The sequence below is a fragment of the Chanodichthys erythropterus genome, chromosome 8, assembly GCF_024489055.1.
Source record: "Chanodichthys erythropterus isolate Z2021 chromosome 8, ASM2448905v1, whole genome shotgun sequence".
NCBI classification, from domain to species: Eukaryota; Metazoa; Chordata; class Actinopteri; order Cypriniformes; family Xenocyprididae; genus Chanodichthys; species Chanodichthys erythropterus.
Window position 1 is genome coordinate 25,060,395 of NC_090228.1, and position 61,071 is coordinate 25,121,465.

The 61,071-nt window shown below is 36.3% G+C and overlaps 4 protein-coding genes across 5 annotated transcripts; 1 reads left to right on the forward strand and 3 right to left on the reverse strand.

Annotated features, from left to right (window-relative positions):
* Nucleotides 1-1,414: 1,414 nt before the first annotated feature.
* Nucleotides 1,415-5,962, reverse strand: LOC137024649 (urokinase plasminogen activator surface receptor-like). The gene is made up of 5 exons (XM_067392431.1): nt 5,914-5,962; nt 5,722-5,826; nt 2,004-2,141; nt 1,737-1,847; nt 1,415-1,605 (listed from the first exon to the last, which is right to left on the reverse strand). The coding sequence occupies exons 1-5, from the start codon at nt 5,960-5,962 to the stop codon at nt 1,415-1,417; spliced, it is 594 nt and encodes a 197-aa protein (XP_067248532.1).
* Nucleotides 5,963-12,861: 6,899 nt separating this feature from the next.
* cdkn1d (cyclin-dependent kinase inhibitor 1D) lies at nt 12,862-19,225 on the reverse strand. Of its 2 annotated transcripts, none has more exons than XM_067392435.1 (3): nt 18,881-19,225; nt 15,890-16,338; nt 12,862-15,398 (listed from the first exon to the last, which is right to left on the reverse strand). In XM_067392435.1, exons 2-3 carry the CDS (start codon nt 16,332-16,334, stop codon nt 15,340-15,342), a joined length of 504 nt encoding a protein of 167 aa, XP_067248536.1. In that variant the 5' UTR covers nt 16,335-16,338; nt 18,881-19,225; the 3' UTR covers nt 12,862-15,339. The 2 variants fall into 2 exon arrangements, with proteins under 2 accessions (XP_067248536.1, XP_067248535.1); XM_067392434.1 differs by lacking the exon at nt 18,881-19,225 and adding an exon at nt 18,573-18,868.
* A 7,803-nt stretch (nt 19,226-27,028) lies between these two features.
* Nucleotides 27,029-36,600, reverse strand: LOC137024635 (uncharacterized). Its single transcript, XM_067392407.1, has 3 exons — nt 36,569-36,600; nt 30,588-30,663; nt 27,029-29,151 (listed from the first exon to the last, which is right to left on the reverse strand). Exons 2-3 carry the CDS (start codon nt 30,660-30,662, stop codon nt 27,265-27,267), a joined length of 1,962 nt encoding a protein of 653 aa, XP_067248508.1. The 5' UTR covers nt 30,663; nt 36,569-36,600; the 3' UTR covers nt 27,029-27,264.
* Nucleotides 36,601-41,788: 5,188 nt separating this feature from the next.
* Nucleotides 41,789-43,923, forward strand: sapcd1 (suppressor APC domain containing 1). Its single transcript, XM_067392433.1, has 4 exons — nt 41,789-41,875; nt 42,199-42,348; nt 43,042-43,197; nt 43,633-43,923. Exons 1-4 carry the CDS (start codon nt 41,789-41,791, stop codon nt 43,783-43,785), a joined length of 546 nt encoding a protein of 181 aa, XP_067248534.1. The 3' UTR covers nt 43,786-43,923.
* Nucleotides 43,924-61,071: the final 17,148 nt, after the last annotated feature.

Here is a 61,071-nt window from a genome sequence, read left to right on the forward strand (position 1 = left end):
ATGTGAGAGACTGATAAAGTCATACAGAAAATGATTACTTCAAGTTATTGCTGCTAAAAGTGGATCTACAGGCAATTGAATCATCCTAACTTTGTCACCCAGGGTTTTTCCATCTTGGCTTTATTTTTGCTAACTAGATAATGACACAGTGTGATATGTCATGTGTTGTTGTTCATCTGAGGTTTTATTTTCAGAATTTTAAGACCTGCCAAGCACTAAATGATTTTTTGTTATGTCCTGATACAGAAAACCATGAAATTCAATAGAGTGTCCTAACTTTTTCACATGACTGTATATTTCAACATGAACAGACATTGCTAGACAATTAATGACGATAATCTACAAAATATTTTCTTTACAGCTGAAATGTTGCACATACATGTAGCAAGCAATGTATTTATCATAATGTACTTTAAATTTCTGCTGTTGTTCATAAATACCACACAGCAAAATCCCCAGAGTTAAATCAACTCTGCTCAGAGTACATATGGTACCTCTATATATAGTGTTAAAGTAACACTGAAGCAGAGTTAAAGTTAATGAGATTAAGTGATTAATTGATGATTGAGCATTAGTGATGAACACCTGCTGTTAACAAGCACAATCACTGAAGAGAAATACAAGAACTACAACTGACTTCCAGCCACAGCCTAAGGTGAACTCAACTGAAGATAAAAGACATTAAATCTCTCAAAATCTGATTAAACAACTCCACAAACAGCATATTATCTCATCAACTTTAACTCTGCATCAGTGTTATTTTAATTATATATAGAGAGGGACCATATGTTCGCTGTCGCCTTTGGCTTGCTTAGTTGGGGACACTTGACATTTGACTTGACATTCGAAATTCAACAGTATTCTTGACATTTATTCAACAGTGCTTTTGTTCTGCCTGCATTGACACTAGTATTTAAGTAATATACCATAATATAAGTAATATACCAGTTTCAATGTAAAGCTGCTTTGACACAATCTGCATTGTAAAAAGCGCTATATAAATAAAGGTGACTTGACTGAGCAGAGTTGATTTAACTCTGGGGATTTTGCTGTGCAGTTGTGATGTTGTATAATGTGTCCCAATGTGTCCTTACTGTCCTTCCCAGAGCAGAACAATTGAAATAAATGACACATGTAGTTTGGGATCATTCTGTGATGTATGTTTTTTGCTTTAAATGCGTTATGCACCGCTATTGGAAATTTCTCCTTTCTCCTTCTCTTTTATTATTGCAGTATGTTTTTCTGACTTCTTTACAGCCTTATTAAATAAGACCCCAGGAACAAGGTGATGTAGTATTTTATTTCATAAAATGTCATATCAGACAAAATCACATCAGGACACCAAATATAGTACAGAGAAAGCTATATATTCAGTACAGTGTGTCTCATTGTATGATCTGAAGAGCTGCTGGATTCAGTGCAGCAGGAAGTAGGAGAGCAGAAAACAGCAGAGGAACAGGAAGCTCTGGGCGACACTCTGAACACCGTTACACAGGTTCCCCTTACAACATGAGATGCCCTGAACATTAGGAACCAATGATGCTGCATCACAAATGGCTTTAGAGATACAGCCTTTTACACCCACTGACTGGCCTCCAAAAGTCCCTGATGAAAGGAAAGAAAAGAAAGGTTGATTCATTCGAATCTGGATATTACTAAATGTGATCTGTATCATATGTTTAAACCTAAGAAAGTTTAATGACTTTATTCTCCTTCTTCCTTTTCCAGATTCTCACCTGTTGCTTTAATGCAGCGGTTTTCACTCCCTGAACAGGGTAATATGCTTGAGCAGTTCAGTCCATCACAAAAGTAACATATGTTTCCATTTGGGGTGTTAGTGATGGGATCTACAGGAGGAAAAATAAATTTGCTTTCTTTACAGGGTCCTAGTCACACAAGATAGATGCTCATTGCTCCAATGAAAAATCTCTTTCATTAAAATTGGAACTTTTCTTTCTTGGTAAATGTTTAAGACTATGTAAGTAAACTATGAAGAACAATACCTGGGGCATCTTGGGCATTACACAGGTCGTTGCTACAGCAGTAAGAAGACAGCTTTATTGTGCCGAAGTTGACGGACCCACTCGGACAGCCACTTTCAGGAGCACAACTTTTAACTGTCGCTAGAGAAGTAATGCCACCTAAAAACAAGAATAATACAGGAATGAGTTCAACTGCACATGATTTTGATGGAAACTATATTTATAAATCTGAAAAAGTAGAAAGGCTCCATAATTGTATCGACTCACAGCTGCAAAGCAGAAAGAAAAGACAAAAATGATATAAAAAATGACCAGTGATTTAAAAAAAAAAAAAAAATGTTTAAAGGGGACCTATTATGCCACAAGTCTCAGGTGTCCACAGAGTGTTGTTTCAGCTCAAAATACCCCACAGATCATTTTTGAGTGGAAGGATAAACATGCTGTTTTTGTGCATGTATCTTTAAATGCAAATGAGCTGCTGCTCCCCACCCCGCTTTACAGAAGAGGGCGCAAAAAAACTAACAAAACAACATGGTTTTGATTATTATCTCTATCGCGGTCACGCTTGTGTGACAATGAAGTTCTTTATCATCATGAAAGTTTATTATCTGAATGGATTTTAAAGCCATATCAGTCCAAACTTCTGACAAAATGGTTTTCTGAGCGTGTGAATTCTAAGGGCTTCAAAGGGCTCTATGTGATCCCAGACTAGGAATAAGGGTCTTATCTAGTGAAAAGATCGGTCATTTTCTTAAAAAAAAAAAATCATATACGTTTTAACCATAAACCTGAACTAGCTCTCTTCTTCTTCTTCTTCTCTATTTGAATTCCAGCAGTGTAGACACTGCTAAGTGTATTACTGCCCTCCACAGGTCAAAGTTTGAACTAATTGTTATATGCTTGCACTAGCATATTGTATATTACAATTTAGTTTAAACTTTGACCTGCGGAGGGCAGTGATACACGATTATCTGTGGGGTATTTTGAGCTGAAACAACACATTCTTTTGACACCTGAGACTTAATAGACCCCTTAATCGCCTACGTCACTGTGACGTCACCGCTCTAGCTGGAGGCAAAACATAAATAAGAACTAATAGCGGGTGCGCTAAAAGTTTGAGGTTTAACTTTAAAATGTCGTCTTGTTGTGTTTTTGGCTGCCAGAAAAGAAGGAACAGGACTTTTGGTTCAAAACTAAAGTTTTACCAGATCCCGGCAGACATTCCTTCACAGAAATCTAAAAGATAATTGATAATGCACACTTCATATCAGTTAAAATAATCGATGCATATGTAATGGTGTGTTGGTTTTATCTAGTACAAATCAACAAGTTTTTTGTGTTATAGGTGAAAAGTCGCCAACTTTCAGCGCACTAGCTAGCTTAAATGTTAAACAAACATGCAGCGATAGATGTGTGTGCCATCCTTTGAATGGTCTCTTAAAATAATCCACATTGCTAGCCATAATCATAGTTAGCCCAGCATTAGGTTACATTAGACAATAAGCTTTGACAAAATTCCCCGAACCACCCGAAAGTAATTCATATGTTGTCTAGGAAATATCCAAAACTTAAGTTAATTTACAAAAATAGCTGTCACGGTCCCGCAGAGTCAGTGACTGTACATATTCGAACAGTTCTGAACCTTCTTCTGCATCTATGTTTAATAAATCCCTCCTAAAACATGCTAGCTTACGCTTGTCAACATTGAGTCCAGCGTCTCTTTTTGCCTCCAGCTAAGCCCCGCCCACCAGGAAACGTTGCAATGTTTATAAACTTTTAAGGGGTCTATAGGTATAATAGGTCCCCTTTAAACATTTTTTTTAAAAAAATCACTGGTCATAGAATTCCAGCAGTGTAGACACTGCTAAGTGAATTACTGCCCTCCGCAGTTCAAAGTCTGAACTAAATTGTCATATACAATATGTTAGTGCAAGTATATAACAATTAGTTCAAACTTTGACCTGTGGAGGGCAGTAATACAGTTAGCAGTGTCTACACTGCTGGAATTCAAATAGAGAAGAAGAAGAAGAGAGCTAGTTCAGGTTTATGGTTAAAATATATATATATATATATATATATTTTTTTTTTTTAATTGACCAATCTTTTCACTGGATAAGACCCTTATTCCTTGTCTGGGATCACATAGAGCCCTTTGAAGCCCTTAGAATTCACATTCACAAAAACCATTTATCAGAAGTTTGGTTCAAACAAAGTTTAGTTCAAACTTTGACCTGTGGAGGGCAGTAATACACTTAGTAGCATTCTAATAGAGAAGAAGAAGACGAGAGCTTGTTCAAGACGAGCGTTTATGGTTAAAACGTATATGATTTTTTATTTTTCTTAGAAAATGACAGATTGTTTCACTAGATAAGACCCTTATTCCTTGTCTGGGATCGTGTAGAGCTCTTTGAAGCTGCACTGAAACTGTAATTTTGACCTTCAACCGTTTGGAGGCCAGTGAAGTCCACTATAAGGAGAATAATCCTGGAATGTTTTCATCAAAAACCTTAATTTCTTTTCAACTGAAGAAAGAAAGACATGAACATCTTGGATGACATGGGGGTGAGTAAATTATCAGAAATTTTAATTTGAAAGTGAACTAATCCTTTAAAGTAGCCCAATTGACTTGGCAACACTGGCTACAATCTGCAAACAGCTTGTTCTGAGACACTGCTTAGGATTTATGGGAATAAAAAAAAGACTGGGTGGATTTTTACTATTATAGTGTGGTTGTGTACAACACACTTCTGAAACATTTATGTTCAAACACCATGTAAAAGTGAATTTTGCATAATAAGTCCCCTTTGAAGGTGGAGTATGTCGTTGTTCAAAATTCATTCATTCTATAAGTAATGAAAAAGTAGTCAGATTATATTACCTTAAATGCTTAATAGCTAATGGATTATGTTATATACAACTCGATTTTGAAAATGGCGTTTATCGCGTTTTGGAACCGAACTTTTCATATATATATATATATATATATATATATATATATATATATATATATATATATATGAAAAGTTTGGTTCCAAATTTTGTCATGTAATTTGGAATCAGTATACCAACTACAATTTTTAAGTAATCTAATCAGCACTATGAGTTAGCAATTGAGTAGGCTAACACTGTTTAGAGCAACATGAATGTCTCACTTATAATAAACCCATTCAAGGTATCTGCACCAGGCACATTTTTTTAAACATAAACTGGTACATTTGACTTTCTGAACTGGTGCATTACGATATTGCATTGAGGCATCCATGCACTTTGCATACCAACTTGACATGTTTAATCTTTGAAGATCTAAAATGCAGCAGCCATGCCCCAAACACACGCTATTAGAAAGATGATTGACAGATCTGATTGGACTGTTTAGATGGTGCCAAGGAGGCTCAATATTTACAATTTGGGGGAAGTAAACCCTTAAATGGCATACTGATAGTAGTCAGTGAACAATAAACTGGGCTAAGATAAGAATCTTACATACTTATATTGTAGAATAATAATTTGAGAGAAATTAAAATGACATTTTAAAGAATTAAAGAAAGAAATTAAATCAAAATGAATTTAGGTAATATAGAACATTCAATGCATGCAATTATAAATTCTCTCCTGAAAAGAAGTAGACGTTCTGTGACAAGTTCAACATTAATACATTAAACATACAGTTGGAGCACCAGTAAATGATCTCCAGCATTCATTTATAGCAGTAAATCTCAATTAATTATACAGGACTTACCAATATATGCTGTTGCAGCAAAGCAGCTGGGAAATCCATTTGGGCATGGTACCTGGTCACAAGAGCTTGACACACCTGGGCACTGATTACAGACGAGAGAGTGTCCTTTAGTAATAAAAAACAGAGAGACAATGAAAGAGAGAAATCAGTGATCTGTATTTGAATACATATTCAAGCTATTTGTCTTTGTACCTGCAGTGAAAAGAATGAACAGAAGAAAAACTGAGATTTGCAGATCCATCTTTAATCAGGTGAATGATATAACATGCCTGTTTCAGTGTTCATTTTATACTTTATCAAAAGGGGAGGACCTTCATGAGAAAAAGAAAGAAAATGAAATGAAAACCATAGTAACCATGCTATATATATATATATATATATATATATATATATATATATATATATATATATATATATATATATATATATATATATATGCATAGAAAACCATGCTCCTTCTAAGAAATGTATTTTATTCTCCTGATAGCTCATGTCAAAAAATAATCCCATCGCCAATTTTTTTTTAAACTTCCAAAATATTGCTAGACTCAATAATATTGCATTTTCTCAGTATAGCGCTGAATCTCTACTTCATTTGCAGTTAATTTAGAACTCAACTCCGAGGATTGTTACTTGTACACATACTTCTGAATACCTAATCTTTTTCAACTCCATGGGCTTACTGTTCATTATCATTATCCAATACAAACTTTTTTTGCTCATCTACAAAGCTTTTCACAATTTTGCTGCTCTTTACCAATCAGACCTTCTGCACATAACCCAAAATGATTATTTCCTTTTGAAAAGATAAATGTACCAGCAAGTACAGTATGTGGTACAGTATGCTGGTGATGGTTTTCACCATCACAAACTGCTGTGCTCAAAGTTCTAGTATATGTTTTATATATTTTTAGTTTTATATTAAACTCATTAGTTTGAAAGAAAATCACACTTGTTTTCAGATGAACAACTATGCTGATCCACCAGCTACACCAGCATCAAACCACTAAACATGAATACACAAGGAAATAAATAAAGGTCAGGCTTGTTTTATTTTTGTTTTCAGCAGGGATTGAATAACTGTGTCTGGTTTGCTGTTTCTTCAGAACTGACTGTCATACTTCAGTTGAGTTCTACGAAAGAATGCATAAGTAATGCATTATAATGGAATGTTATTGAGAGACCAGGCCCAAGAATAGTTCAAATTCTCTTTTCACTTAAACAAACTGTTTGTCTTTCAACTGTAGCTAAAGTCAAGTCAAGTCACCTTTATTTATATAGCGCTTTTTACAATGCAGATTGTGTCAAAGCAGCTTTACATTGATAACTGGTACATTATTTTGGCTGCACAAAAGAATAGTGTCAGTGCAGGCAGATCACTGTTAAATATCAAATGTCAAGTGTCCCCAACTAAGCAAGCCAAAGGCGACAGTGGCAAGGAACCCAAACTCCAACAGGTGACATCAGGTGGCAAATAGGTGTTAAAATGGAAAAAAAAGGAAGGATCTACGGCCTGTGGTTGATTTTGATATTCTAGGTATTATCAGCTGGCCTGAATTCTGAGATCGCAATAAACGTGAAAGACTATAATGCTTTAAGAGCTCACTTAGGTACTGGGGAGCTAAACCATTTAGTGCTTTGTAAGTAATTAGCAAGATTTTAAAATCTATATGATGTTTAACAGGAAGCTAATGCAGTGACGATAGAACTGGGCTAATATGGTCATACTTCCTAGTTCTAGTAAGGACTCTAGCTGCTGCATTTTGTACGAGCTGTAGTTTATTTATCAGAACAACCACCTAGTAAAGCGTTAAGTTTCGTTAGGGCGGGAAGAAATATAGAGCTGGGTATCATCAGCGTAACAGTGAAAACTAACAGTATGGTATAGTATCTTCACAGATACTATTTCTTTCTAAGTTGGATGATACTGCCTTTTCTAGTATTTTTAACAGAAAAGTGAGATTTGGAGATCAGCCTGTAATTGACTAATTCTCTAGGATCAAGTTGTGTTTTTTTAATAATGGGGGTTAATAATAGCTAGCTTAAAACTTTTTGGTACGTATCCTAGTGATAAAGATGAATTAACAATATTAAAGGAACACTCCACTTTTTTTGAAAATAGGCTCATTTTCCAACTCCCCTAGAGTTAAACAGTTGAGTTTTACAGTTTTCGAATCCATTCAGCCGATCTCCGGTTCTGGCGGTACCACTTTTAGCATAGCTTAGCATAGTTCATTGAATCTGATTAGACCGTTAGCATCGCGCTTAAAAATGACTAAAGAGTTTTGATATTTTTCCTATTTAAAACTTGACTCTTCTGTAGTTAAATCGTGTATTAAGACCGACAGAAAATGAAAAGTTGTGATTTTCTAGGCTGATATGGCTAGGAACTATACTCTCATTCAGGCGTAATAATCAAGGAACTTTGCTGCCGTATCATGGCTGCAGCAGTGCAACGATATTACGCAGCGTCTCTCACAAACGTCTCCATGGTTGCAAGGCACGTTCCCTGTGCAAGCAGGGGCTCACAGGTGCTGGAAAATGAGCCTATTTTCAAAAAAAGTGGAGTGTTCCTTTAAGAAGAGGATCTATAACCTCTGGAAGCATCTCTTTCAATAGCTTAGTTGGTATAGGGTCTAACATACATGTTGTTGATTTTGATGATTTAACATGTTTAGACAATTCTTCCTCTCCTAAAGCAGTGAATGAATTGAATTTTTCCTCAGGAACACTACAGTACACTATCTGATGCGATACTGTAGTAGATGGTTTGCATGGTTATAATTTTCTCTAATATTATCAATCTTGCAAGTAAAGAAGTTCATAAAGTCGTTACTGCTGTGATCTTTGGAAAGCTTTATCTTGTTAATTTAGCCACTGTATCAAATAAATACCTAGGGTTGTGTTTAATTTCTTCTAAAAGATTTTAAATAAAGGCAGATCTAACAGTTTTTAAGGCCTTTCTGTACTCAATCATTCTCTCTCTCCAGGAAATGTGAAAAACTTCTAGTTTTGTTTTCTTCCAGCTGTAGTTTCTTCGGCCTCAAAATGTCACCTGTAGTAAGTCAGTCGTACCAATAGAAACCTACTAGCTTTGGAATTTGAACATGTCTGTTTTTAAACGTTAAAAGAAATTTTAATGAACACAAATGATACGTTTTAAACACTTGGTGGAATTGGCAGACGTTCCCTTCATCATGCGCCGCGGTAGCACATCAAATCATTCACAGGTATAAATATGAAGCTATTGTGCACATAGTTGATTTTGAATTAATATTTCATGTTGATATACAGTGGTTACATACTGTTATCTAAATAATCATGGTATTGATATCACTGTCGACTCTATAGAACATTGGCAAGGAAAACTAACATTACCGAGCTCTGAGAGCCCCCTAGTGGTCAGGAGCATTTCCGTTGTGTTGTGGCTTTATTTCGTTGTGTTTTGTTTCCGTTGTGTTGTGAACTTATGTTTGCTTTTTAAATTGTGTGTTTTGACAGTAACCGCACAACCATACCTTCAGACTGATGGCAGAAGGTTTAAACTCTATCACAGCTTTCACTGGCCAAAGACCGCCCAAGAGTAAGAGTGTGTTTCCAGATAAGTGTTCCACATGCATTAGCCAACGGTCCGTGTGCGTGATGTTTTATTTCTTTATGTACTTATTCATGTTCAGTGTCAATTGTCATATTAATGTATTCAGCTAATAAATGTTGTTTCACATGTCAATAAAAATGATCTAATTGACATAAAATGCTGTCATTGTTGTTTTTTTTTAATGCAAAACCTTTTATACAGGCTACAAGATATTAAAAGACTAGGAAAATACAGCGGTAAAAAACTAAATGACACTAATTTGGTACTGTTTAGAAACTTTTTTTTCTTTAGAGTGCTCACTAATCTGCTTTCATAGCCATGTTGTGTTCATTTGCAAACTATTCCACTCTACTTTTTTATTTTTTATATATATTTATTTTGTGGGAGAAATAAACCTCCATTCATTTTTAACAGAGTTTTAGCAAAACATCATTTGGGTGTTTCACGAAAGCTCTGTTTCAAAAGCATGTGGACAAACCTTTCTAATGTTTTGGCTATTTCAGTAATTCAAGTATGATTGTCTGAGTATGAATCTGGTGTGGAAGAATGTGACTGGTCTGTTCAACTATATTAATGCTTTTTATTCTTCTGAAGGTGTTCAACAGGCATGTATAGGTGTGGTGTTCAGGTGTTCGCATGCTTTCAATCCTGGTTGTTGTTTTGTTTGTGTTACTAATAGCCTCTTCTACATAGATCCTCATCTTCACCTGCATTCCTTGCTTCTCGCATTACAGATAAATTAGCTACTTTTTAATGCAGTAATGTGACAGCAGATTTCAAGTTATTGTACTCCTCTGACTAATAGCCTATACGATACATAATAATATAATCAACAATGGATTGAATTTCATGTTTTATGCTTACATTGTAAGCTTTATTAAAAATAAACCCAGAAACACGTGTAAAGGTGAACATTACATTTCATTTCATAAATGCATATACGTTTCTTTAAATTAATCAGACTTGACCAAATCAGATTTGTATATCTTTTTAAATTCCTCACACCAGGTCAAAGATAGTACAGAGAAAATACACACTATATATTCTGTACAGCATGTCTGAAGAGCTGCTGGATTCAGTGCAGCAGGAAGTAAGAGAACAGAGAACAGCAGAGGAACAGGAAGCTCTTGGTGATACTCTGAGCTCCGTTACACAGGTTCCCGTCACAACATGAGATGCATGAGACATAACTAACTGATGTTGCAACATCACAGATGGATTTAGAGATGCAGCATTTTACAAACAATGACGAAGAACCTGAAAGCGCTGAGCGTAAACAACATGAAGAGTAGAGAGTGTTGAATAAAGTTGTTATTTTTGTTTTGTTTTTGCGCACAAAATGTATTCTCGTCACTTCTTAAAATTAACGTTGAACCACTACAGTCACGTCAACTAATTTAAATGTGTCTTTATTACCTTTCTGGACCTTGAACGTGGTGGATAAATTGCTGTCTATTGAGGAGTCCGACAGCTATCATATTTTATCAAAAATATCTTAATTGTGTTCCGAAGAAGAACAAAGGTCTTCCGGGTGTTCTTCTACGATGAAGCCATACTGTTGTAATAGTTGCAGTATGTGGTTTTGCACTGTCCTGCTAAAATACACAAGGTGTTCCCTGAAATAGACGTCATCTCATTGTTGCTCTAAAACCTTTATATACCTTTCAGCATTCATAGTGCCTTCCAAAACATGCACGCTGCCCATACCGTATGCACTTATGCAACCTCATACCATCAGAGATGCTGGCTTTTGAACTGTACTCTGATAACACGCTGGAAGGTCTCCCTCCTCTTTAGCCCGGAGGACACGGCGTCCGTGATTTCCAACAAGAATGTCAAATTTGGACTCGTCTGACCATAGAACACTTTTCCACTTTGAAACAGTCCATTTTAAATGAGCCTTGGCCCACAGGACACAACGGCGCTTCTGGACCATGTTCCCATATGGATCCTTTTTGCATGACAGAGTTTTAGTTGGCATCTGTAGATGGCACGGCGGATTGTGTTTACTGACAGTGGTTTCTGGAAGTATCCCTGGGCCCATTTAGTAATGTCATTGACACAATTATGCTGATGAGGGATGCAGTGTCTTCTGAGGGCCTGAAGACCACGGGCATCCAATAAAGGTCTTCGGCCTTGTCCCTTACGCACAGAGATTTCTCCAGTTTCTCTGAATCTTTTGATGATGTTATGCACTGTAGATGATGAGATTTGCAAATCCTTTGCAATTTGACGTTGAGGAACATTGTTTTTAAAGTATTCTTTTTACACACTGTTTGACAGCTCTGCCCATCTTTACTTCTGAGAGACTCTGCCTCTCTAAGACATCCCTTTTATCGTTAATCATGTTACAGACCTGATAGCAATTATTTGCTAGATTTTCTCCCAGCTCAATCAAATTTCTTGCTTTTTCAGCCATTTGTTGCTCTTGTGCCAACTTTTTGAGGACCTGTAGCAGGCATCAAATTTGAAATGAGCTCATTTAGTGGATACAATTGTTAAAGTTCTCAGTTTAAACATTTGTTATGTTATCTATGTTCTATTGTGAATAAAAATATTCTCTCACACACAAACACTTGAACTCACACAAACTCTTGTTCACACACATGCACACAAATATTCAAACACACCCTGCTCAAAGTACATACTTTTTCTGTCCTTTTTTTTTTTTTTTTTACACGTTCATCAAACTATTCGTTTTTATACAAATTTCACATTGTGTTGCCAAAGCATTTATAATATCAGGCAAAATAAAATGAACAAAGTGGAATGAATTGCGTGATGAAAAAAAAAAAGTGAGAAAAAGTATGTACTTTGAGTGGGGTGTGTTTGAATATTTGTGTGCATGTGTGTGTACAAGAGTTTGTGTGAGTTCAAGAGTTTGTGTTTGTGAGGGAGAGTAAATGGGCACATCAGTGTTTGATGTGACACCTAGATGAACACTTTACAGTTGGTTTTGTGACTGTAAATCATTCTGGTCAAATGCTATTGCTTTAAGTTATGGCATATTTTTGTATGATACCATAAAGTAGTGAAATACAGATATACCTTAATGAAGGCACATACACAGCAAAATCCCCAGAGTTAAATCAACTCTGCTCAGAGTACATATGGTACCTCTCTATATAGTGTTAAAGTAACACTGAAGCAGAGTTAAAGTTAATGAGATAATTAAGTTATGATTGAGCATTAGTGATGAACACCTGCTGTTAACAAGCAGAATCACTGAAGAGAAACACAATAACTACAACTGACTTCCAGCTACAGCCTAAGATGAACTCAACTGAAGATAAAAGACATTAAATCTCTCAAAATCTTAGTAAACATCTCCACAAACAGCATATTATCTCATTAACTTTAACTCTGCATCAGTGTTATTTTAATTCTATATAGAGAGGGACCATATGTTCTCTGAGCAGAGTTGATTTAACTCTGGGGATTTTGCTGTGTAGCAGGTTTTGTATGAACAATTAGCTACATGTGATTAATTTGGAGTTGTGAACTAAGAGCTGTTAAAATGTACTAAAAAGTGTTTTTAAAAAACTGTTTTGTATTCTGATATATGTGGTGTATTACAATCAAATAAAGAAAGACTTCCCAAATGGCTTTGTTCATACTTTTTATCGGTGATTGTTGCATACTATGCAAACTCGTAGGTCAGTTGTATAAAATCAGCTAGTATTAACAAGTTTTAACATAAGTAACATTCAATCATATAGGAGTATACATGACTACTGATTCTCAATAGATGCCATGCACTGAATACAATACTGCCGACAGATCTGCAACAAAAGCTGTGAGGTAAAAGCAAAAAAAAAAAAAAAAAAAAAAAAAATCACATCAATTATGACCACATATAGTGCAAAATACAAGAGTTAATTGGTGATATCAAGAGGCACTTGAAAAAAAACGAAAAAAAAAAAAAAAAACGAATGACACAGAATAAAGTAAACATGAATTTTGATGTTCTATAACCAGAACTGGACCAATGAATGTACACAAAAGTCCTGTAAACTTGAAGTGAAGTACAACATACTTCCTTGCCATTCTGCTGTACTTCTGAAGGTATAAAAACAAATGCTACATTTAACATATTTGATTTCTTATACATGTGTGTCACTGAGTGTATATAAAACGAAGGTCATTTCATGAGGTAGAGTACTATTTTTTTCTATTACTGCATTTTAAAAACATTCAAATTTAATGTACTGCTTTAAAAGGAAGTCACTGAAAATATCAGAAACATTTAGCATGTTTGCAAGCTGAAACTGGAATTCTTTCAAACAAATTCTGGTTTGGTTTAGTGGCTTAATTTGATCTTCCTGACAACAGTTCAAACGGTTTTAAGACTTTCTGTATATTGTAAAGCAATTACTTTGGTTAACTGCATCAGCTGCCTCTTTAATATCAAATAATGTCAAAAGAATAGCTAATTCAACACATAAACACGCATATTTTTAAGTATATCACACATGCACAAGACAAAAATACAGTATTAAAAAAAAGTATGGTACAAATGATTGATGAAAAAAGACCTTGATATGCAAATACTACAGGTAAGATTAAAACTACGAGAAAAGCTTTTCAAAACATATTTCAAGGGAAATATCCATTTAAAAAAAAAACATTTACAAAATCTTTTTTTTACACATCTTTAAAGATATCGAAGCACACCTTGTGTTTGCTATTAACTCTAATAACAGTCACATTTACACCCAAATTTCATGAAAAACATGAATGGCTCAGGTTAAACATACCTTTTCTTTGTAATATATCAAAACATGAAAATATATAACAAAATTGGGACAGAATGATGCAAGACATTATTAACCGGCACCGAAGCTACTTAAAGGATTAGTTCACTTTCAACTGAAAATTACCCCAATGCCTTCTGAAGTGAAGCAATGCGTGTGTGTAAAAAAAAAAAAAAATCAATATCTAAGAAATTATAAAGTAAAATATCTAGCTTCCACCAGACCGCCTACCATATTCAACTTATGAAGAAAGTGTAAAACTCTTGCAGTTCAAAAAGCTTACGCTATATACGTCCTACGCCTTCCCTATTCAACTTATGGAAAAAGTTTAACTGACGTGACACCAGTTTACGGAAGACGGTCTGGCGGAAGCTAGATATTTTACTTTATAACTTGTTAAATATGGATATAATTTTACACAAATGCATCGATTCGCTTCAGAAGGCCTTTATTAACCCCCCGGAGCCGTGTTTATGATGGACGGATGTGCGTGGATGGAAGCACTTTCTTCAGCTCATACTTGTTGGTCCCGTTCACTGCAATTATAAAGCTCGCATGCGTCAGAATATTTATGAATATATCTCTGATTGTGTTCATCAGAAAGAAGAAAGTCAAATATACATAGGTTGGCTTGAGGGTGAGTAAAGCTTGGAGTAATTTTTATTTGAAAGTGAACTAATCCTTTAAAAGGATTTGAATCTGAGAAATGCAAAAGTTTGTTACCAAACAGTCCTTTTGTAGTGCATTTTTGTAAATGTTCACAGTATTTGTTTGTGTATGTATACATGTATATTCAGTGCACAACAAAAATAAAGAATGCACTGTATATACAGAGCATTCCTAACGTTTTCAAAATTTACTGTATAACAACATGGAATAAAATTTATATATTACATTTTTTTGCTTAGTAATGAATTCAAAATGTATTTGGATGATTAAGCAAGAAAGTGAATTCTCATTCAATTACCAGAATTCAATTGCTTGTAATTATTCAAATGTACTATACGATCTGAAATTGGTTCTCAAATAAAATGGTCATAATTCCATGTTTTAACAATAAAATCTGAGAAGTACAAGAGGTTAAGGTTTTTATTAGGTACTGCATTTAGTGAGATAGGATATATATATATATATATATATATATATATATATATATATATATATATATATATATATCCTATTATTAGCCTTATTTGCTGGTCAGTTAGAAGAGCTACATGTGCAGATATTGTATGTACATTTATACAAAAAAAGTCCAATGAATGTTTACTGTCCTGGTGAAGCTTTGTGATGAAGAAACCTTCTTTTTGTCACTCTGAAAAAGTCTGAAAGAGAGAAGAAAAGCATTTTAGCATCATATAAATATTAGCTATTTGTGTCTCTATAACTAACAATAAAGTGATTCATTTCATTTCTTTCATTTTTTAAGGGTTAGTTCACCCAAAAATGAAAATTCTGTCATTAATTACTCACCCTCATGTCGTTCCACACCGGTAAGACCTTTGTTTATCTTCAGAACGCAAATTAAGATATTCATGAAGCTTCAAAGATTTATGAATCTTGTGGTTCGGAGTGTGACAAAGTCACCCAGTGGTGAACCACTGAAATTTCGAAACACTTATGATGTAACAAAGCCTCGTTTACTGAAATCATGTGACTTTGACAGCTTGATACATGAAGATGAACGAAGGTCTTATGGGTTTAGAACGACATTATTTTCATTTTTGGGTGAACTACCCCTTTAACAATGTCTCTCATCACAGGCTATTTGGCCTTAACCTAATGACACTGAAAATGAAAAGTGGCGACTGTATACCTGTGATGTTTGCTTGTTTGCGTTTGATTCGTTTCTCTGGCTTGGTTCCCCTCAAAGTTCCTCTGGTCAGAAGCTCCATATATTTCTCTGCGGCCAAAGCTGGAGAGGAACGAGCGAAGGATCCTCCTCCAACAGCTGCTTCCACCATTTGCTTCGTCATACCGGGCCTGACCACACAGCTATGGTAGAACGCTGGCACGTCCTGGCACCGCAGCTCTTCCCACTCAACGCATCCGGGGACAGGCTGGTCCCTCTGAAAGTCAAAGTTCCAGCGCTGTTTGGCGTTCTCCACGCTCATGCAGAACAGCCTCTGGAAGTCCTGCTGCAACTGCTGGTGGTCCACAGGGCCAAAGAGGTTCCGCCGAATTACTGCCGCCTGAGGTTTCATGTCCTCCTCCTGCCCTCCCAGCAGCCCAAAATCGCATGCAGCTGGTGTCATGGTCATGTTCCTGTCAAACATGGACAAAGAAGAGAAATGCCCCATAAGTACTGGCATTACAGTACATTTGTCAAGTGTTATCTGCTTTTCTACGTCATTTTTGCTCAATGTATTTGAATCGAATGGCATTTTGGTGATACTTAAAGCTGCAGTCCGTAATTTTAATTGGTTAAAAATTATCCAAAATCATTTTTTGAGCAAGCACATAACAAGTCAGTGTTCAAAACTATCTCTTTACCTTAGCCAGATTCTCAACGGTAAGCTTGTAATAATGTTTTATAATTCAGATGGTACTGGTAGGTTTCGGTGGGAAATTCAAGCATGCAGCCGTTCGTCTTTGCGTCATTACGTCACGTCTGTTTACATAAAGAATGAGTCCCAGCTAGTAGGCTATAACGCATGCAGAGGATGGCGGATCATTTATAGCCTTTTCTCACAGCAGTTGGAATGATAAAGTTAATCATTTTGATGGCTGATTGTATGGTTCTACAAATTAACGTAAACTGTACAGAAATTGAAATCTACAGGTAACGCTAATACACACTAAATGCACAGTCACACAATGCTGATGTTGTGAACATTAACAATTTGAGAACAAAGTATAACAATAATAATAATTTGCACGATATGAGCTAAGTGATCGCGATATATTGCAATGCTTGTTTTTCTCAGTATGAAGCCCAGTTACTTTTTGAGTTCACTGTGTATATGGGTAAATGATAAATAAAAGAGTCCAACATAAAATTCTTAGAAACATACTCTCTTTAAGAGTTAGTTCACCCAAAAATTAAAATTCTGTCATTAATTACTCACCCTCATGTCGTTCCACACCTGTAAGACCTTCGTTCATCTTCAGAACACAAATTAAGATATTTTTGATAAAATCCGATGGCTCAGTGAGGCCTGTATCGCCAGCAAGAAAAACAATTCATGTGACTTCAGTGGTTCGACCTTAATGTTATGAAGTGACAAGAATACTTTAACAAATAACGACTTTATTCAACAATATCTAGTGATGGGCGATTTCAAAACACTGTTTCATGAAGCATCGAAGCTTTACGAATCTTTTGTTTCGAATCAGCGGTTTGGAGCGTGTATCAATTTGCTAAAGTCACGCCCCCCAGTGGTGAATCACTGAAATTTCGAAACACTTATCACATAACGAAGCCTTGTTTACTGAAATCATGTGATTTTGGCAGTTCGTTACACGCTCCGAACCACTGATTCCAAACAAAAGATTCATAAAGCTTCATGAAGCAGCGTTTTGAAACTGCCCATCACTAGATATTATTGAATAAAGTTGTTGTTTTGGGTTTTTTTCTGGTGCACAAAAAGTATTCTTGTCACATCATAACGTTAAGGTTGAACCACTTGCTCGGTTATCTTGCTGTCAATGGAGGCCTCACTGAGCCATCAGATTTCATCAAAAAATATCGTAATTTGTGTTCTGAAGATGAACGAAGGTCTTATGGGTGTGGAACGACATAAGGGTGAGTAATTAATGACAGAATTTCCATTTTTGGGTGAACTAACCCTTTAAACCAAAATGAATAATTTGGTTAATATGGTTTTGAAAAACTTTCATTGCAACAAATACTTTGATTTAATGATTTCAAAATTGTGATACAAAGAGCATAAACTTCAAAAAAGGGTGGTTTAATTTATTTTTTAAGACAAAAGTTGCACCACCTGACTTTGATTTATTAATAACTTATTTTTTCCAAGAAATAATAATATTATGCCAAACTACTAAAATAATCTTTTTATTTAGGCTTTCCTCGTTCATCATGATTTCCTCAGGATGGTAACGTTAGCTATTTGTAGTTGTAAACTTACTGACGCACCATTTTAACAGTTTGCTTCAAAAAGGCGTACATGGATAAAATTAGTCATTTTAATTCAATTTATTCAGTAACGTTAAAAATTCAGTAGATAGAATCATCTTAAGCCACTAAAGAGAGAAATGTGTGAGTGAAAGTTGTTTACATCGAAAAAGTAGGCGCGGCACGCCTATCAAATTACTAGTACACTAGATTACAGCACGCGATATACTGTACTACACACTTAGTACCCGCGCGCACACGAGAGATTAAAAAAAACATAGCAGGAATGACTGAATGACACCTCCTGTTCTTTCACTCATTAAAATCCTTACCAATAAAACAAAAGACATGTATTTAAAATCCCCCTCTATGCAGATATATGCCAATGTAAACAACTGCAAAAAAATAAATATTAACTCACCATTCGCGTAAAAGCAGAGCTCTGGATGAGGGAGATTAAATCCACAGTTACCGTTACTAATGCACTTTCTGATCAATGACAGAAACTAGGGACCTGAACTACAAACACGACAGGAAACGCGAAGCTCTCAAACTCATCTGCAGTAAAAGTTGTTTGTTATGATGGCAGGACTGCCTACAGTCACGTGACCCGAACATTAATGTACATGTTTACATTATAACGACACATGTCAGTAACATGAAAATATCTACTTAATGCACTGCTAACAACACAAAATAGTCTAATAAATGTGTGTAAAATTGACGTACCTTTTCCACGTCTTAACGTGTGACGTTCATGTGGAAAGTAGGTCAAATCCCCCCTCAACCCCCGCGCGCTTGACACACATTCAGTGTTTTGCTCGTGTCACGTTCAGCTGGCGCGCGGCCAGGAACTCCAGTCACGTTGATCGGCAACGTGACGAGGAGGAGCCACACACTGCATTTGATTTTCTCCTGCTACGATGAAGGGATAGAAGCTATCTATCTGTAAAGGTTTAGTTCACTTTCAAATTAAAATGTCCTGATAATTAACTCACCCCCATGTCATCCAAGATGTTCATGTCTTTCTTTCTTCAGTCAAAAAGAAATTAAGGTTTTTGAGGAAAACATTCCAAGATTGTTCTCCTTATAGTGGACTTTAATGGACTCCAAACGGTTGAAGGTCAAAATTACAGTTTACAGCGATCCCAGATGAGAAATAAGGGTCTTATCTAGAGAAACCATCACTCATTTTCTATTTTTTTTTTTAATTATACGTTTTAACGATAAATGCTCATCTTGAACTAGCTCTCTTCTTCTTCTCTATTAGATCTATTAGATTCATGGGATTACAGAGATCCTCTGACCAAACATGAACTCGCTGTGACCCAAATAAGTCATAATTATGAGATAAAAAGTCTGAATTATGACTTATTAAATCGAAATTATTACTTATAAAGGTCAAAATTATGATAGAAAGTCTAAATTATGACATAGGGGAGAGTGTGGTAAGACCCATCATTTCTGCCAGACTGGAAGAAAAGGAGAAGCACATGGGAGGAGTGGAAGTCGCTTATATACTTTAAAAACTGTTTATGGCTTGTTAAAGTAAAATTTTAACATAACAGATGTAAGGCTGTTTCATCAAAGCAAATTTGTCCAGGTCTAAAAATATTTATGATGAATATTGGTGATTTGGCAACGTATCAAACCATGCAAGTCATTTAGCTAAATATTATTCTGAATTGGTAAGCTAGCTAGCTTTTCCTAAAATGGCAGCTATGGGGCAAAGTGGGCCAAATGCTGTGGGGTAAATTGAGCCATTGTTTTAACTTACCCCATGATAAGGCACTGAATTTAAGTTAAATCTGAAGTATAATCTGGTTACATTTCAATTTAATAATATTACGCAACTGGTTTAGTTTATCTTTATTTTCAAGTTTATTTGATAGGAAAAGTGTACAAGTACAACAAATCCTTCTCTGATACGAACCAGAGGATGTTTAATCATTTATATCTTTCCACCTGTAGTCTCTAATGGCCTAACATGGTCAACATTGCAGAAAAACTACCATGATAAGAACCTTTTGACTAAAATGTTTATTATAGTTTCAGTGACATTTATTCATTTCTATTTAGTTTTTATTTCATTTTACTCAACAAACTCTCTGTTTAGTCTGTTTATGGGAAAGTTACACTTTTGGTGTTCAACATATTGCTTCAGAAATGCAAACAATTAAACATACTGAAATTTCAACTTCATTTGGCTGTTTTTTTATTGTTAGCATTAAAAAAAGAAATATGAATATTTGTAAAAGGAAATTTGATTATCAAATTAGTTTTTATAAAATAGGCACATTATCTTTAAAATTTCACATGGGTTTGATTCAGATTCAGTTAGATGGTCAGTTTACATCCACCAACTGACTCGGCTCAACTTACCCCTAACCTGGGGTAAATTGAGACAGAGGAACACTTTTTTTATAAGAAGCCATATTTTTAGAACCCTTTGTCATGGATGTATTCTGATCATTTAAAATGATCATCATGAAATTACTTTAAATACTTTCATTGTACTTCTGCCTCATTTTCCCTTGAGGACCACATAAGTAAAAAATGGCTCATCTTACCCCACTCTCCCCTATCAAGTCGAAATTACGACTTACTGACACGCACGACGACAGGATGAATTGCGAACACATAAAGAGTGTTTTGATCGTGGTTTTACTGAGCAAATGCACTCTTGAGAGGATTTTGAGCAAGAACAAGCTTTGGTGGAGAAAGAACAAAACAGATGTGGCTGAGGTAGAATCTTTTATTGAACAGTAATAATCTGGCCAATGTCATGGATATAGTTGGATGCACCAAAAATGTTGGTTGAATGGCATTATAACTGAGAGGGAAACAGTGTGAGTTCTGCTGCGGATTTTAGATGGTGAAGGGGTTGCTTTGAGGTCAAGAAATCGACTGAGGCAATGTGTGTATCATAGCCCTGGTCCTAACTTTGTGTGGCATTTAGATGGCTATGATTAGCTGAAGCCAATTGGAATAAGTGGATGTATGGATGGATTTTCCAGGAGCATGATATGGCTTGAGGCATACAAGACCAACAATGATCCAAAACTTATTGCTGGATACTTCATGGATGCCGCAATTAAAGCTGGAGGTTGTCCTGCTAGAGTAAGGCTAGATTTAGGGACAGAAAATGTTCCTGTAGCTGAGATGCAAAGATTTTTGACTTTTTCTGAGGATCGACCAGAAACAGACCATGTTACTTTGGCCCAAGCTCTGGAAACCAGCGCATCGAAACTTTGCGAAGTGAATGTGTCCAATTTTGGAAAGACCTCTTTGAGAAGCTGAGAGAGGAGGGGCACTTCACAGATACATTTGGGCAAATCCTTTTCCATTTCTGTTTCCTTAAAGGGATAGTTCACCCAAAAATGAAAATGATCCCATGATTTACTCACCCTCAAGCCATCCTAGGTATATATGACCATCTTATTTCAGACGAACACAATCAGAGATATATTTTAAAATATCCTTAGTCCTCCAAGGTTCATAATGGCCATGAATAGGGGTTTGAATGGTTGCGTTTTGAAGCCAAAAAAGAATGCATCCATCCATAATCAAAGTAATCCATACGACTCCAGTGGGTTAAAGTATTAGTTCACTTTCAAATGAAAATTACCCTAAGCTTTACTCACCCTCAAGCCATCCTAGGTGTATATGACTTTCTTCTTTCAGATGAACATAATTGAAGAAATATTACTAAATATCCTGACGCATCCGAGCTTTATAATGGCAGTGAGTGAGGATCAACAAGTATGAGCTGAAGAAAGTGCTTCCATGCACATCTATCAAGCATAAACGTACTCCACACCTTTAATAAAGGCCTTCTGTCACGTCAATTACACTTTTTCCCTAAGTTGAATAGGGAAGGCGCGTGATGTAGTGTAAGCTTTACACTTTATGCGTTCGTTATCTTACGGAAGCTCGATGTTTGGCTTCATAAGTTGTATAAATATGGATATTTTTTTACACAAACGATTTGGCTTCACTTCAGAAGGCCTTTATTAACCCCCCCAGAGCCGTGTGGAGTACATTTATGATGGATGGAAGCACCTTCTTCAGCTCATACTCATGAATCCTGTTCACTGCCATTATAAAGCTCAGATGCATCAGGATATTTATTAATATAACTCAGATTGTGTTCATCAGAAAGAAGAAAGTCATATACACATAGGATGGCTTGAGGGCGAGTAAAGCTTTGAGTAATTTTCATTTAAAGGCAAACTAAACGATTTCGACTTGTGTGGAAGAGCAACCTTTGACCCAAACGGAATGACGTTTGCATAGAGCAAAACAAAACACTGGTCATGAATTAGAAGTCTAAAACGAGAAATTTTCATTTCGATATAAGAGAAGAGGAGCTTAAAGTTGTTGCACACCCCTATTTGTTTGAACCACGAGAGGCGTCTAAGCTTGCAATACTACTACATCCTGCGTCATATATCGCATCAGATGATTTCTCATTTGGCACAAGTTGACTTGGGCAGCATGTGTACGGTCATCCACCGGAAGCTAGTTATTTGAATTTATAAAGTTTTAAATATGGATATTTTTCTTACAAAAACGCATTGCTTCGCATCAAATGGCCTTTATTAACCAGCTGTATGGATTACTTTTTTTTTTATAGATGGATGCATTATTTTTGGCTTCAAAATACACCCCTCCATTCACAACCATTTTATGTCTTTATATCTTCGATTGTGTTTGTCTATACATTCACATCTTTTAATTCATAGAGGAGATTATAGTCACCAACTTTCTGTGGAGTTCTGTAGACTTAATAAGGCCTACATTTATGTTGTGATACTGTATTAAAAATTATTTGGCTAGGCATTAAACAATACAAAAGTATTCTTAATATGTTAACTGAAAAGGGAATACAGTATGTGGTTTAAACCAACACTTTCTAAATGCTGTGCCATGAATTATAAAAGATAAAAATACCATAGATGGTTTAAAGGATTAGTTCACTTTCAAATTAAATTTTCCTGATAATTTACTCATCCCCATGTCATGCAAGATGTTCATTAAATTAAGGTTTTTGATGAAAACATTCCAGGATTATTCTCCATATAGTGGACTTCAATGGAGCCCAAACAGTTGAAGGTCAAAATTACAGTTTACTGTGATCCCAGACAAGAAATAAGGGTCTTATTTAGAGAAACCATCGCTCATTTTCTAAAAAATAAAAAATATATATGTTTTAACCATAAATGCTCATCTTGAATTAGCTCTTTTTCTTCTTCTCTATTTGAATTCCAGCAGTGTAGACACTGCTAAGTGTATTACTGCCCTCCACAGGTCAAAGTTTGAACTAATTTGTCATATACAATATGCTAGTGCAAGTATATAACAATTAGTTATATATATATATATATATATATATATATATATAAACAATTAGTTACAATTAGTTAATCCTGGAATGTTTTCATCAAAAACCTTAGTTTCTTTTCGACTGAAGAGAGAATTATCAGGAAATTTTTATTTGAAAGTAGACTAATCCTTTAACACCAGAAGAAGTTGGCACCAAAAGAGTTTATCTAAAAACATTTAATTTAATCTAATTGAAGTAAGGCTCTTTGATTTTGTCCACACAAGGCTTCACAACACACACAAAAAAATAACTTTAGCACAGACCTGGTGTTTAAGGTCAAAACTAATTACATTACATTACATTACATATTTATTATATTCTATAAGGGATAGTTCACCCAAAAATGAAAATTCTGTCATAATTTACTCAACCTTATGTTGTTTTAGGTCAAGGTCAAGGTAGCATTTATTGTCTCCCTTAGGAGAAATTTGTTTTAGATTAGGGAAACTGCTGCCACATCAAGACATAACACATATAACATACAACATATAAAATGAAATAAAAAAATAAAAACACATTTCAATTCCAAAAACCTACATCATAAAAACAGTACATATATCATATATCAATACACAACACAGTCCTCAATTCCTACCTCTTATACCCTCTATTACCATTATTTATCTTCCTGCATTTGCTCATTGATTAATTTAATAGACAACGGTAAAAATGAATATTTATATCGGTTAATGTAACCCTATATCTCCGACCAGAGTTCATCAGCGTATACTCAGGGTGCAACACATGCGAAGAGTCTAATAAAATCTTGTTGGCCTGCTGGGTGATACAAAGCTCAAAAATATCCTGTAAAGAGCTAATTGTCTGTGTCCCCATGATTTTTCCTGCCACTCTCAACACGTTATTTATTTGGGCTCTCGATTTTACTGTTAAACTTCCGAACCAAACAATAATTCCATATCTTAAAACAGACTCAATCGTTGCTTTATAAAAAATTAACATGATATTACTGCTCACTCCAAACAATCGCAATCTCCGTAAAAAATGTAAACGCTGGTGGATCCTTGTGCACACCCATGATACATGTGTGTGCCACTTAAACTCACTATCAATGTAAACCCCCAAATTTTAAACCTGTATGAGTTTCTTTTTTTTTCCCATTGAACATAAAAGAAGATATTTTAAAAAAATGTTGGTAATCAAACAGTTGATTATGGAAGTCAAAGGCTACTGTCACCTATCTGGTTACCAACATTTTTTAAAGTATCTTTTTTTGTGTGTTCAACAGAAGAATGAAACTCACAGGTTTGGAGCAACATGAGGGTGAGTAAATGATGACAGAATTTTCTTTATTGGGTGAACTATCTCTTTAAGTCAAATATGGAACTGTAACTTAGCTCAACTAATATTCATTAACGTCCTAACTCATTTAATGTATTTTTAATGCAAAAATGATTCATGCTCTGTGTGATTCTCCTAAACACACAGCTTTCCAATCATCTAACTAACTTAAACAAGTCTCCTTACAGGAAGAGCTTGATGAGATCGCCTTCACTTGAAAAAACAAAACAAAAACAAAAACAAAAACAAAAACAGAATATGGCCAGGCCACAACTCGCAGTCACCACATGGCCGACCATTCATCATGTATGCACTGCAGTGTTTCATCTATATGGAGCCACAGGCCACCTGCATCCTGTGTCTCTGGAGAAGGTTCAAGTCTGTTTAGAAAAGTGAGTTTTCAAAGTCTTTCCATGCAATAAAGACATTTTTAATGTATGTGTTGATCTTATGTCAGAACATGATTTGAACCTTATGAACACTGTGTTTGCAGCAGTGAACTTGTACATAACTCTTAGGGGAGCTAATGAACACTGAGCCTCATAACTAAAAAAAAAAAAAAGAAAAAAAAAGGTGTTGCTGCAGACTTATTTTGTATTGTATTGTATTGTAAGGGTCAGTAGTGAAGACAAATAGGTTATTTTTTTAACCAGGAAAAGATTTAATTGTCCCAAAATAACACATTCCAAAATTGACAAACATAAAATAAAACTAACGGTAGAATACTTGTGTTAAAGTTACTTTTAAAAGTAATGCACTACAATGTTGTGTTACTCCCAAAAATGTAACCAACTGCGTTAGTTACTTTATGAAAATGTGTTCGATTACTTTTGTGTCACTTTATCTCACATGCGCTTGCTTGCTTGTCTTTTTTTCAAAAAGTTCAATTTTTTGTCAAATGTAAAGGCCCTTTCACACCAAAAGTGAAATTAATAAAACTCAGGCTGAATGAAATGCATATTTACACCTGTACAGTAGAGGGCGCAGTTCAAATAAATCTTTCAGGTGTGCTGCCATTGTGGATTAAAGAAGAACAGGATAAAGAAGTTCAACACTCTTTTTTCTGAATCTAATATAAAGTAATTTTTGCTTAGTATGGTTGAATTTGATCCTTGAAGGTCAGCAGCAAAGACATTGGTTAATAAAGTGAGATTACATAAAAAAGTATATTAGTGTAAAATTCTACACTGTTTTTATTCATTTTGAGGAATACTAAGTGTTTTTGTGCAAGTTAGATGAGTAAAAACATGTTCACATTTAGTCTAGAACTACAATAACCATCATATTTACACAGCGCAAACAACGTCCTGCACTTTTATTTCTCTCAACATGAGGACAGGAGAGCTGTCAGTCAATAAATGTGAAAAAGTAACTTGTGTTACTTGCCCCCAACACTGGTCATGACAGAAAAGTGATGAGAATACTAGAAAAACAAAAGGAAAGTGTTGCATAATAAAGTGCATAAAAATAAAAAACCTTCATCGAAATACATGACAAATATTATTGTAGAAACTTGTTGTATAGTTGTAACTGGCCCTTTCAAACCTTGTGCCTCAGAGAGAATAATAACAGGAACTTTGGAAAAGTGAACATGTAAAACATATCTTGAAAAAAGAAATCAAAAAATAAAGCCTTCTGTGACCTCAATTATGTTGAAGCTTTAAGGAACACTCCACTTTTTTTTTTTTTTTTTTGAAAACAGGTTCATTTTCCAACTCCCCTAGAGTTAAACAGTTGAGTTTTACCATTTTCGAATCCATTCAGCCGATCTCCGGTTCTGGCGGTACCACTTTTAGCATAGCTTAGCATAGTCCACTGAATCTGATTAGACCGTTAGCATCTTACTCAAAAATGACCAAAGAGTTTCAATATTTTTCCTATTTAAAACTTGACTCTTCTGTAGTTACATTGTGTACTAAGACCGACGGAAAATGAAAAGTTGCGATTTTCTAAGCCGATATGGCTAGGAACTATACTCTCATTTCAGCGTAATAATCAAGAAACTTTGCTGCCGTACCATGTGTGCAGCAGGCGCAATGATATTTTTCCCTGTGCAAGCAGGGAAGCAGGGAACAGGCGCTGAGTAATATCATTGCGCCTACTGCACACATGGTACGGCAGCAAAGTTTCTTGATTATTACGCTGGAATGAGTGTATAGTTCCTAACCAATCGTCACTTGCGCATGCTACAAGGGGAATGAAAACAGGCATTCAGCCTTTGCTCAAAGCTGCTGTTTGTCCTCCACTGTCGTTTACTGTCACTTTCTTCTTCACATGAGAATGACGTCGATCGCTACTTTCTGGCATACATCACACCTATCAAGTAAGGGTACTGTTGGCGATGGAAACGCAAGCCGGATCAGGGTTTACCGTCCCAAATCGTACTGTACTGAACTGTACCGTTCGGTGGAAACAAGCCATAAGTGTACTAGACTATATCCATGACCCATATGTTGCTCTCCAACACTTTGTTCATTTCATGGCGAAACTCTGGGTAGTTATCATAATTCACAGGCAGCTCCAGGTAACAACCACATGTGTGTGCAGTGGGTCGTCTCTGAAAGCCTTCCAGCTGTGTGAAGCTAACGGTGATGTTCTTTCCCAGGAACAAATCTGACCCGGTGCAAAACCGAAGGAAGAGGGACAGGTGCTGTTCATCTGCTTCTCTGAGAAATGTACTTAGATACCTGCCGGTGTGTTCTTGTTGCACATTCATCGTAGCAGGGTAGGCTATTGATTTCATGACCTTTCTTGATGTGGGTTGTAGTTCATCATAGGCAGCTGCGATGTTCTGAAGCTCAATCCTCATAGGTGCAAGCACATAATGCCACTGCTCTATCACAAATGCAGGTTCTTGAATCAGCTTCTGATGCGCAATCTCCTCCAAGAGCTGCTCGATATTATCTGCTGTTGGGACTCTTCGACAGTTATGATGATCCAGGACCTCAAACAGCTCTTCTTTGTCCACATTTTCAAAATCTGAACGGCATGATTCTAGGATCATTCGGTCAGATTCTGAAACATATCTGAGAAAGCAGTCCACAAGACTAGTTGTGAGACATCCATGAGCTGCCTGTTCCAGCATTACAGGTGCTATTTTTACAGGTAGGTACTTCTCTTTTTGCCAACCAAATGCAATGATTCGGCCAATGCTTTGCCACTGTTGTTGACCAAAGTCATGTCGTAGATAAGGGACCTTAAAGCTATTTCCCAAAGTGCATTGCTCAAAAAAATCATGCCAAAACTCTGAAAGCAAATCCCGCAAAACTCCCCCTTCATCAACAGCATTTTCCAGCCGTCCATCAGGAAGAATGACTTTCATAGATATGCCATCCTTCAAGACACTTTCGTCACAAAAATGTGCGATAAGCTGTTGAAGGGCCTGACCGCGATGAACAATAATAATTTTCTTCCCCTTTTCACTCTGAACAAAGGAGTTATCAATTGGAGAAGGTACAGAATACGGTTCCTCTAAAAGAGGTAAGGTATCTTCCAGCCCAGAGATAAGTCCCGTTGAGATAGTTACAGTGGCATTATCCTCCAAATTGTCCACCTTTGGCTGATTGGCTGCTTCCAACTTAATCGCACTTGATGCGTCAGTCATGGTAGTTATGGAGTCTGACAATAAAACATCACTTCCTGTTGTAATTAAACTGTGACTCCCTACATAATTTAGGTGTGACTCTATATTCTCAGGGTGTGTGGGGGACCAGGAATCTTGCACATTTTCCCCTCCCTGCTCAATTGTTTCGCTCTTGAAGTTGAACTGTGTGTCACTAGTGATAGCTTTCTCCTTAGTTGTAAAGTATAAACGCAGCATTGATAATTTGGTCATTTCATAAAGTTCTCCAACTGTAATCTGGTCATCTATTGTTTGCCCTTGAAAGTCTGATACATCGACCACAAAATCTGTGAAGCTTCGACTGAAACATTTCACATCTGGAAAAAACAACTTGGTAGCCTTTTCAAGTATATCCTTTTTTCTACAGTCCTTTGATACAGTAACTTTCCGTGTACCCCCACCTCTTTTTGATCGGACCTGAGTAAACTTCCCTTCTCGAAAATGCATCCATCCTATCTCAATTTTTCGCATACTCTTTAGGGCATTTTTTGATCTTCTGTTACATGCGTTGGCAGTGTCACCTTTGCTTCTTGCTAGCCTGGTTCTCAGCCGTTCAAAAAATTTAGATTTTCGGCCACTGGGATCTTGTTCTTTTCGAATGCAGTATGCGCAAATAGCCAGTCGGTCACCATAGGAAGGCAGGTATTCCTTCAGCTGGTCATCTGTCATAAGAGGTATGACACTGCAATCAATCTGCAAAAAGAATATACTTTTAATAGAAGTTTACCATTGTCTTCTGACAGTGACCCTGTGAGGTATAATATTTTTTATTTATAGATTTGTCGGCACTGACATTATTGGATGAGATCTGAATTGAGCTGGATGACATCACTAGCACCGCTTCCGTTACAGATTTGTTTTAAACGTCGGAATGAAATTTTCTAAATGTCGATAAAAAACTATTGCGAAATGACGGCGTTTCCATTAACCGATGTTATGCAACAAACTCTCGCGATGAATCATTTTCCTCTCACTACAAGTCTTCTGAGAGCTTTATTTGAAGCGTAATATTTGCCATGGCTTCTGGAAGCCCTTCACCCTCATATATGCTTCCCTGAGTGCTTCTTAATACTCCAGTGGATGCTTCCTCATTTCTTCGCTCCTCCATCCTCCAGTCTGTGAACTGGAACCCAAAGAAAATCTTGAAGGCTATTTTAATTCTATAAATGCCATTTTAATTCTTTAAATGCACTGTGAGAAGGTGAGGAACGAGAAGTGAGAAAGCTTCCTGAGGAGCGATGAGTGAGGATGCACAGGTGCATAGACATTTAATACTGTTTGTTTCTATGATGTAAATTATTACTTGTTAATAGATTAATACTATTAATATTAGATGTCAAACTTTAATAATAAGGGTCCCCAGATAACAAGAATATTCCAATACACAAATAAGATTGCAGTTTTGCGAAATACTCCTGTTTTGAATTGCCTGAAAAACCACCTCATGCGAGCGTAAACTTTTTTGCGATATTTGTGAGTTTTTGCAAAATTCACACGTTTCCATTGAGCGTAACTTCAATTCGAAATTACAATTTACGCAATTTTAAGGGTAATGGATACTGTTTTCTGCATACCTGCATTGAACTCATTTCATAATTGATCTTACAGAGTTTTTGAACGAAAATGAACTGACTTCAGCTGAACAATGACATTCATTATTTTTTTACGACCATTATTTCCTTGTTTCTTTGAAACAATCCCCCAGTTTCACAGACAAGGCTTAAGCTAATCCCAGACTAAAATGCATGTTTGAGATATTTAACAAAGCAACTTGCACTGACATATCTTAAAATATGTCAGTGTCATTGTTTTTTCTCAAGATGCACACCAGTAATGTTTTTTTTTTCTAAGGCACATATTTTAAAGTTACATAAATGTTGAACTAAGGTCTAAATCCTGTCTGTGAAACCAGGCCAATATTGACTCTAATGTACAGGAATAATGTAAAGTCAACTGGTTGTTATAGTTCTAGAGGCGGTTTGTTTTTTAAACTCAGAAACATATCTAGAAAGAAACCAGTTAGCACTTTTACTTGAGAAATTTTAACAATATATTGTTCCAAGTCTCTCCATTTGACATCAATTTTTGATGCTGCATGTGTAATTCATATTTATCAGTTTCATGATTACCTTATCCTGTCGCATTTTCTGTACGATGTCATCATTGATATTTCTTGACTTCAAAAAGTCATAAAGGTCATCCATCCTAGAAGAACAGACAGAATCATATATAAAAATACCTCAATGCTGCTGGTTACATCTATTAAAGGGATAGTTCACCCAAAAATGAAAATTTGATGTTTATTTGCTTACCCCCAGTGCATCCAAGATGTAGGTGACTTTTTCAGTCGAACTTCAGTCGAACGCAAATTCTGATTTTTAACTGCAACCGCTGCCGTCTGTCAGTCAAATAATAGCAGTGATTGGGAACTTCAACTATAACAGTAAATAAAACTTGCTTAGACAAATCAAAATTAAAACCTGCGGCTCGTGACGACACATTAATGTCCTAAGACACGAAACAATTGGTTTGTGTGAGAAACCGAACATTATTTATATAATTTTTACCTCTAATTCACCACTATGTCCAACTTCGTTCAGCTTCCTGTTAGTGAGGTCAAAAAACGCGTTGTGATGACGGAAGTGATGTCTCGCCCATATACTTCAATGAGCGCGAGACATCACTTCCGTTGTCAGAGCGCGATCAGACCTCACTAGCCGGAAGCTGAACGGAGTTGGACATAGTGGTGTATTAGAGGTAAAAAATGATATAAATAATGTTCGGTTTCTCGCACAAACTGATCGTTTCGTGTCTTGGGACATCAATGTGTCGTCACGAGCCGCAGGGTTTAATTTGGATTTGTCTATGGAAGTTTTTTCGACTCTTATTGTTCAAGTTCCCAATCACTGCTATTATTTGACTGACAGACGGCAGCGGTTGCAGTTAAAAATCAGAATTTGTGTTCGACTGAAGAAAAAAAGTCACCTACATCTTGGATGCCCTGGGGGTAAGCAGATAAACATCAAATTTTCATTTTTGGGTGAACTATCCCTTTAAAGGTGCAATATTTAATATTTTCTGTCCGCTAGAAGCCTATTCAAAACAAAGGCGTAGCTTGATGACGCCAAGTCTGAGCGCGGAATCTTGGGACAATCAGGATAGGACTCAGGAAGAAATCATGTTCATGGATGCGATTATTAACGTTACTGTAGTATAAGGCAGAGCAGCAGCTGAACGAGGAGCTGGAGCGATCACGCCTCACGAGCAGCTGAACATTTATTATGCCGCAGTTGCCGGCGCTGCTTCCGCTTTTCCAGTCATGAGTATGAGGTAACACAGCTCTGTTTATCATATTAGATACATTTGAGTGTGTTGAAAATGATGTTATAACGTTACTCTGTGCGTTCACTCGACAGCTGCTGTGAGACACTGTTACACACTGCAGTAAGATAGATTGATTTTAGAATATTATATTAAATGCTGGATGGCTTGTGTTGATAAATGCAATGAAATTAATTTTAAAACATTGTATGATGGAGAAAATGCTGTATTACTGTTGCTAAAAATAAAGTTGCATCTGATTATGCTTTATTAGCTACTTCACAAAATAATGTTTTTCTCTTCTGTAAAGCATGGTACTTGCAAAAAAAAAAAAAAAAAAAAAAAAATCAAGAAAATTAAGATTTAAACAATTACATTAAACGGGTTGAGCTATATAATTCGTTTTCTGTCTATAATGCCTGGCTCACACTACAGGAGTTTTAAAATCCTATCCAATTGTAAAATCTGGTTGCAACACACACTTCAGGAGAATCTTTGCAGATTTTCTTCCCTCAAATCTTAAACATGCTCACACTACAAGATTTGAAATTCGTGGAGCATCACACACTACAAAATGTTATTAAGATTATCTGCCAGAGGAAGCGCGTCACGTGATCTACGCAGCAGATCAAAAGCGGATGTAAACAAAATGGATACGGAAACACGGAAACTTGCTGTAGCAATAATAATCGTTTGTTGTGAGAAAACACAAAAGCGGAAGAATAAACGAGTGTGGATGAAAAAATGGTTGAGGAGACGGGCTCAACGTGGATTGTCAGTTCTTCAGCGAGAAATGGAGGTAAAATTGACCTTTTATTACTATCGTAGTGTGCTAGAATGTTTACCGTTATTATATTGCCTGCCTACTGTAGTTCAAAAACGCTAGTGTCACCTTTTACATTGTAGATTCCTTGATCTTGGTTTCGCGGTCGCCATTTCGAAATGTCTGTCACTTCCGTTGCGTCGTATACTTGTTTCCTTTTGGCTATTGTGACAGTACTGATGTTATTACAATCTTGCTCATCCCGATAAATATCAAACATGTTTGATATGATCGGGGTGAGCCCGATTTGTGTGAGATCAGAACGGGAGGTGCAAGATTTTATCTGTGAACGTCTCACATTACCAGATAATCTGCGCCGAACATTGGAACCGATCGAGGTCGTGGACAAGATTTTTTCTCAGATTCTCAGGAGGGAAAAATCGGGCATAAATCGGCCTAAAACTCCTGTAGTGTGAGCCAGGCATAAATATATCAGATGTTCCCTTGCCTATTAAAACATGTAAATATTAAAGCATCTTTGGTGTTTCCATGGTTTCTACAAAATCAAACCGAGGGTAACGCGGGTATGAAGCGATTAACAGGCGACTCCTCACATGTCCCGAATCCTTGGTTAAAATTGCAATTTTCTCACGATTTATAAATAGTTGGAAACATTTGGGATGTTGTAAGTACTCAAGTGAACAAAATATATAACACTGGCCTAGTGGTTTTTGGATATTTTACTGCAAAAATATTACATATTGCACCTTTAACAAACTCTGGCATTAGCTGCTATCAGACTGGTCTGTTTGTGTTGCCATCTAGTGGAGGGTATGACACGACTCACACTTTAGATCTATCTGCAAATCTCAACACCACATGCATAACAGGCTACCCCATTAAACCTATAATAAACACATAATACTACAATTTAATGACAGAAGCCACAAGTTTCTGCAGTAAAATTGACCCAATTAATATATATTTTTGTGGCATTATGGTACATGAAGAAAAATGTTATATTGATTCCCCCATAAAATGTTATATTGCATGCCATCACTATTATTATACCTCTGAAACTTTAACATTTTCACAGGTGGGCTCCAATTTTCCCATATTTTCTTAAAAAGAGTATTTTATGCACCCAAGGCATAAAATGTAAAATCCAAACATGACGCGGGATCATTCATATTCACATCTACATAGGCTATGTGAATTATAATCTCAGAAATTCTGACTTGAATTCTGATGGAATTGACCCTTCGCAAAGACCCGCGCCCTTAGATACTGTTGCTTTGTCCGACAAGCCGTGGCGCTGTCACACCACACACAGTGAAAAATACATTGCGGAGCAAAGCGGAAACTGACAACACGTCGACAGACAAGACAGAGCAGGTTACTTATGATATTAAACAAAGTCCAAGCTTTCAAATTGTGAAGTTTTTTAAGAAATTCAAACAATGAAAACCGTTTTGTGGCTCTTTAATGTGTCGTGACAGATTGCTGTAGCGCCTCAGCTCAAACAGCTCTTGAACCAATCATCTCTTCCAACTAGTCAATTTATAGCATCAAATAAACATTAACATGAGAGTGAATGTTGTTTCAAATGCGGAAAGATGTCAATAATACACACAATGTTTCAAGTTTAACTCCACCGATGTTAATCTTATAACTCCTGACTGCTTTGTCGGACAAAATGGCGGATTCGGCGTTCTAATTGGTTAGATCGCTTGTCAATCAAACTCCCGGCGAAGTGTCAATTGCGAGTATATCATGCAATTCTGAAGAAAAAAAGTCAAAATTGTGATATATAGTCAGAACTATGTGATAAAAACTTGCAATTGCTAGAAAACTTTATATCTTCCAATTATGAATTTATAATAGCAATTGCGAAAAAAAAAAGGGTTAGTACACCCTTTTATTACTCACCCTCATGTCGTTCTACACCCCTAAGACCTTCGATCTAGGGCTGTCAAATGATTAATCGCAACTAATCGCATACAAAATAAAAGTTTGAGTTTGCCTAATATGTGACAGTATTGTGTGTAATTATGTACATATAAATACAAACAAATTTATGTACATAGTTAAGAGCAATATCTTATTTATGAACAAAATATTTTTATTTATATATAATATAAATTATATAAAAATAAATACATATTTGTAAATATTTCTCAAATATATACATGATTGTGTTTGTATTTACATAATTACACACAGTACTCACACATATATTAGACAAACTCAAACTTTTATTTTGTATGCGATTAATCGTTTGACAGCCCTACTTCGATCATCTTCAGAACACAAATTAAGATATTTTTTGATGAAATCCGATGGCTCAGCGAGGCCTATCTTAATAGGGCTGCACAATTTATCGCAATAAAATCGCACGCAATATGGCAAAGGCTGCGATTATTCAATGCGTGGCTTGTCAGAGCTTTACGGCCCTGTGATCAGTAATAAATGCTTCTCCATCTGAAAGCCATAGGGCGCTCTTGCGCAGAAAATCAAAATATGCCCTGCAGCAGAAGAAGATAACACGCATCATATCGCTGTAGCTGAATAAACAGAATATTAAAATGCTTTAATTAAACATGACTAATAAACACATGACTGCCTTATTCTGTGTCAGAAGCCACATCACCTTACAGAAGGACGCTCAACTGTCGTTATAAAGTGAGTTTGGAGTAAAAACATGTTATTAAATGTTGTATTTTGTTAAACAAGATGTTAATAAATGCTTCTCGTGTCTGAAAAGATGTTTGACGAGTGTTGCTTTTTCAAATGTACATTATAAGCGACTCAAACTCGCAGTTCTTTCAGATGGATTAGCATTTGGAGCCATACTTCATTGAGAAGCCGCGCATAAAAAAATTACCGCAGCCTTTGCGATTTAATAATCGCACTAAGAATCGAGTTTAAGCGATAATCGCGTTCAAGTTCAATGTTAATTTTCGTATCGTGCGATATTTCTTGCAGCCCTCTATCTTAATATTATAAAGCGATAAGGATATTTTTTGTGCACCAAAATAACGACTTTTTAACAATGTCTAGTGATGGCCGATTTCATAACACTGCTTCTTGAAGCTTCTGAGATTTACGAATCAAATCAGTGGATTGGATCGTAACATCAAATCAGAGTCACATGATTTCAGCAGTTTGGCGGTTTGATACGCGATCCGAATCACTGATTCGACTCAAAAGATTCATAAAGCTCTGAAGCAGTGTTTTGAAATCGGCCATCACTAGACATTGTTAAAAAGCTGTTTTGGGGTTTTTTTTGGCACAAAAAAAGTATTCTCGTAGCTTTATAATATTAATAGGCCTCGCTGAGCCATCGGATTTCATCAAAAATATCTTAATCTGCATTCTGCAGATGAAAGGCGGTCTTACGGGTGTAGAACAACATGAAGGTGAGTAATAAATGACATTTTCATTTTGGGGTGAACTAACCCTTTAAATCTCACAATTCTGAGAAATAAGGTCTGATTTGTGAAATGCAAACTCACAACTACAAGAAAAAAAATTTTGGGGAAAAAAATGTGAGTAACAATTGCTTTTTTGAATTTAGTGTAGTAGTTAATTTAGTTGTAGCAAGTAGTTAGCAACACTTCCTTAATATTGTTTTCAAATAACCAGTGGTTAGGAAGGAACAAAAGGAAACTATTTGGAAGAATGTCAGTAACCAAGCAGATCTGCCACAGTATTTTTCCCCTACTCTTGAGGTCAAAGGGGGACCAGATCTGCTTGGTTACAAACATTCTTCCAAATATCTTCCTTTGTGTGCAACAGAACAAAATACAGGTTTGGAACAACTTGAGGGGGGAGTACATGACGACAGAATCTTCATTTTTTAGTGAATTATCCCTTTACATTTGTTAAGAATTCACGTACAAATGTGAAGTAACGTTACTGAGGAGCTTTTCCTCACAGGACAGCAACACTATTGTTGTTGGCTTTGTACAGCGTGTTTGTTCTACAACACAAGTGAGGCTAGTGGAAAATAGATCGTTGTCTTACCTCCAAGGCACACTGGCCGAGTATTTCGCACCGGTAAATAAATTGTCATTTTCCGCCCTCATTTTAATAAATTGAGCTGTCTGCTCCTTGCTCCCTAAAACAAAACGAAATATTAGCACAAGTTCTGCCTCAGACCACCTAACAAATGAAGCGGCGCAGTGGTAACGAATGAGTTAAGTTTGAGATTTTGAGAAAGAAACCCCTTGGCTTTTAACAATTGTTTCGCTAGATATTTGAGTAAATTAAAACACAATACTTACATTTATGTGTGAATTCGTCAGCCGCCGTAGAACTCTCACCCGCCATTTTCTTTGAATAAAAACATTCCTGACGTCACCGGCGCGCAATGAATTGTGGGATAGATCAGCCGCGGCTCGTCCGTCCAATAGCCTCCAAAAGGGCTGCACGATACGAAAAATAACATTGAATTTGAACGCGATTATCGCTTAAACGCGATTCTTAATGCGATTATGAAATCGCAAAAGCTGCGATAGTTTTTTATGCGCGGCTTCTTAATGAAGTATGGCTCCAAATGCTAGTTTGAGTCGCTTATAATGTACATTTGAAAAAGCAACACGCGTCAAACATCTTTTCAGACACGAGAAGCATTTATTAACATCTTGTTTAACAAAAGACAACATTTAATAAGATGTTTTTACTCCAAACTCATTTCATAACGACAGTTGAGCGTCCTTCTGTAAGATGATGTGGCTTCTGACACAGAATAAGGCAGTCATGTGTTTATAAGTCATGTTTAATTAATCAAAGCATTTCAGTCTTCTGTTTATTCCAGTGCCCAAGGAAGTCGACCGGAAGTTGAAGTCGGCCGCGTGCTGCCATCTTGTAGCAGAACTTCACTTGCGTTAGCATCCCATTCACTCCCATTCATTTTGGCGTCACTTTGACAGTGAATAACTTTACATATGAGGCGTTTAAAGACTCCATTTGTCCATTATTTATTTCTAAAGATACACGAAAACGTATAAAGGGCTCCATTACCTTCTATGTTACATTATGGCCCCGTAGAAACAGTTTTTGTAAAAATAAGCTAACGATTGCGTCATAACCACTCGACTCTCTGTCGCACAGTAGCGAAATTACCGTACAGACAGGAGGAGAAGCTCGTAGACAATCGGGGAGATTATCTTAATATGGCGTACTGGCGTTACATTTTAAAATACTATATAAACTAATTAATCAGAATACTTACTCCGGCTCACTCACGCCAAAGAACTCCCCGCTCAAGCTCACCGTCTCTGCAAGATTAACGATGGCAGTTTGCACGCACAGCTACTAGAAGATTTACATCTGTCAGACAGGTTGCGGACGTCATCAAGCTTAGTGTGAGTCTGCGCGTCAGAAACGGAAGTGCTAAAAATCGCTAAAAATGGGCTTCACTTGACTCAATTGAGTTCCAAAGGGGTCGCTGTGTCCATTTCTTTTACTGTCTATGTGTTTATTCAGCTACAGCACGTGTTATCTTCTTCTGCTGCAGGGCATATTTTGATTTTCTGCGCAAGAGCGCCCTCTGGCTTTCAGATGAAGAAGCATTTACTACTGAACACAGAGCCGTAAAGCTCTGACAAGCCATGCAATAAATAATCACAGCCATCGCGATTTTATCGCGATAAATCGTGCATTCTGCAACAAATATTTTTAGGATTGTAACTATTTTAAGTCGTAAAGTGAGCAGGATGTAAGTGGGGCGGCCCGTCTCAGAGCCCTCCCTAGCGCTACAGCGCCCCACAAATTTCCAATGTAAATCTGTGGTCAAAAATGGAACTGCAGCGCGCTCTCATAGAGAGTAACTAGTTTGCATGTCTTTTCTTCCTATGTGGTGTTGTTTCAAATTAACGAAAGTATAAAACCCTTTAATTTAAAAATACTCTTGTGAATAGCTTTTATATACAGTAGTTCTGTTGTGTTTGTTTTATGTTTGCATACATAACTTGCAATATTCTAATACAACATTCGGAAGCAATAAATACTACATTAAAGGGTTAGTTCACCCAAAAATGAAAATAATGTCATTTATTACTCACCCTCATGTCGTTCCACACCCGTAAGACCTTCGTTCATCTTCGGAACACAAATTAAGATATTTTTGATTAAATCCGATGGCTCCGTGAGGCCTGCATTCAAAGCAATGACATTTCCTCTCTCAAGATCCATAAAAGTACTCAAAACATATTTAAATCAGTTCATGTGAGTTCAGTGGTTCTACCTTAATATTTTTGTGCGCAAAAAAAAAACAAAAAAACAAAATAACGACTTTTACAAAATAACGATCAGTGATTCAGAGCGGCAAAGTCTCATGATTTCAGCAGTTTAGTGTTTTGATAGGAGATCCGAATCACTGATTCGATTCGTAAAGCTCCGAAGCAGTGTTTTGAAATCGGCCCATCACTATATTGTTGAAAAGTCGTTATTTTGTTTTTTTTGGCGTTGTTTTATAATATTAAGGTAGAACCACTGAACTCACATGAACTCACATGTTTTTAGACCTTTATGGATCTTGAGAGAGGAACTTTCATTGCTGTGAATGCAGACATCACTGAGCCATTGGTTTTAATAAAAAATATCTTCATTTGTGTTCCGAAAATGAATGAAGGCCTTACCGGTGTGAGGGTGACATGAGGGTGAGCCAGAAATTTCATTTTTGGGTGAACTAACCCTTTAAGGCAACTCTAAGATGGCATTCTATGCATATGTCGTGTGAACTAAAGTCTGGCCCTTTCCCAAAATTTACAAAATGGTTATCATAAACAAGCGCTAAGACCCATAATCTGCCCTGCCTAGATCCACTACTGAGATAGGTTAGGCGTAGGCCACGAAGGATCCATCTGATCTATTCTTCATTCCAGATTTCACAGGGAAAGAAGAGTGTATTTGAAGCCGCTTTCGAATTACGTCAGCCTTCGTCGCAGTGACACAATTGGCCATTAAATGCGGCCTTCAAAGGATGCAGCTATGAATTGGGACAGTCTTCGTTGCGCCGCTGTGATGCAATCGGCCTTCAAATGCAACCTCCGGAGGACGCAGCCCCTGAATTGGGACACAGCTATGGTGTGGTTATAATTCAGGCTGCATCACAAGTCAGATTGTGAATTGATGTCTTTCATCATAGAATATTTCATCCAGCTCCTTCTACTTGAAGAGTGGGGCACATCACATCTGCAGGGTCTGTGCAGAAAATGGTATACCGGATGAAGTCATTTTTCAGGCATATCAAATGACCATGGTTGTCCAGTCTTGCAAAATTTGGCTCCAACCCCAAATAAACACACCTGAACCAGCTAATCAAGGTCTTACTAGACATACAAGAAACTTCCAGGCAGGTGTGTTGAGGCAAGTTGGTGCTAAACTCTGCAGGACAGTGTTTAAACAACCCTCAACAATTCAACAATTGGCAAAATATTATCAAAAGGCTTTTGAGGGTTTTATTTGAGCCAGGTTGGTGTGATGGTGACACAAGTTGAACTTGTGTCTTCAAAACCTCTAGACAAAAGACAACTGAATAAAACAAAACATCTCTAAATAAGTTTTTGGTAACACTTTAGTATAGGGAGCATGTATTCACTATTAACTATGACTTTTCCCTCAATAAACCCCCAATTTACTGCTTATTAATAGTTAGTAAGGTAGTTGTTAAGTTTAGGTATTGGGTAGGATTAAGAACGTAGTGTAAGGTCATGCAGAATAAGGCATTGATATGTGCTTAAGTTCTAATAAACAGCCAATATTCTAGTAATATGCATAGCATTCATTTAAATGCATTTAGCAGATGCAAATCCAACTAACATTGCATTGAACCTTGCTACTGCCATGCTCCATGCTTTTGGGTGAACTGACCCTTTAACTGAGAAGAACATTGCAGTTCCCAAAAGTATTGTGTAAATGTAGTTGCTGAGTTGAGTCTATGACCAGCAGATGTCCTCAGTGTGCTGTGTTTGAGTCAAATAGTGACTCATTCTGCAAATCAGTTGGTGATTTGAAGTGTTTTAAAAGCTTAACTTCTCCTATAATCCTATACACTCAGTTAGCAGCAAAAGGAGGGGAGTGGTTGAACCCTCATTCATCTCAATGGCAGTTCATTTGCTCAAACTCCAGCAGAACTCCTCCTACAACATTTGAAATCTGCCATCTTTGCTCAAGGCCAGTCACTTGATCATAATAACACTAAAGCCTCAGGAAAAGCTTTTTGGAAAAACATGAGGTTTTCATTTTTGGGTGAACTATCCCTGTAACAGTTATTAGGGCCCAATTATTTAAATGAAGTAAGGTAAGTCTATGTGATATTGGTTTAGTTTGCTCTACTACACAACGTCACCATCATCAAAAAAGAAAAGAGGGGAATGAATGAAGAAGGGAAATCATAATATTTTACATTTAATAGCAGCCAAATTTAGGCAAAGTTCTTTTTTTTTTTTATTCCCTATTAGCTTTTATTAGTTCTGTATTCTTTAAATGTATAAGTATAATTTCATGTGTACACAATAAGTAAATTGTCTCAATTTTTATTTAACTTCACTGGACACCTGATAATTTGTAGTCGGTCTGTTTTGTATTGACATTTAATGTAAGTACAAGGAGTAATACTTTATAATAATATCATATACTTGGAAATAATTTAACACAACTTGGGTCATGTTTTTCTATTTCATATCCAGTGTTCCTAAGAATTGGGCTACTTTTACACTGTTGCCGAATGTTGAATCAACCCCCAAAAATGTCATATTTAGCCCCTGGAATGCAAATTTTACCAGGGGAGCCCTGCTAAAAACGTGGATTTTACTCCCCGGAACGTGATTTTTACCATGGAACCCCCCTGAAATGTGATTGGGCTAGTTTTGCGGAGCAATTGGGCAGGTTTTGTTGTGAAAACCTGGCAACCAATGTAAAAATTGAACTTGTACATAGCAGAACAGCAGTTTCAACTGCAGTGTTGCATTTCTTTATAAACTTGGCTTCTTTATAAATGTGGTCCAAACGCCCAGTTTTTTTGTCAACACCCTTGGTATTACATCTGAAATATTATTGGTGTATTTTCTAATAGTTGAGTGAACACGCCTGCTATTATTTCAGTCCAGGTTCAGTCACATTCCCTAACATGTTGGGACTGGAATGCAAAATGATGCATTTGCTCACTCTCACAAGGCCGTTTCCAGTTTTCTCTCTCTCTCGATTATTCATTTTGTGTTTATATCTTGACGGTGTTACATGGCATGTGACGACTCTTATACCGTCCTCATCACCCCTCTTCAGAACAGCCTCTACAGCCCTGATGCTCTGCACTGCTTCCACTGGGTAAGAGACTGGGGGGAAAATGGTCCCCAGATGGGATGGGACCGTTCATAAGAGGGATCAATTCGTACAAAAGTTATAATGTTTGCTTAACTAAATATTGGGTTTACATAATATTTACTTGCATATTTTCTGTTTTCATATTTTCTTGCATGTTTTCTATCAACCAATGCTAGTAATCTCAAAATGGCCAAATATCAGCTGATTAATCAGCTTATCAATATCACAAACAATATATCCTCTAGTCTTGAGGCTTGATTCTGTTTTTTGTGCCACCACACTTACAGTTGATATTAATGACAACTAAATGAATGTATTTCTTTCAGCTGAAGAGACGTAGAGATCTGGAAAGACAAAAGGACGTTCTGTGGGCTGGACTGCAGGTTGTGGAACAAGCACAGCTGTGGTACCAGAATCGCCAGCAGCTGAATTTACAAAGGCACATTAGCTTTGGCACGGGAGACTTGGATGGGGAGGTATGTACTGTCACAAAACACACCTGAGTAAATCTGTCACATAAAAACAGAAGAGACTTTAATTCAAAGCCTGCATATTTTTAAATCTCTCTAGCTTTTTTTTTTTTTTTTTAACTCTTTTCCCGCCAAAAAAACTGCAAAAAAACAAAACAACATTTTGATCATTTTGGGAGTGACTGTATTGCATCAGGTGTCACTTTGCTCACAGCTGATTGGTCCAGTTTTGGTTTGAGACATTTTACCCAGAAAATAACCTGCCCTGGAGCAGGGAAGCTGGTTAAGCTGGATAGCCAGGTATGTTTCAGTTTATATTGTGACAACCTTAGTTTTCACTATGGCAATGAACACTGCTAAAAGCGAAGCCACTTTTATGGTGCCCAAACTAAACAGAAAGGTATTTGAAACACTGTACATCCTTTCAAAGTGTGGATATGAGGAATGGAGGTGTAGTTTGTTCACTGTGTTACAACCCTGACAGCAACAGAATGTGGCCCAGATCCGGCCCACATGGTACATGTGGATTACATGTGGACCAGATCTCGGCCGACACTATGTTGCTGTCAGGGAATATACTGTTGTTCACATGCATCTCAATTGTTCAGCCGACAAAACATTGGCTTTTTTAGTTTGATTTTCATTTTTGATATTTCTCTGTGTTGTGAAAGGTGTAAATGATGAACCTGTACCTTATAGGGAAGGTGGTCCTGCGCTCTGCGGTCTTGTATGCAGCGTGTTAATGGGAGCCTGGGTAGTTTGATGAGCGACTCCTGTATGTGGTACAATCTGGCCCTAGAAGAGAGCGGAGGTTCCGATTGGGACCTCCGGTGGAGCAATGCCACACTGGTCAAGGTGATGATGAAGACACAGCAAAATCCCCAGAGTTAAATCAACTCTGCTCAGAGTACATATGGTCCCTCTCTACATAGAGTTAATATAACACTGAAGCAGAGTTAAAGTTAATGACATAATATGCTGTTTGTGGAGTTTGATGTCTTTTATCTTCAGTTGAGTTCATCTTAGGCTGTAGCTGGAAGTCAGTTGTAGTTCTTGTATGGGTCTTCAGTGATTCTGCTTGTTAACAGCAGGTGTTCATCACTAATGCTCAATCATCACTTAATCTCATTACTTTAACACTATATAGAGAGGAACCATATGTACTCTGAGCAGAGTTGATTTAACTCTGGGGATTTTGCTGTATAATAATAATAGTGGTATTTTTCTTGTTTTTGTTTCTGTTGTGCAATTTTGTCAGCATAACATGCACTGTGTGGATTTTATATACAGGAAGTTAATCGACGGAATCAACAGATTTCCAGGTTGGAGCTTGAGAAGGCGCAACTACTTCAGCAGCTGGTGTCTTACCACACATCTGATCCGCACAAACATCCGCATATTTACACTAAAAAGGTTTCAATCAAATCCAACAGTGAACTGTAAATTGTTAAAATAGCTATGAAAAGATATATAGCTATGAAATAGCTATGAAAAAAATATTTAAGCTCTGTTGCAACCTGTCTTCCATTATTTAGCAGAAAGAGATCTATAAAAGAGAAAGAGACCTATACTTTTAAGTGTTTTTTCCCCCCAAAATATTTGTTGATACACATGAGAATTATACTTGTACATGTTTTCTCTGTTAATGTAGACGAAATGTGTGATGAATGTAATTATGCTGCTGTCTTTGTTAATATGTTTTATACTGGTTATCTATATATAAAACCTTAATTGATTTAGATGTAATTGTGACTTTGTGATCTGATGTTATATCTGAAAAGAAATTAAGTATCTTGTGAGAGGATCAACCAAAACCTTCTACAAGATTTGAAAATCCATGACCACATAATTTAAAAAGAATAAAAACCAATAAAGAATAAAAACCCAAATTTGCCATTTATCTTAAGATCAACCAAAAAATGATGCACCTTTTGATGGAAAAACATCACAATGTTTATTTCCATTGAGAGGTGCATCATTTTTTGATCAAGATCTTGTATTGACAATGCAAGAGGTGAGCACTCTGTAAAGTCTACTCCAGCACATCCCAAAGACTTACACTGAGGTTAAGGTCAGTGCCAATTCATGTGTTCAAATGATTCTTTCAAAATTCTTTCACAATTTGAGCCTGATGAATCTTGACATTGTCATCTTGGAATATGGCCATAATACATCTCAATACATGGTTGTTTAAGTAATGAAAAGCTACACACTCCATTTTTTAAGGGTTAAAAGAAACATTGCCAAACATATGACATGCTAGAAAAATAATAATCAATGTAATAATGATCCATCCATAGACTCTTAAGTATTTGCCTATTAAAATCAAAACAGCGATTTGTATATATCAGATATATGTCAAAGACAATGCATGTTAATATGAAATAGGCCTATATGAAATTCTAAACCAATGCGAACTCTTCTCGCAGTTTTTACCAACTGTTCATACTAGCATAATTAAACACCGTTGGCAACAAAATCTGTTAAATTAAACAGATGTACAAATCAGCAATTTTCTATGCATTAGTGGCATTTTATAATTTAGACTATTGAAATTATTATTAAATATTTGAAAGAAACAAGAACTTTATTGTTGTAGTTTTTATTATTATTAAAGAATCAACCAGCCTTTTTATTCAGTTCAATTCAAGTAAATGCAAAACCAAAACCGAATTGTGAGCACCGACAGTCCAGCAGGGAGCAGCAGAATCTCATATAAACAATGAACACTGCATGTTTTCAGAGATCCTGTCCAGGTCTTCTGCAGGTTAAATGTTTGGTTCCCAGTGTGGTTATAGACTTCACAGCTTGTTTTTTTAAACCTTGTGGTTGTCATGTGAGATAAATCCTTATACTGTAACAAGAATTCATTATATTTATCAGATTTGGAAATGGCAAGCCAGTCCTATAGAAGCTATATATAGACTGGGATCAGGGCTTTATATTAACACTTGCCAAATGTAGGTGGATTTCAGCAGTGGCAGGTAAGGGCCAGTGTTGTGCCGAATTTTAAATGCCTGCCAAATTATTACCCCCTCGTTGAGGCCACTATTTCTTTTAGGTAAAGATTCAAAGAAATTTGATTCATGTGTTGTAAGGAATAAACATTTTTAAATATTAACATTTATCATGAGTTTTTGAAATTGGTTGTTTTTTTGTTTGCTATTTCCAATCTGAAAAAAAACAGGCAGACAACCTCATTTCATTTTCTGCGTGATCCAATAAACGCCCCTTCATCTTTGTTTATATATGTTGGCTAACTTCTCCTTTTTCACAATCAAGTAAATCTACATTTTTAGATTTAAAAAAAAAATGAGTGATTTTGCATAATTGTATTTTCATTTTTTTTTTGCCAAATCACAACTATTTTGCAAGATATTTGCCAACTTCATATTTAGCAAATTTCAATTTGTTGCTATAACTGCTCTCCTAACTATTCTCTCTTGCTTTATTTCCATTTTTGTTTGTGAATTATCTTATTGATTTCATCTTTTACTTTACTATGACAGAGAAAATTGAGTTGTTAAGTTTCCAGTTAGAAGAGAATCCACACACATTATCAGAAGCTAGAAGATGGGTGCAAATAAAGATGCTCTCATGATCAGAAAATGGTGATGGCAAAATGTCAGTATAATTCTTTAGAAGTAAGCCACAGGTTAATTTACCCTTCGCCGGGAGTTTGATTGACAAGTGATCTAACCAATCACAACGCCGAATCCGCTATTTTGTCCATCAAAGCAGTCAGGAGTTAGAAGATTAAAGGTGCTAAAGAAGATCTTTTCATCGACTGAGAAACCAAAGACTGTTACTGAGTTTTTTTAATGAGCACATGCGTAAGAACAACCCCCCTCCTTCGAAGGAACGCCTCCCAAAACTCGTGCACTCGTATTGGAGCACAAGTGTTTACCACCGGCATTCACTGTGTCGTGTTAGTGGATTCATTATGTCGGATTCACCGCAGGTAACTCATAATCTGCAGTTGTTACTCCTGTCTCCTGACAAAAACATTGCATGCGGCGCCTGTGGAGTGTGGAAAGTTACTGGAGCGCGCAGCCGCGCTTGTCTCTCACAAGGACGACATGGCAGTGATTGACAAGCCAGAGGGTCAATCGTTTACGCGATGATCGCGTAAACTATTGGCTGATGTTTTTAAGGCCCTACCTCATGCACAGATGATGTATATTAATATTATTCCTTTCAGTGCACCTAATAAATAGTCTTTTATCAGTTAGTAAAGACTAAATTTATAAAACAAAACATCCTCTCTAGCACCTTTAACCTCGGTGGACTGACATCTTTCCCCGTTTGAAACAACATTCCTTCTCATGTTTATTTGGTGCTATAAACTAACTAGTAGGAAGAGATGATCGGTTCACAAACCGCTTGAGTTGAGGCACTACAGCAATCTGTCATGACACATTAAAGAGCCACAAAACGGTTTTTATTGTTCGAATTTCTTAAAAAAATTACACAATTTGAAAGCTGGGACTTTGTTTAATATCATAAGTAACCTGCTCTGTCTTGACTGTCGAAGTGTTGTCAGTATCCTCTTTGCTCCGCAATGTATTTTTCACTCAGTGTGGCAAGACAGCGCCATGGCTTGTCGGACAAAGCAACAGTAACTAAGGGGGGGCGGGTCTTTGCAAAGGGTCTGGGAGGAGAGAGAGAGTTATTTCTCCATGTGGGATGCAAATCCCTCCAATTATCGATTAAGAGGAATCTTTGCATAAACATTTTCAAGTATAGGCTAGTAATATCAGGGAGTTTTGGAGGCCGTCTGTCTATGCTATCTAAAGCCACATTCAAATCTCTACCAATATAGCCTATTATTAACCTTATTTGTATATGTACATTTATACAAAAAAAAAATCACCAAACTATAAAATACTTAAATAACCATTACACCGAACTAGTGTGATGGTACCAGCACATGCTCAGAGATCTTCCTGTGCCCTCATGTGCCCTTGTTTCTGCTGGCTGTGTTTATAAAGCCCTTGTCACAACACGTTACTGTTCATACCCTGGTGGTCTCGCAATGAATTTCCAGCAGCTGATAAGATCTATCTCCATATCATATAATACATTTACACCAAAACACACACAAAGCCATTTTTGCTTATCTATAAGACTAAATATGACTCCTTGCCTTTCCACAATTACATGTGACTACATGCTGTAGTGTTGAATCAAACAGTTCACGGTCTAGACTGGCCTCAGAAAGTCTAGAGAACATACAAATCAAACAAAGCGGTAGTTGCAAATAGATTAAATAATTCTTAGAACTAACTTCTCTTCTAGGAGCCATTTTTTATGACAAGCCAATGACTTAAAGGAACACTCCACTTTTTTTGAAAATAGGCTCATTTTCCAACTCCCCTAGAGTTTAACAGTTGAGTTTTACCGTTTTCAAATCCATTCAGCCGATCTCCGGTTCTGGCGGTACCACTTTTAGCATAGCTTAGCATAGTTCATTGAATCTGATTAGACCGTTAGCAAAATGACCAAAGAGTTTTGATATTTTTCCTTTTAAAACTTGACTCTTCTGTAGTTAAATCGTGTACTAAGACCGACAGAAAATGAAAAGTTGCGATTTTCTAGGCTGATATGGCTAGGAACTATACTCTCATTCAGGCGTAATAATCAAGGAACTTTGCTGCCATATCATGGCTGCAGCAGTGCAATGATATTACGCAGCGCCCGTGAGCCCCTGCTTGCACAGGGAACGTGCCTTGCAACCATGGAGACGTTTGTGAGAGACGCTGCGTAATATCATTGCACTGCTACAGCCATGGAACGGCAGCAAAGTTCCTCGATTATTACGCCTGAATGAGAGTATAGTTACTAGCCATATCAGCCTAGAAAATCACAACTTTTCATTTTCTGTCGGTCTTAGTACACGATTTAACTACAGAAGAGTCAAGTTTTAAATAGGAAAAATATCAAAACTCTTTAGTCATTTTAAAGCGCGATGCTAACGGTCTAATCAGATTCAATGAACTATGCTAAGCTATGCTAAAAGTGGTACCGCCAGAACCGGAGATCGGCTGAATGGATTCGAAAACGGTAAAACTCAACTGTTTAACTCTAGGGGAGTTGGAAAATTAGCCTATTTTCAAAAAAAGTGGAGTGTTCCTTTAAGGAAGCAATTGGTTTCAAGGTGATTCTTCTTTTTTTAAATTTTGAACAATAGCCTATATCTATTGTTGTGTTATTTCAAAGCTAAAACAAATAAGCACCTATTTATTGTACATTATTTTGTTTAAAACTGCAACATTTTGTAATGTATTGTCTTTTAGTTTGTATTTTGCTTTGTTCAAGCCTGTTTCCTTTCCTTCAATGGGGGAAAAAGATGATTTAAGTGACTTGTTTGTTGTTGCCAAACAGGCTAGTCTGAGTATTTCAGAAACTAGAAAATATCTAGTGAGCAGCAGTTCTTGCAGGTGTAACTCAAATAAGTACTGGTTACAACCAAGGTCTGCAGAAGAGCATCTCTGAATGCTAAACAGCCTCAGAAGACCAAACCAGTGCCACTCCTGTCAGCTAAGAACAGGAAATTGGGGTTCACCAAAGGCTCACCAAAATTGAACAACTGAATATTGGAAAAATGTTGCCTGGTCAGATGACTCTTGATTTCTGCTGTGACATTCAGATGGTAGGGGCAGAATTTGGCGTAAACAACATGAAAGCATGGATCCGTCTTGCATTGTATCAATGGTTCAGGTTGATGCTGGTGGTGTAATGGTGTGAGGGATATTATCTTGGCACACTTTGGGCCCCTTTAGTACCAATTGAGCATGGTTTAAATGCCATAGCCTACATGAGTATTTTTGCTGACCATCTCCATCCCTTTATTATCAGCCCTATGTTATCAGCTGGATAACATGCCATGTCACAAAGCTCAAATCATCTCAAACTGGTTTCCTGAACATGACAGTGAGTTCACTATATTCAAATGGCCTCCACAATAACCAGATCTCAATCCAGTAGAGCACCTTTAGGATGTGGTGGAATGGGATATTCATAGATCTGTAGCCAACAAATCCGCAGCAACGTGATGCTATCATGTCAATATGGACCAAAATCTCTAAGGAATGTTTCCAACACCTATGCCACAAAGAAATAAGGGCGTTCTGAAGGTAAAAGTGGGTCCAATAGGGTACTAGATTCTAGTACTTAGGGTACTAGAGTCTAGTACTTTCTAGTACTAGGTACTAGAAAGGTAACTTGACATGACGATAACGCAGCCCTGCAAAGGCCTCCTTCCCTTTCCTTTCCCTATGTATAGATAAAACGTTATCAAATTAGAGAACAGATCAGCAGTATGATGCATAACTGTGATTGCAAAACAAACTTTTATCTTAGAAACCTTACCTTATCTAGGAAAAACGAAATGAGCCACCTGTTTGCTAGTTAAGCTATTGGACCAAATAAACAGGTACATTTTACATTTAAAATATCTTAATTTGAGTTTCGAGGATGAACGAAGGTCTTACAGGTGTGGAACGACATGAGGGTGAGTAATAAATGACATTATTTTCATTTTTGGGTGAACTAATCCTTTAATAGAAAAAAGTTGCATGACTTAAAATTTCATTGTAAGGTGAACTTAGATTGCAGCAGATTTTTAATTCCAGTATGCATTGTATCATACTGTATAAAATGTGTGTTTTTGCACAAGATTAACATAGGGTATAAGTAAGTGTTTTATGTTGTGTTATGTTGGGATTTACAGGGTGTTATGTTACTTTTGTAGAGTTATTGTGGTGAAGAGTAGAGCCTGTGTTTAGGTTGAGGATGGGCTGCAAAACGTTTAAGACCACATATACTGTATGTTGTTTGATAATATACATGCAAGTATATAATGACAGTCTCTTTGATAGTTATAATAATAGCATGTGTTATTTGCTATCTAACATTTAACCAAGATCCGAATGTGATGTTAATGTAAATGAACTGTATCTAATTAACATTATGATAAGAACTGTGGGAGCAAAGAGATGCCGGTTATTGTGATTGTTAATAAGAGATACCTGTACCACACTGGTCTTGCTCCTCTTCCACAGCTCTCGGCACCGCTCCACTTGTCACCGAAATTTTAAGTTCAACTAACCTAAATAAATGGGTTAGGTTACTTAAATGTTTCCTCAAATGTTGAGTATTCTGAACTTATTGAGTTTTACAGTGTACCTGATACATGATTGTCTGTTACGTTATTAAAGTGAGATAACAGAAACACTTCCTAAAATCATAAGTTTAATATCATCAATCTCAAGTTAACAATCAGTCAAATAGCAGGCCACTTGAAGGACCACTCAAGGTCTACCAGTTTAAAGGAACACTCCACTTTTTTTGAAAATAGGCTCATTTTCCAACTCCCCTAGAGTTAAACAGTTGAGTTTTACAGTTTTCGAATCCATTCAGCCGATCTCCAGTTCTGGCGGTACCACTTTTAGCATAGCTTAGCATAGTTCATTGAATCTGATTAGATTGTTAGCATCTTGCTCAAAAATGACCAAGAGTCATTCGATATTTTTCCTATTTAAAACTTGACTCTTCTGTAGTTACATCGTGTACTAAGGCCGACTGAAAATGAAAAGTTTTTAGGCTGATATGGCTAGGAATTATACTCTCATTCCGGCGTAATAATCAAGGAACTTTGCTGCCATATCATGGCTGCAGCAGTGCAATGATATTACGTCTCCATGGTTGCAAGGCACGTTCCCTGTGCAAGCAGGGGCTCACGGGCGCTGCGTAATATCATTGCACTGCTGCACACATCGTACGGCAGCAAAGTTCCTTGATTATTACGCCAGAATGAGAGTATAGTTCCTCAACTGTTTAAAAACTCAACTGTTTAACTCTAGGGGAGTTGGAAAATGAGCCTATTTTCAAAAAAGTGGAGTGTTCCTTTAAGAACCACTGTGGTAGGATAATTATGTGACAAACTATTTAAGATGCTGCATACTTGTAGAGGCTATATTTAAAGACAGAGGAAGTTCAATTATTTTTTTTTTTTTTTAAATAGTAGGCAATGAAGTAAAGCACACTACATACTGGGCAGTATACAAAGAAGTCTTCTAGTATCCCATTCTACCTTTGACTCCTACATGCTATGTTCAATCAACATTAAATAAAAACTTCCCAGCACGGAGTAAAAGCCAAAATTTGTTCACACTTGGATCACATTTCATCTGATAGATCTTGTGCACTCATGCACTTCTATTTTAGAAACAAAATGCAATGACATTTTTGGGGGGAGTGGGGGGGGGGGGGGGGGGTTGTTTCTAGCTTGGTGGTGTTTCTGTGATTGTGATCTTGGTGGAAGGCTATTATTGTGCTAGTGATGTGATTGAACTTCCTCCCTCCCGCTGCCTGCCACTGAACCATTACAGTCAGGGTACCAGCAACTCTGTTAATTACCAGCTCCTATTCACACGGATGCTGTGAAAGAGCTTTGTTGACAGTCTCATTCCTCCTTGACAGAGAGCGTTCTTCCAGTCTTCATGGTTCATTGGTTTTCCTCTTTGCTGGTTTTCTGTCTCTCACTGATTCCTGGTCAGTTACGGTGGTTAAGAGTTTGCAGGTACATTAGCAAGAAAAGGGCATGCATACCACTTCCCTGTGGTTTAGCTAAAGCGTGAAGAATAAGCAGGGATGAAGAGGGTATTTTTGTGGCTTGATGTGGTTTATACTTCCTCCATTTCCTTTTACAAAGTAAAGAATACATTCCAGAACACATTATGCAGGGGGGTTTGCATGTCCACAGAGGGAGAGGGTGTTAAATCGTTGTGTACTTAGAGGAGGAAGAGATGGTGAATATGACGTATAATAATATTACATGCTTCAATGAAAGCAATATCAATCCTTAACCTTATTTAGCACAATGTAGAGAAGGACTTATTCTTTTAGAGGATCGTGAAATTAACTTAAATTTAAATTGGCAATAGCATAATAAAAGCAATACTGCATACGCATACAGTATGTGCACATTCGTAAAAATGTATCAGTTTATTTTAGAAGATATTAGAATGAAAGCTGGAAATATACAACCACCTCCCAAAGCATATCATAGCATTAGCAGTGTTTCTAGTCTTTCATTTTTATTTATTTATTCTTTATTTGACAGGGACAATGGACAATAAAATATTACCCCAGAATTAGCTACAAAGCTAAATTTCATCTGCTGTCCCTGGGCAGGAGTACATCATAAGTAAGTAGGCCTTCATAAGTAAGGCCTACTTTTAAAAATGTTTTTGTTTTGTTTTTTTAAATTATAAATTGTCTTTACCTGCAGTTCAGAGTCATTCACAAGCTGTATGCGGAATATAGAGCTGTTTGATAAAGTATCCCATTACTATTTCGATGTGAGAAACCCCTGAAAATGATTCAGTGAGTGATTAAACTGTCTGAATGAATCAAACTAAGGGTACATTTAGATGACAGTGATGTACTAAAAATTTTTTGCATTTTTTTCGTACAAAAGATAATGTCAAAACATTCCACATTCACACGGATCCATGTAAAAAAAAAAAAAAAAAAAAAAAAAAAAGAGTAAAAACGCTGTTATTATGTATGCCAGGCCAGTAGTTGGCGACATCACGGTTGTCACAAATTTGCGTTTTTATACATTTTCTACAAACATAATACATGATAATGGTACCGCTTTCAAAAACTTCCACTTTTGGGGGCGTTTACACAACACCATTTTCAACTAAAAACAGAATAATGCGTTTTGGTTTCACAATTTTTTTAAAACAATACTATTATCATCTCCGTTTAAACTACAACATTTGAAAAAGCACATGTGTATTACACGTTCAGTCTATAGGTGCATAGTATTTCTTTACAAAGTGACATCGCCAACTACTGGTCTGGCATGAATAATACAGCATTTTTAGTCGTTTTAGCAGATCCATGTGAAGGGGGGTCGTTTTGACAACATTGTCATCTGTACGCAAAGGAAAATCTTTTCTGCTTTTAGTTCATCGTTGTCAGGCAAAGTGCATTCAACTCCGTCAAGTGGACAAGGGAAGTTTATTCGGACACACCCTTGACCCCTCGATTTTGACACATGTGCATTTTGACTCGGAATTGACTAGTACTCAAACATATTAGGAATCGGACTCATTCCCGAGTCCACTCGAGTCCCATTCAAAATATTTCATGATTATTACAGTATGTTATTATTTCTGTAAATTGATGTATATTTGACACGTCAAATGATTGGTGATTTTCTTGTGCGCATGACTTGAGGCTAGTGCTAGTGCAAAGGCAGTAGGATTCAGGTAGTAGCGGGAAGTTCGGATCATTTTACTGATCCAAACCTTTGAATCTCGTTCAGCAAAATTAACAAATCTTTTTTCAAGTCAATTCGTTCATTTCAGCAGAATATAATTGAAATGTTACATGTTAAATTCCCCAACACATACAACTCAAAGTGATTCAAAGTGCAAATTTTTTAAACAATACTGTTATCATCTCTGTGTAAACTATAACATTCAAATTTGTGAAAACGGTGACGTCAAACACGTGTATTATGTGTTCAGTCTATAGGTGCAAAGTATTTCTTTACAAAGTGACATCGCCAACTACTGGTCAGGCATGAATAATACAGTGTTTTTAGTCATTTTTGCAGATCCATGTGAACAGGGATCGTTTTGACAACGTTGTCATCTGTACTCGAATAATGCAAACTAAACCGCTTTTAGTTCAACGTTGTCAGGTAAACACACCCTTTAAAACTAATTTTCAAAAGTTTGCATTTCCATTTCAAGTTGTTGTGTAAAAAACAGCCAAACTGCATAAAAAGTTTTCCACTTTTAGTTGAAAATGGTGTCGTGTACTGTAAACGGCCCCTCAATCTGGAAAATTTCTTTTTGCCAACCCATTTGACCAATTAGATCAAAATAGGCATTTACATTAAAATCTTGCATCGCTAGCTTCAATTCTAAACACAATATTGTCAGGGATAATGGCTTTCAGGTAACCTCCTTTGACAGATTTATCACTAATTTTTTACTGGGGCACAGCATTATTATTGCACTCATACTCTTGCCATTGGATATTATCTTGATAGCATCTTTGCATTTCCCAAGAACTTCAGTCCTTCACTGTGTAAAGGCTGACTCAATGTAAATCAATGACTGCATCACCTGAAGGCCTCAATTATAACATCAGCTGAAGATTATTAGGATTTTGTGGCTATTTCTGTCCAACTTCTCTTTTGTAGTAATGGGTTTTATTGATTGTTTATGTGCACCGCAGCTATTTCAGTTGCAATGGCTATTGATTTAATATTCAGTTGTTGCAGATCTCATACACACTACAAGCGAGTAATTTACAACACCATTAGTGAGGTTTCAGACTATGCTCTTTAAATGTGGTTTCAAAAAGTTCACTCTATGTGCTTGCATTGTAGACTATAATGGGAGCACTGTATTTGTCGCTAGCAGCGTAGATAGAGAATAAACTTAAATATATAGTTTCATCAGATGTGAAATTTCAAATATTCTTTAAGGATATCATTAATTTTTTATTAACATTTTGGTAACACTCACAATAAGGTCCATTTGTTAACATTAGTTAAAGGATTAGTTCACTTTCAAATAAAATTTTCCTGATAATTTACTCATCCCCATGTCATCCAAGATGTCCTTCTTTCTTCAGTTGAAAAGAAATTAAGGTTTTTGATGAAAACATTCCAGGATTATTCTCCTTATAGTGGACTTCAATGGCCTCCAAATGGTTGAAGGTCAAAATTACAGTTTCAGTGCAGCTCCAAAGGACTTTAAATGATACCAGACGAGGAATAAGGGTCTTATCTAGCGAAACGATCGGTCATTTTTGAAAATAATGTAAATGTATATGTTTTATATAAACAAATGATCACTTTCCAAGTGCTTCCGCCAAAACCGCATTTTCGGCTGCGTAAAAAAGGTTCGTTCCAACATTGATGAATGTTTTCATCAAAAACCTTAATTTCTTTTCGACTGAAGAAAGAAGGACATGGACATCTTGGATGACGTGGGGGTGAGTAAATTATCAGGATTTTTTTTTTTTTTTTTTTTTGAAAGTGAACTAATCCTTTAATGCATTAACTAACATGAATTAACAATGAACAATATGTTTTCACTGCATTTATTAACTTTTCTTAATGTTAGTTAATACAAATGTTCATGTTAGTTCACAGTGCATTAACTAATGCTAACAGATGCAACTTTTGATCTTAAAAAATGTATTGGTAAATGTCAAGATTATCATAAATGCTGTAGAAGTGTTGCTCCTTTGTTTGTTCACATTAACTAATGTTAACAAATGAAAACTTATTGTAAAGTGTTACCAACGTTTTTTTAAATTATTTGTTTAAAATTGTAGCCTATCAATTCATTGTGTTTAATGAAAATATGACACAGCCATGAAGTTTTGTGCTAGAACAAAGTATGGAAAAGGAGAAAATATAATGAAGGGAATTCAAAATTTCAAAAAGTTAGAGGCATAGTTTTCCAAATGTCAAGAGAGTATAATTAATTTAAGGCCCATTTAACCTTTTTTATTTGTTTGTTCCTTGATCATTTTTCACATTCACTGTACCTGTACATGCTCCTGAGAGGAAACTATGAACATTTTCAGGACCATAACCAGTACGCATACAAACACCTCTAAGAATTTTTTTAAAGAGTGTATCATCTGGAAAACATTACATTTGATTAACATCTGATAAACATCAAGTTTCATCAACTCAAGGTTTTAAAGGTGACGAAACAACGAAGAATTTACTGGCAAGTATACAGTACTTAGTAGCCCAGATCAATGCTGCCACTCACACTAGTCCTTGAGTTCCTCTGCCCTTCTCTGAAGACATTCCCTAAGGTAGACTGACCTCCAGAAGGTTCTGCAGGTGTTTAATGTAGCTTATGGCCGCCCGCAGTGTCTCTACCTTGCTGAGTCTTTTATCCTCAAATTCCTGTGGTAAATGTTCACGGAGTCTCGCATATCCCTCATTGACACACCGGACTCTCTGCCGCTCTCTCTCGTTGCGTTTGTGGATGAACGCAGGTTCCAAGGAGTAGTCGTGCACACTGAAGTTCCCATGGTAGGACAGGTAGGAAAAGCATCCGATGTACCGTTGACTGTTGACTTGCTCTTGGTAATTCTGGGAATTTTTCAGTGCATCTTTGAAGGGGAAATAGTGGTGGTTGAAAGACGAGCCAAACGTCAAGGGATGAACATATGACACTCGGTCCACGACCCCGTGATCAGATCCCATTTTTCTGGAAAAAACAAAACATATAAACATCAGATTTATGAATTAGGACAAATAAGCTGAGAGTTCCTTTGCAGATCACCTTTGCACTGATGTCTCTGCTCTTGACATAAAACATGGATGTCAATTCTGAAGTTTATCCTTGGGTTCAGTCAGCATATTATCATCTTCATCTTCTCTCTGCAAGTAAAAACTTCTTTCTTCCTTCCTTTCTCTTATGAGAGCTGGGATGTAACTTAAGGAGGACGTCCTCTGTTCCTTTAAGCAACAATCATCTCATGGTAAATATGCTTCTGTAGAGGGAGGGACACGCCTCTCCTGTTGAATTTGGTTTTGAAGAATAGGGGTAGACCGTGTGTACAGTTGAAACACTAAATAACTTTCAAGAACATCATCACACCTGACCAATGATTTTTGCTCCACACATGCATCGTAGTGTCCTCTTCAACTGGGAAAAATGTAAAGGATGTACAGTTCTCTAATCTGAAGATATCTTTTTTCATGGTACATTTTTAACTTAATTTCATTTCATTTTTTGTTTTTTATTGCTGAAAGTAAGTGTGTTGAGCTTTCTTCTCTTGCACTGTAAAATCGAACAGTGAAATTAATTAAATTAAATGAGTTTGTTTCAATCAAATAATAATGAAGTTCATTGTACTTAATAGAAAAAATTGCATGAACTCAAAATTTCATTGTAGTAAGCTAAACTTAATATGATTGAGTTGAGCTGCAGCAGATTTCTAATTCCCAGCATGCTTTGCGTCAGACCATATAAATAACTGTTGAAATTAAGTGTTATTTTGTGTGTTTTTGCACAAGATTAACACATGGAGATATAAGTTAATGTTTAATGTTGTGTTATGTTGGGATTCAGGGGGGTTCTGTTATGTAAGTTTTACCACTGCGGTGAAGAGTAGCCTGCGGTTAGGTTGAGGATGAGCTACAAAACATTAAAGACCACATATGTTGTTTGATTACATATATGTAAGTATGTTAGCATGTGTTATTTGCTATGTAACATTTAACCAAGATCTGAATTTGATGTTTATGTAAATTAACTGTATGCAATTAACATTATGATGAGTTGGGAAAGGGATGCTGGTGACGAGATTGTTAGTGAGAGACACCTGTGCACCAAACTGGCCTTGATCCGCTTCCATGGCTCTCAGCCCCGCCCCACTTTGTCACACAAATTTTAAGTTCTACCAACTTTTAAAAAAATTAAGTTGTTTACTTAAATGTTTTGAGGTAATAAGTTTGAGTATTCTGAACTTATTGGGTTTTACAGTGTGCATCCTGTTTCTTTTCGATCGAGGCTGCGTTTAACTCCACTTTTATACATACACTCGCAAACTTCCCTAAGCACTTCCCCTCGGGGGAATTCCCACTGCCATTTTGAAGTGGACTTTTATTTGGACAGACCCTCAACCCCTCGATTTTGACAGAGGGAGAGAGTCCACTCAATACACTTCAAGACCAGAAAGCTACTAAAAACATATTTAAAACAATTCATGTGACTACAGTGGTTCAACTTTTATATTATAAAGCCACGAGAATACTTTTTGTGCACCAAAAATAACAAAATAGCGACTTTATTTAACATTATGGACGATTACTGTGATGGAAAGCTTTATGAATCTTTTGTTTCAAATCAGTGGTTCTGAGAGCATATCACACTGCCAAAATCACGTGAACTATTGAAGTTTCAAAATACTTATGACGTAAAGAAGCCTCGTTTACTGAAATCATGTGATTTTGGTGCTCTGAACCACTGATTCGAAACAAAAGATTCGAAGCTTCATGAAGTATCGTTTTGAAATCGTTATTTTGTTATTTTTGGTGCACAAAAAGTATTCGCATCGCTTTATAATATTAAGATTGAACCACTGTAGTCACCTGAACTGTTTTAAATATGTTTTAGTAGCTTTCTGGGTTCTGAAAAAGGGAGTGTTATTGCTGGCAGGCCTCACTGAGCCATCGGATTTTATCAAAAATATCTTAATTTGTGTTCCAAAGATGAACGAAGGTCTTAGGAACAACATGAGGTTGAGTACTTAATGACATCATTTTCATTTTTGGGTGAACTAACCCTTAAATTTAACTTTCTCCCAAACAACTTTACTGTATAATATACTGGAGTTATTTTGACTGCATTTACCTTATGCTGCATATAAATATATTAATATTTGTTTATATTTATTTTTTTAACAGCCTAAGCATAGATACAGGCCTATAGAATAGTGTGTAAACAAATTTATACAGAAAAAATTATGAATAATAAATCAGCTCCATATCGGATTCCAAGTGCCTTAGGGTGTTCCATTTAAACCCATTACAAATATTTGTCTAAGAAAAATATCCATATTTAACAAGTTATACAGTAAAATATCCCTTAAAAGCATACCTCGGGTCTTTAGTGACCCGGGACGTCATTCAATACCCTCCTATAATTTAATCTTAGATGATGGAATAAGTGCAATTCACCTTTATTCCACAAGTTGGCAATGTCTGATACACAATGCTGAAATGACAACTCATTCAGACAGAAAACGAAATAATAAGAAAAACATGAACTGGCTCAGCGATTTACTGCAGAGCAAGTACTAAACACAATCAAATATGACTGTAACTGTTACAGGATGAATCTGGTGAAGCTGTTAGCCTTCGAAATATTGACTTTGAAGATGTTGAAAATTATATAGTTTTGAGAATATGTTTGAGATCGCGAATGGGCTCATATTTGCGACCTCAAACATAAAACTAGCCCATTATTTGCTGAATTTGCTGGCAAATGAGCTCTGACGAGGACAGTGATGATGGCATAAAACATCTGCTCAAACTGAGCCCTTTCAAGCTCCAAAAGGTAACAAAATATGCTTTATTTTATTCTTCTGTAATTGTTACTCTAATATCAGAGGAGTTTTATATTATTGCGACAGGTAACGTGTTAGATAAAGATACGGGTTGATAAAGACCCGAATATGTAAGAATGATCGGCGAAACAGTCATGCATTTAAGGGATATCTAGCTTCCGCCAGACTGCCTTCCATATTCAACTTAGGAAGAAAGTGTAATGCCTCTCATAGTTCAAAACCCTTATACTACATCCTACGCCTTCGGTATTCAACTTACGAAAAAAGTGGAACTGATGCGACGTTCAAACTTTGCACACATCAGCTTTAGACCATGCTGACAAAAAGTTATCAAAAGAATTTTCATTAATTAAACAGTTTAGGAGATACAATGTGTCTGGTATAACTTATTATGACTATTATGTCTATATCTTGTGTGCACAAACTTGTCCAAACTTTGTCCATATGGAGATCAAGTCATTCTGAGCAAAGATGCTTAATTTCATGAATTTATGATGAATTTAACTAACAACAAATTATAAACTGTCAGCCATTTCAGCTGAAAGATGAAGTCTGTGATATTAATGTTGTCCACTAGAGGGTGCCACAGGATAAGGAATATTTTAAGATTTTTTTTTCATCAGTTTCCATCCCTTTGAACGGAAATAAATGTATTGATCTAGCATAACTATGGTGTACTGACACAGTATAGTTTTATATAACTAGTGTACATAGAAATCGGTGAAATGCTTATAGAATATTAAATGTTTAACTTTTTTAGACCCCAATAAAACACTTTTTTTCACGATAATATACAATTTCTATAAAGACATTTATTGGTGTTGTATGAGTAGCCTATTAAACAAACTGTTATGTGTTAAACATCAAGCATAAGGTTAGGAGGTAACAGAAATAAAGGATAAAAATGTAAAGGACCTTAAAATAAATGCTTCAGATAAACAAGAGTTTGAGCTGCAAATGGCATCTTCACATTCATATGAAATTGTCCTATAGCATCCTATGATCTTTATTCATCTATATTGATGAATAAGAAAATAATCTTTTGTAATTCATCTTTATATTGATCTATATAGGAATCCAGTGGTCACACAACATGGCATTACAAAAGATTTTCTCTTTTTTTACTCCCACCAGATGGCACTAATCTACCTTCAAAGGTCTACCTTTTAACATGGAATACTTCTTTAAATGAAAAATAATTTTAAAATATATTAGAAAAATAATTATTTTCAATGGGGAAAAATAGCTAATAAATATTGTATAAATGTTTCATAGTACCATAAAATCCCCTTAAAATTGTATATAATAATCAAAAAATATTATTGAACAAAAATATATTACATTGGTTTTTCAGAAAAACAAAAAAAAAGTTACATTTCAAGGCTTCGTTCACTTTTTAAAGAAGGCAAGTGTGACTCCTAAACGAAGAGGGCCAGGGTTGCATACATAGCCTACACCACATATATTATGATCAAATATTCAGTGAAGATTCATGATGGACTTGTATGTTATTACTGGTTAGTATGTTTAATTGAATATAAAAAAAATTGTATTGTAGCCTTTTTGCAGTGGATGGTGTCAAAAAGACTATTT

Coding starts and splice junctions, on each gene's coding strand:
- LOC137024649 (XM_067392431.1), bottom strand. CDS start 5,962: ATGGATCTGCAAATCTCAGTTTTTCTTCTGTTCATTCTTTTCACTGCA. Junction 5,827..5,913: donor GTTCATTCTTTTCACTGCAG/GTACAAAGACAA, acceptor TTATTACTAAAG/GACACTCTCTCGTCTGTAAT. Junction 1,606..1,736: donor CCGCTGCATTAAAGCAACAG/GTGAGAATCTGG, acceptor TCCTTTCATCAG/GGACTTTTGGAGGCCAGTCA.
- cdkn1d (XM_067392435.1), bottom strand. CDS start 16,334: ATGACCATGACACCAGCTGCATGCGATTTTGGGCTGCTGGGAGGGCAG. Junction 15,399..15,889: donor CAAACAAGCAAACATCACAG/GTATACAGTCGC, acceptor TCTCTCTTTCAG/ACTTTTTCAGAGTGACAAAA.
- LOC137024635 (XM_067392407.1), bottom strand. CDS start 30,662: ATGGATGACCTTTATGACTTTTTGAAGTCAAGAAATATCAATGATGAC. Junction 29,152..30,587: donor AGAAAATGCGACAGGATAAG/GTAATCATGAAA, acceptor TTCTTTTTGCAG/ATTGATTGCAGTGTCATACC.
- sapcd1 (XM_067392433.1), top strand. CDS start 41,789: ATGGCATGTGACGACTCTTATACCGTCCTCATCACCCCTCTTCAGAAC. Junction 41,876..42,198: donor CTCTGCACTGCTTCCACTGG/GTAAGAGACTGG, acceptor TATTTCTTTCAG/CTGAAGAGACGTAGAGATCT. Junction 42,349..43,041: donor CGGGAGACTTGGATGGGGAG/GTATGTACTGTC, acceptor TGTACCTTATAG/GGAAGGTGGTCCTGCGCTCT.